General features: G+C 36.1%; 1 protein-coding gene across 1 annotated transcript; it reads right to left on the bottom strand.

The window, feature by feature from the left end:
• Window positions 1-467: 467 nt before the first annotated feature.
• Window positions 468-57,946, bottom strand: LOC137408385 (mediator of RNA polymerase II transcription subunit 14-like). Its single transcript, XM_068094897.1, has 32 exons — window positions 57,907-57,946; window positions 53,577-53,699; window positions 52,988-53,120; window positions 50,991-51,164; window positions 49,458-49,587; window positions 47,643-47,800; window positions 46,651-46,773; window positions 42,189-42,277; window positions 41,467-41,510; window positions 40,750-40,868; window positions 39,194-39,305; window positions 37,839-37,967; window positions 36,959-37,055; window positions 33,923-34,082; window positions 33,105-33,300; window positions 30,503-30,707; window positions 28,067-28,178; window positions 27,481-27,643; window positions 26,157-26,236; window positions 20,227-20,409; window positions 17,192-17,275; window positions 16,152-16,346; window positions 15,912-16,011; window positions 14,546-14,678; window positions 13,604-13,734; window positions 11,622-11,786; window positions 10,415-10,635; window positions 8,692-8,818; window positions 6,392-6,561; window positions 5,258-5,392; window positions 4,110-4,205; window positions 468-820 (listed from the first exon to the last, which is right to left on the bottom strand). Exons 2-32 carry the CDS (start codon window positions 53,687-53,689, stop codon window positions 659-661), a joined length of 4,239 nt encoding a protein of 1,412 aa, XP_067950998.1. The 5' UTR covers window positions 53,690-53,699; window positions 57,907-57,946; the 3' UTR covers window positions 468-658.
• Between the last annotated feature and the right edge of the window lie 3,002 nt (window positions 57,947-60,948).

The following is a 60,948-nucleotide window of genomic DNA, read 5'->3' as shown; positions in this document are numbered from 1 at the left end:
ATGAACTAACAGGAAAGAAAGATCTATGCGCATACATACGTGCGGCGCTGTTGATTGCAAAAGCAGTTTCCATGGCACAAAAATGGTGCATGGCACTGGTGTTTCGCTTCCAAACAGCGACACTATATCCCGCCAGAATGAGAGCTGTTTCCTTGATGGCATTGCAATGCCACACGACGGTGCGTCACTACACTATCACCGTACAGAAACTCAGACTATCATTCCAACAATCAGAGATTTTACTGTTCTTTAACTAACATCTGAGTATGAAACTAACTTCATAAAAACATCCTGTATAGCATCGGTGATTGCTTTCAGCATTAGCAGGAAAGAGGCATAACAGTGGTTGTTTGTAGAAATTTCTAGATCGTACAAAAAACATACACTCATATAATATTTCAGCAGAGAGAATATTGCCTTAGACAGGAAGAGTGGTTTCCACGGAGAAGCTTGTGCAAAGCTTTCACTATACTCCTCGCGCATAATCTTAAAAAGTAAGAATAAGAATACATTGCTGCAAAATTTGTTTTAATCATTTCCAAGACAAGACGATTATTTTAATGTGTAAACAGTTACGTTTATTTACAAAATTTATTTCTATACAACGACTGCATTTTGTATTGAAGCGCTAAAGTGTTCTGTACATGACAGTATGATGTCACGGATTCATTCTATTCATAATATCCTGGCAGCTTGCAAATATTGCAGTATGTTGCTGCAGCTGATAGTTTGCCTGCTGCAGCCTGGTGGATTGAACTATGTTAATAACAGCCTGAGTAATGGCGGAGTCTGGCCTGTTGCTTGATGCCTTTTCAGCCACCTACAAATAAATATAATATAATAAATAAATATCGGTTTCCTTCTTTTCACAGGTTCAGCTTATTTTCACACTCATCAACTCTTTTGCAATGAAATTCATCTTTTGACTTGAAAATAATTAAATATTTGGTAAAACCCAATATTTGACAATGGTGCATATACCATAAGTTGTCATAACTTTTGAACCACAAGGTATATGAAAAAGATTTTAATACCAAATTAATTAAAATAAACTTTTACATCAGCTAATGCCATGAATAAAAAGGCTACAAATGTGGTGCAGAATGAGTTTAAACACTTTTTGGTACCTCACGCACCGTGAGAATCTTCAGATTAGGACACGTTATCACTATTACTATAGCTTACGGCATTATTATTACTGTTAAACTTAGAATAATCATCGTCACTAATACTATCGCTAAACGGGTAATCAGCAAGTCAATTGATTTACAGTTTGTGAAACCTCCGCAGCTGTAATGGGTCTGACACAGCTGGTTATAAGGATGAGATAGCAATAAAAAATTGAGTTTTTGCGAAGCGAAACTGAGCTCATCGTGAATTCTAAACATGTTTTCTAAACATATTTTCTAAACACGTTTTCTATTGGCTCAATGCAGACTTACGATTGTTTCCTTCCACCTTCGTACAAACACGATGATAGACTAATTAATTACTCACTAATCAGAAATGCCTTGTTGTACCACGTTGCTCTAGGTGGTATACAAACGCTGCACTGAGCCACACTACGCAGCTCATGATATGCAATGAGTTAAGCTTACAAGATACATTAGTTAGATTTTACTCATATCAAAACAAAATCTACTGTCATTCGCTTAAAATTCTGAAGATAGGAACCCAAATTTCCTACTCCAATCACGTAACCTCAGCATGTAGAAAATCTGAGGGCATTCTTTCATTAGTATAAACAAAAATCTCTATTAACAATACCACTTTGTACCATGTACACTGTATTTGTATGCTTATTACAGCATGAAATGCGACTAAATATGGTGTAGACAACTCCCACTATATCTTTGACAGAATACAAAATGGAGAGTAGAGTCTTTTAAATCGCCCTTTAAATAACAGTTTAATGGAGAAATACTAATTATTTTAGTACACTAACTTAATACATTTTACTAATTATTTTAAAATTATCCATTTAATTTTATTTATTTAATCACTTTTTGTCAAGGCTTTCTCCTGAGACCGAAAACCATTTACACACCTACTGCCTGTAGTCCCTCATGTTCACCTAAAACTACTCTATGTGTAGTTGTCATCACTTGCTATCTATAAGTGAGTCTCTGCCCAATGAATCTGCTACACAAGACTTGCTTTTTTGCTAAAGCTAAGCAGGCCTGCGGCTAATTTCATCAAACTAAATATAATCACTATTAATAAATCTAACTTTGTCAGTGTGTCTGTCTGTTAGTCCGCGTAAATGTGACGCGTTTCAACATTTTTCAGTCAATCTACATGTAGATACATACATCTCAACGTTTGTCCTCAGTTTTTTGTTGGTCTCTTATTTCCCTGTCATCGATGTGTCCAGCTGCAGTGATTAAAATCTTGCAAGGAAAAATCTCCACCGTACTGGACTTGAACTCGTGACAAATTCAATTGCAAGTATGCAAACACGCGCACCCAGCCACAAGGCTAAGCCGTTCTGATCTGATTTAGCTTATCTACGATATCCTTATCATGATTGAAGCTAAATACGTATGTTTTAATATGAAATACTATCAATTTGTGCAATTGTTCTTCTTTTGAAATTTTTTTAAAAGCCATTATTCATTTTTCTTTAATTGTAATTTTCAATGGTGATGTTTCAATTTCAAATGTTCCGTCACTGTGCAACTAGCGCCACAATTTCAATATTCAATAGCCGGTTATTGCAAAGGGCATTCGCTAGAAATTGTAAAACTAAAAAATGCTCCCATGAACGTTTTTGAGTAGGAATTGCCTCAACATTCTCTCTCAGTTTGGTCAGACAAAGTACCCTCGTGCGCGTCACTGATGTATTTAATTTCGATACCTCATTTTTAGATTTGTGTCAGCATTGACTATCAAAGAGAACCAGTATAGTTGTATTCAAAATTTTGATGAATAGCTTCTGCGGCAACGGTAACCTTTTTATACACACACTTCTATGTACTCTTTGATATTATTAATTCAAAATATTAATTCAACATATTCGTAATTTATATTTTATATTTTGAATTCGTTTTAAAATGTATCAGTATCAATTCGCTTTTCATAGTTATCATTGTAACAAAACATACTTTATCTAGCCATTGCTAATTATTTCACATTTGAACACCTTTCAGTTGTTTTATTTTTTCTCCTAATTTATTTAAACTGCACAAAACACTTTTCTTATGATATGAAGCTTAGAAGTTATGATGGTAAATGCTGTATATGTTACATAAAAATAAATTTTCTGTAAAAAGGCTTTTTATTACCTGGGCAATGCTGCGAATTCATCTCGTGTTTAATCCAGACTTCATACGCGTATGGTCCATGCCTTCTGCCAGGTGGCCAAAATATTTTATTTAAAAACTTCATGTGGTTCGTGAGAACCAGTCTCTTAAACACTGATTTGATTAGAAACTCAAGATTTGCCTTCACATGCATTTAAGTACAAGTGCCCTTGATCAACGCATTTATGGTTGTTGTCATATTGTTAAGGTATTGTTGTCATGTTGTTAAGGTATTGTTGTCATGTTGTTAAGGTATTGTTGTCATGTTGTTAAGGTATTGTTGTCATGTTGTTAAGGTATTGTTGTCATGTTGTTAAGGTATTGTTGTCATGTTGTTAAGGTATTGTTGTCATGTTGTTAAGGTATTGTTGTCATGTTGTTAAGGTATTGTTGTCATGTTGTTAAGGTATTGTTGTCATGTTGTTAAGGTATTGTTGTCATGTTGTTAAGGTATTGTTGTCATGTTGTCAGGGTATTGTTGTCATGAAAGCGGTGTAGCAATTTACGTCGAAAATCTAAATGCGTACTGCAGGCTATCTGATTAAACATGAGAGAAATCTTGGGCAACACCAGACTTACCGCTAGGACATAATAAGTACTGACATGGGTATGTCAATTGAACACCAGAATTAAATTGAAAACAATCGAAAATTTCCACATGCTTTTATCTAGCAATGCATGACTAACAATAATAAGCAGGGTTTACACTGTCCCACATTATTGTCCTCAACTAGTGTGACCACTAACAACTCAACAACTGTTCAACTTTGGACAAATGGGGTTATACAAAAGCGTACAGAATCTTACCTCAAGCTGGTCGACAGCCATCTCATATACAAAAGGAACTGTGAACTGTGTGAAAGGTTCACCAGTGGTGTCGGCTGTATTTCTGGTAAACTTTAACTACAAGAGAGGACAACTTCTTAAACAGATAAAAACCACATTTAAAGCCAATGAAACTTAAACCTGCTAAAGTCTGTCATCTATCATTGCTTGGAGATTAAAACATATGTAATATGTAATGTAACGGTTAATCAATGCTTTACATTAAATAAAGTTTAGCTGAAGCGAAAATGTAAATAGCTTAATTCCATACATACTAAATAAAAGTGCGATAATAAAATAATTGTGCCAACCAGAGAGTAAAGAATGCTAGGAGAAAAAAGTGAACTGACGGATGAAGGGACAGACGGATGGACAAAGGCCAATAATAATATATGGTGTTTCAATGTTATACGCAGTTTCAGCGCAAAAGAGCGTATTATGGATAAAATAAAAATCATTTCCGAAACTACTAAAGATAACAGAAGCGCAGCAAGTTGAGAACAAGTTGATGTTTGACAATCACCATTTGTCGAACATTTTCCTAAAATGTGAAATATGGTTATTAAATGACTTTGCTAGTTGTCTCAATGATAACAAGATTAGTTTAAAATGTAAACCGATGCCAGGTTGAACTGCTAATTAAATATTTCTGTTTAAGATATATAACGAAAACATAACAACTTTTCTTGAGCCCAATAAAATATAGCGAACAGGCGACAAACATTGAACACTTTCTGAGTAAAGATAACCCCAGCTAACACAAGATGGAGCAATCGCCAGCAAGGTGTTCTTACCCCCAAGATGTAATGAAGCTAAAGATCCATGTAACACCAAACTATTATTCTCATAATTATGCATTCTGATTGGTCAAACCAGCCTCATCACTCGTCTTCACCAACTCCATGAAAATCTTGTACAACAAATTCATTTACTCATGTTCAGAACCTCTGAGAATTAGAACGAGAACAGACATTCTCATCTCTGATCTTCCCAAACATAAACTGCCATGTCAAAAAAAGTGCAGCAATGATGGTATGGATACGCATCACTATGTTTTATACGTCCGATCAAAAAATGACAGAACTGGAGAGCCAATCAAAAAAGTCAGCAAAGGACAGTAATCAACTCACGACATAAAATATCTTATCAGCTTGAACTATCATTGCTCCAACGCCTGTTTCCAGCTTGTCTAGTCTGCGTCTGTTTACATCATGAGGGATTGTGAGGCACCACTCTACATTCCAGCGACTAACTGGGTCAGGATACTACAAAAATTGTTCTGCATCATCCTTATGTAACAAAACGTCACCACTATAATATTTCCATAGTATCGCTACCCTTTCAATAAACTAGCTACCCAAGTAAAAAGTGAAGCAGGTGTCTATGACAGAACTGTTCGGATGAGTGGTGAAGCAAGCCCCTATGAAAAAGCTACCCAGGTGATCAGTGAAGCAAGTGTCTGTGATGAGCTATCTAGATGACAAGTGAAGCAAGTGTCCATGATAAAGCTACCTAAGTGACAAGTGAAGCAAGTGTCTATGATAGACACAGGCAGGTGTCTATGATAGACACAGACAGGTGTCTATAACAAAGCTGCTCAGGGGACTAGTGAAGCAAATGCCTATGATAAAGTTTCCCAAGGGACCAGTGAAGAAGATGGTCATGATAAAGCTAAACATGTGACCAGTGAAGCAAGTGTCTAGAAGAAAGCTAAAAAGGTGACCAGTAAAGCCAGTGTCTACAATGAAGCTATTCTAGGTGACCAGTGAAGCAAGTGCCCATGGTAATGCTACCCAAGTGACAAGTGAAAGAGGTGTCTATAAATTAACTACCTAGCTGACTCGTCAAGCAAATGCCTATAATAAAGCTACCCAGGTGACACATGAAGCAAGTGTCTATTATAAAGCTACGTGAGTGACTCGTCAAGCAAAAGTGTATAATAAAGCTACAGAGGTGACACGTTAAACAAGTGTCTATGATAAAACTACCCTGGTGATGAGCCAAGCAGGTGTCTATGACAAAGTTAGCTAGGTGACACACGAAGCACGTGTCTGTAACAAAGCCACCCAGGTGGTGAGTGAAAGAGTCTGATAATGTTGCTAAGTGATAATGTTGCTTATACGGTTGTAGACATAACTCAAGCCTAGATAATGAAAGAAGATAACAAAAGCAAGAAGGCTTTTTGGTTCCCTTTGGCTATCCAGGTAAAAACTCATCCTTCAAGTCAAGAAGTATGATAGAAATGAATGGCCATGTGCGCTCACGAATTGCTTGTTGATGATGCGAATAAAATCTTTGACAATCTTTGCGGGTGCTGATGTCATTCTACAGAATGAAAGAACATTGTTCTGCTTGAATGGCGGAGATACAACTCGGTGAGAGAAGAACTTTTCAAAAGTCAATGTCTCTTCCGTAGTCCAAATCACCACTTGTTCTGCAGAGAAGAAAGTAAGCATTCTCAATCGTTTAGAGCAGGTCATACAAATACATGTGAGTGCAACTTAGGTGAAATCAACACCATATGAGAGGCCACACAAAGACTGAACTAAAGTTCTTGGCAGAAACCTTTAGTTCAACCCGCCACAACTGTGCACGCAATTTATTGGCCAGTTTCAAAATTGGAAAATTCAGAACGGGCATCCAAATTTAAAAAGTTAACACTTACTAGTACAATCAAAAATAGCTTTAATATTATATAATAGCCATATACATGTTCAGTGTATATGACGTGAAACAAGCAAATAAAGATGTACGTGATGTCATCATATCTGTACAGATTGTTATTTCCAAACAATAAAAAATGAAACATTAGAATCTAGCCTTCATAATCATTCAAAAGCATAATTTTAGAGCGGTTTAGTTTACATATTTATAATCAGGACAAATTGAGGATTAATTTAATATATAAACTATGGCTATTGACTAAATTCACGATGAGTAACAATGTTGTAAATGATAATTTCCATTTTTCAACGAAGGGGTCCAGTTTGTTTCGCACATTAATGTACAGACATGATCTAAAAGTGCTTTCACAAGCTGCCTAAAGCCTGGTTCACACTATGTCGCCGTATCTCGGCGTTGATGCAACAATACTTCGTTGATTGTCGATGATGACAATGTTCACACTAGCACAAAGCCATCCGCGTTTGTATCGGGAAACAGTCATCGACATTACGTTCTCATATGTAACGTGGTCACTGGAGCGTCAGCGATGGGCGTGGCCTAATTAATAACAGACCATTGAGACGCGCGTAAACATTCGCGTTTCGGTTTAGTAGCAAAAGCTAGTACCACGCGCATCGAGTGATCGCTTTGTTGAAGATGGATAGAAAATTAAAACTAAGAAAAGTACTTGTCTTAGCATTGCTCAGACGAAGCAACTGACTTAGACAACAGCAGCAGCAGAGCTTTACACCTGAAAGAGGCATAATAGAAGATTGTGGGTGCGTCCAGCTTAGAAGAGAAGAAATCAAGAAGGACAATTTAACGCACTCTATTATACATTGCGCAATGAGAACTGTGAAATGTTTTTTTCGGTGAGTAAATATACATAGGCCTTACAAGAATATTTTCATAAATTTATCATAAACAAAACGAGTCAGTATAAAAATGTTGTCGTGTGTCTCTGGTCCCTGCTCAGACCTGCCAACCCAAGAGTGGGGCAATGCGTGAAATTTGGTTTGGGGGCAATTGATGTATCAATGATGGTGTATATAAAATTGTGGAAATTGGGGCAAAAATCTCACGCATTTCTCACGCTTTTTCATTTTTTCTTTGGGGTGATTGCGTGAGTCTCACGCCCAATGCGTGAGAGTTGGCAGGTATGTCCCTGCTAATCCAACGAGTGTAATATAGTCCTGCAGCAACGATCATAAACAGAAACCACGCTATTCGCGATCGCGAATTGTCTTCGCCGAAATGGTTCACATTACACGTGCTGTCGTCGATGCTCCCCGAACTATCGGGAAAGTTTGACAGCTGCAAACTTTCCCGACGTGTCCGCGATGCTTCGTCGATGCCATCAATTCACGGTTCACATAATCGACGATGAACGCCGAAAGGGAAACGCCGAGATACGGCGATATAGTGTGAACCGGCCTTAAATGATATATAGCCTAGTTATAGAAGGAATATTCAGGAGGAGACAAGTTTAATAATTCAAGTTAACACTCAATATCAAAATAAGGATTAATTTAACATATAATTTATGGCTATTGAAGAAATTCACAATGAGTAACAATGTTGTTAATGAGAATTTTAGTTTTCCAACATGTTGGTCCAATTTGATAAGATACACCACTGTAGATAAGATACTCCTGAGAATATGAGTAAAGAATTTTCTGGAATGTAAAGGTAGTATCTCTAAAGGAGTATTTCTTTTACATCACCCTATGCTACTTAGTCACAGATCAAATGCAAAAGCTGAAGGAAAGAAGTAACTCCCCGGCAATTACTCATTTAGACCGGCTCATTCAGGTGACACACAAATGGCAGCATAAATACTATTTGTGACAGCGTAGAACTCTAAGATGGCTCACAGGCTCAGCCCTTGTGTTACACTCACCCTGTTGTACAGGTGTGACAGAGAGCTGGAGAAATTGACAGGAAGTGTCCATCGATACTTTATACTGCAAGGAATCTGATGTCCAGCAGACGGTTCCAGGTTCCAACCCAGCCTGAACCATTGTTACCTGACAAAAGAAATGTAATTAACAGAGAGTTTGCAATTTCATTATAAAATTCAATTGGTTTTTTAAATTGTTTACCATTTTTTAATACTATACTTCAACATAGCCAATATTATAAATAAAAAAGCTATAGCAAAAGAATATAAACAAAATTATTCAAGAGCAATATTCATGTTGTCCAAATATCTATTTGTTGTATAGTAGCAAATTTATTCAGTCAAGTTCACCGTTTCAGTTAAAAGGAGTCCATTTTATGTAACCCACAGAAATTAATGGCATCTGGTTTAGTCAGCACCATTCTGGTTTAGTCAGCGATGTAGCACTGCTTCTCAATTTAATAGTAAACCTATATTATGTTCTATTTTAACCAGAATATGCAATCCCTTGAAGACAGAGTATGTCTGCTTATCTTACTGTAAGAAGAGGCTGCGTGTGTTTGAAAGATCATTGTTGTACAAACATTGGTTCTGCGATTTTGATTGGACATGTTGGAGTCCAGCAGCAAAGGAACCTCAACGACTGGAGACATACCCAGTTGCAGAGAGCGATTTAAGGTTGAATGTCATTCCGGTTACCACCAGTAGCTTTTGTTGGGAATCAAACCTCAACCTGTGGTTGGCAGGTCAGAAGTTCTAGACCTCTAGGCCACAGCTCTCTTATTGTAAGACTGCTTACAGTGCGTTACTCTACCATTTTAGAGGATAATGCTCAGGTTATTGTACAATGCTATGCTTAGAATCGTCTTGTCAATGATTATGGGGTATTTGATCTAATGACCTTGTGTTTTTAACGCAACATTGTTGTTATACCAGTCAGTTGATTCACAGGCTTCAAAAAATACAGATGATATCTGCTAGCGTTATATCACACATCCTTCACTTCTACTAAACTCTTAGGCATGACTCTGTGGGCCAATATCGATAGAAAGCTCATTCGACCGATGCAAAATCTCAAACAGGATTGGTGATTTTAGACAGGATCTATGATAGGGATCTCTTCTCAGACGAAGAGACGGAATGTTTCATGTTTACGTGTAAATATGATATCAAATAAGAATGTAAGATGATGTCCCCCGCTGCCCATAAGCTAGATATGATCAGTAATTTGTGACTAACTCAATGATATTTTCATCTATCCGTAAAGAAGAGGTAATTATTAGTAATTGTGACTGTAAGCTGAGTTTAACTGAAGTAACTCAAAAATCTTCGGCGCATAGAAAGTCATAGAAATCATCCTTAAACAGGAAATCAAAACTAATAAGTTCAAAGGTTAATCTAAATAAAGCTCATTCAAAATATGTTCTAACCAAACCATGCTAACATAAACTAGATAATAGTGACACTGTTATCACCAGACTACCAGGGTACTAACAATAAATTGTTTTGGATAGTTTTTATGGGTACCTTTGGGGGTTGCATAACAAAAAATTGAAAAAAAAATTGAAGTAGCGAATAAACAAAGGAAAGCGCCTGGTTACGGGGAGGTAAACCTGAGAAGCAAATGAACTTGAAGGTGTGAGACAATCACATACAGCCCTCGGCGTACTCACCCTTTCCTTGACAACTGACGTGAGACAATCACATACAGCCTTGTACTCACCCTTTCCTTCACATCTGACGTAAGTACTTTGAGCAAGTGTCTTTTGAGATGCGCTGCCCCTAAAAACCTCTCCAGAGGACAGCATACAGCTTTGAAAGGAATGTCACTTCCATCGGGTGGAATACTGGTGGGTGTCATGATTTTGGTAAGAGAGTTATGAGATAGTACTGTGGGGAGCGCGACATAACCCGACCTCAGGGGAGCTCGTTGACCCTGAGCCCCTGTTGGGAAAAGAAGACAAAAAATGGTCTAATGCAAAAACCAGATCATCATCAGCACCAACCCTATACCCAGGGCAATCATGGATATATTCATGCATGAAAATGGGGTGATGATGGCTTTAAACCTTGCGATAATGTCTTACCACAATACCTCAACAGAATGTTAATAAAAGAAATAAGCACAAGGGAGTATTCAGATTCCCGACACACTGTGATAAGCAAAAGAGTACACTTGTTCAAATTCTAACAGTGAACCCTCACGATCATAGGAGTATTATAACTTCTGCAATGAGTGGAATACCCTGGTATGTTAATAACTGCGCCAGTTAGGCCTTTTGCAGTGGGAATGACTGTACCTCTTCATGCATCACTAATAGTGGTGGCCTGAGATCCATATACTGCGGAAAACTATCTCTGTAGTATATATATTTGTAGACTATGGCAACCAAATGCTTGCTGATTAACAAGAGCATCGGCTAAATACTAAAAACGATTTTCATCGGATTCACTCCTAACTATAACTTTCACAGTTATGCAATGATATAGTTGTCAGTACTAGTAGTTATCAGTACTAGTAGTTGTCAGTACTTTCTATCTACCTTTACAATGTGGTAGTTAGAGTGTTAGTAGTTGTGAGTATGTATGCACTTTTATTAATTAAACACTGACTAGTAGCTACCCTTATACTGAACAGTAATTAAATTTACATTTTCCTACAGGTATTAGAATAAGTTGACTATGCTATAGTTAGCCTTCTCACCTGTCTGGATCGTGAGAATAATTAATAGAATATTTATTGTCTAATTGATAAGGTAAAAATCGGCAGGTAGAGGATAAGTCCAAATTTCTGCGCAAGCACTGAGATCATTTCTTATCGTGTATCCACCTTCAATCTTTACTATAAGTCCATAATCCGTCTATCTGTCCAAAGAACTTAAAGACGTGAGACAAGCGGAGAAACAGAGAAATACAGAAATGGGTCATACCTGCCATGGTGTCATGAGGTGACCTTGATATTGTAGCCTGGGAGAGATTACCGGCTCTAGGAGACAAAGTGTAGCTGCCCGAAACTGGCGCTGGTGAATTAAGCCAGCTACCTTTAGGTGATGGATTAGGAAATGTTTGTGACGAGTCCAAATTCTGAGATAAACCTGTTGAAAGAGGAAACCATTGAATGATCTTTCCAAAGCTTTGTATCTGCTTACTTTACTTATGCTGAATGTTTATTTTACTTCAATTCAAGGTTTCAAGATCTTTTATGATTTGTGGCCTCATTTTTTACAGGAAAGTTACAAGTTTTCAAATCATTTCAACTTACATGATATGAACAAACTGCATGCAACTACTACCAATTACTTTGAAAACATCATTGCCAGCTGCTCAAACAATCTTCCACCTAATATCCGTTCCCTTAGCAGATAAAGGTATTTTAAAACCTATTCGTTTATTTATTCGATTTTATATATTATACATGTATATATTAATTTATATACATCTTTTTCAAAGTTTGTGTGTATATGTGTCTGTCCTTCGGTATGTCCGGCTATAGCTATTAAAATCTTGGAATTGAAATTTACATTCTGCTGGACTTGAACTCACGAAGATTTCAACCACAGATATGCAATCAGATTCTCTAACCATGAGAGTAATTCATAGCTCTTACTATATAGTATATACTCCCCTTTTCTTGATTGCACACACTAAATGGCGTACTAATTGAAACTCTATGAGCTTTATTATGTAACTCTATTAAACTCGATACTTCTTCGTGTTTTCGTGAACTTCTATTTCTGGTTTTTAGAAAAGTTTAATTGCTAAAACGCGGTCAAGGCCTTTCACACGGACAATTGTATGATCGAGTAGGAATAGCCTCTACATTCCGCCTCCGTTCAGTCAGACAGAGACCGCCCGATATCTCATTCTTACACTTGTAACAGTATCGAGAGGTACCGGTATTGTCGCATTCAAAGTTTTAATGGATAGCTTCTGCTGAAACAGTAACCTTTTTTACACACACACGCGCACACACTTCTATGCACGAATTGTTATTATTAATTCAACATATTCGGGATATTTATTTTTTTTCTCAGTTCGTATTAATTGTATCATTACTGAACCATTTTATATTGTAATTGTAGCAAAACAGACTTAATTTAGCTATTACTTGCTAATTATTTCACAGTTGACCACTTTTATAGTTAATTTATTTTGTTTCTTATTTTATTTGACGTGCACAAACCACTTTTCTCATGATATGAAGTTTAAAAATTAGAATGGTAGCTGTTGTTATATATTAAATAAAATAAGTGTTCTGTGCAAAGACCTTTATTACCCAGGCATTGAACTAGTATACATACATGTAAATATTTCTCAAAGTTTTTCTGTGTATCTGTGTCTGTGTATGTCCAGCTATAGCTATTCTTGGAACTAAAATTTTGCATACCACTTGATTTGAACTCATGGAGATTACAACCACAAATTTTAAAACCACGCCCTATACCACTGAGCTATCCAAGGCGTATTGATTCAAGATGTTGTCGAGAAAAATATTTGTCTTAATGAAAAAATAATGAAAAGACTTCTTGTTTCAGGGGCATTGTAACGCGCGTACGCAATGCTCAAATAATACTTCATTTAGCGTGTGCATACACTAGACGGTATATGATACCGACTTGAATCAATACGCCTTGTATAGCTCAGTGGCAGAGTGCGTGGTTTAAAACTTGTGGCTGCAATCTCTGTGAGTTCAAATCAATCAGAATGTGAAATTTTAATTCAAAGAGTAACTATAGCTGAACATACAACAGACACAGATACACAAACTTTGAGAAATATATATATAAATTTGATGACTTCTTTGAAATAGAATGTTTTGAACATAAACTCAACTTTGGATAAATATTTTGATCAAAGCTAGCAAATTTCTATGCATATTATAAGCCAGGCTTGTAGAATGTAAAGTACAAACCATGTGGGTGGAAATGCAGACCAGGACTAGCTGCTAGGATGTTAGATGAGGGACTAGGACTGGGCATAGTGGCTGGAGAGCTCATTGGGAGGGCAGGGGAGGTCATTTGTATATCCAGAGGAGAGCCAAACCTAAAATATTATAGTTTTTATTGGCTAAACTACCTTAATTGCCAGCAAATTCAATATAAGTGAAAAGGCGGTGAAGTAGTATTAGCAGTAGTAACAGTAAGTAATAGTAGTAGTAATAGTAACAGTAATGATAATAGTAGTAATAGTAATTTTAGCAGTAGTAATAGTAGTAGTAATAGTAGTAGTAATAGTAACAGAAGTAGTGGTAGTAGTAGTAGTAATAGAAGTAGTGATAGTAGCAGTAGTAATAGTAGTAGTAATAGTAGTAGTAATAGTAACAGAAGTAGTGGTAGTAGTAGTAGTAATAGAAGTAGTGGTAGTAGAAGCTGTAGTAATAGTAGTAGTGTTTCAGTTGTGTAATGGTTTCGTTCCACACCTACAAAAGGAATGAAAAAACATGATTTGAAGATGTAGTTTTCTCCAACTTACACTGGCTAATATTTAAATAAAATTAGTTTATAAATAATATATAATTTTTATGCTTTGTTTTTAACTGCTACCAGATTTCCATTTCTACATATAAAGCAGCAATGTACATAAAATTTTTGAATGGCACTTGTAAGAAATTACTTTGTAACCTGAGACAAACTTTACTTAGTAAGTAAAAAAACTCTGAGGTAAAGGGAAGTCAACGGTAAGTCAAGGTTTGACTGTACCAAGTAAAAGAGACCATAAAAAGATGCTAAAAACTTCATCAAACTGCTAAAGTCCAAACTACATTTAGCTCAGAGGCCCAGCAAAGTGATGGATGTCAGCATTCGGTTTCTGACATATACAGACCACAATAATACGACATGACAATGGCACTAACCCTCCTAGTGGGTCGACTGCTGGTGAATTGGCACTAGGAAAGGTGGGCTTGGGAGATGGATCCTGCCTGTTAACAGTTGGTGGAGACGGCTTTGATGGGGCACTGAACAGAGCTTCCAAAGTGTCCATAGCAGCTGCAAAAGATTGACTGCCATTTGCGAATGACACGCTTGTGGGACACATAGCGAAAACAGACAAGATAATTACTATGTTTCCATACAGTTATTGTGTAGCGACACACCTTTATATGGCCCTGCAATGCCATCGTGGAAGCAGCTGTGTCATGCTTATTCCGCTGTGATTCAGTGTCGCGGTTTAGAAGTGAAACAGCCACTTGATGCGCCATCGTTGTGAGATAACGGCCTCAGCGATCAATGGTGTTAAACTTATGCATGCGCATAGGTCTTGCCTGACTTTGACATACGGCGTTACACACTTGTAGCTCTACTACAGCGCCCTATGAGAACATGAGCTGCTTGTCGGTCCAGCGTCGTGCTTTGGCACTGGTGCACCCAGGTGTCACTACACTATCACTGTATGGAAACTTAGCAATAGCTTTAGCCAACGAAGCAAAAATTAAAAAAAGTTGTTAAAAATTTCCATAAAAGTTGCATAAAAGTTTCCTAGCCATAGCAACATGCAACAGGTGTCAAGGGACAAAGTATATCAATTTAAAGAAACAAAAAATATTGCGGCATTTCTCTTTCAGTGTACGACTGAAACAAAGTTTATGGCTTTGATTAGAGAATTGCTCATGACAAGTTGTCTTCAGGAGCAAGATTATAGAAAATTTAGAAAGGAAACTAGCATTGAACTGTAGACGATCAGCTCACTACGACTACGTATTCCGAGATGGCTGAAGCTGAATGAACTAGCTACTCTCAGAGGCATGACCACGACAATGTCTACGGATTTTGTTAAAATTGCTACAGAGCATATAACATTATGATAATCTGGAATAATCCTTTCATTAAGACTATCTCAATAAATAAAACTTTGTCATTGTTTGTGTCTCTGAGTCTGCGCAAAATGTGTTTCCATTTTTTTGGCAGATGTCATCCAAACTTCATACGCATGTGCTCGGTGCTTTTCGTCAGGTCGGCAAAAATATTTTGTTTCAAACCTGCTTCTGGTTCCTAGAAACCACCAAATTGGTTCTTCGTCAACTCAATACAAAGAAATCATAAAAAACTGAAACTTCTGATAAATTTAATAATGTCAGTATGTTTTTATATTTCAACCATTTACTGCGACCCCTTTATTAATGTGGTTATTTCACAAGCCCAGATTCTGATCCACTAAGCAAAATGTTTAAAGCGGAAAATATTCCAAAATTACAGTTTAAGCCAGTATTCCTGATGACTGACCAGGCATATTAGAAGGGGTGGGTGGATGGTCCTCCTCTCTTATCGACTGACTCCTGGCGAACTCAGATTGCTCTGTTTCTTCATAATTTGCCAAAAAAGCCTGTGAACAACACAGTTGTGATACAAGTCAGATGACTAGTCTAGTATCCTTGAAAATGCTGAATTGAGTTGTTGGAAGACAAGCTAAGACAGCCTATTGGTGGATCTACGTGTTAACAACCAATCAGAAGCGAGAATTACCTTGAAGCCTTGCGCTGTAGTGTAGTGGCTGCTGCGATCCCGCTGGTAATCAAATGTACCATAAGCACCGTCCCGCACCAACACCCTTTCTCCATCGCATATGGTTATATCTATGAGGTACATCTGTCGGTAGCTGATCTTAATGAAAGTGGCAGACTGAGCGAGAACAGTGAAAGCTGAATGGGGAATAGATTTCTGCAAGTGTCAAGAAACAAACAATTAACAAATTAAATTTATTTAGGCTATATAAAACCTATATGTAATAAAATTAAAACAATATATAACATAACCGATAGCATATACATGTTTCCCTTATTACATCTATTCAGATACAATACAGATTCTAAAAGAATATTAACTACTAACTAGGTGCCAATACCATCTCTGATGTAGGTTACAACACCAACATTGATGTAGGAAACAACACCACCACTGATGTAGGAAACAACACCACCACTGATGTAGGAAACAACACCACCACTGATGTAGGAAACAACACCAACACATGAAGTTAATATGACCACCACTGATGTAGGTAACAACACCAACACTGATGTAGGTAACAACACCACCGCTGATGTAAGTAACAACACCAGCAATAATGTAGGTAACACCACAACCGCTGATGTAGCTAACAACACCACCACTGATTTTGGTAACAACACCACCCTGATGTAGGTAACACCACCACCACTGATGTAGGAAACAACATCAACACTGATGAAATTAATATGACCACCACTGATGAAGTTAATATGACCACCACTGATGTAGGTAACAACACCAACACTGATGTAGGTAACAACACCACCGCTGATGTAAGTAACAACACCAGCAGTAATGTAGGTAACAACACAACCGCTGATGTAGCTAACAACACCACCACTGATGTAGGTAACAACACCACCACTGATGTAGGTATCAACACCACCACTGATATAAGTAACAATATTACTACTTCAATACTACTATCAGTTTAATACTAGTGCCAGTTCAGTGCTAGTATACTCTGATGTTAACCACGGGATGTACATACTTACAGGTGAGGAATGATGTAGGCCAAATAAAACAAGGTCAGGTAACTTCTGTATAGCTGCTAATGGTCTCACTGTATCACATAACACCTGTCAGCAAATGTTGAAAAAGACATGCATGTTACAGAATGAAACACATGAAGGGTTGTAAAGCAAGATTTATCTTGGAATGAGCCATGCCATGAATGATATGTGAATATGAATATGATCTGATTTCTATTACGACACTCAACAATAAGATGTAAATAGCTTAAAATATTAATAAAAAGTCATTTTGATAGTAGTTCAACATCTCCACATTCTGAAAAATATCCCACACTAGGCGTGCACACTACACATAGTAGCACTGCTGATTAACTAAATGATAGACAAACGACAACCAACTATAACCTTTATAATAGGCAGTTTCATCAGTAATGACAGAGAACTGAGAGGAGAGTGCAGCACCTAAAGAATTTAGTAGCACCTGACCTCCTGCCCTGCACAGAATTAAAGCGCTTTGGTTAAAAAACTCTCAAGATAGCTTGCTAACAAAAAAGCATCCTGGAATTTTTAATCAAAAAAAATATCATGCCGAGGTTCACATGACCTATTGGCACAAAACCATTGATACAAAATATGATACAAAAATCTATGTTATGATGTTCTATAAATACGAAATGATTCTGTAAAAATTATAATCATACCTAAATGTTTACTATACAACAACAAAAGTTTTTATAATGGTGCTATACCAAAATCTTGCAATATAATGCAAATTTTCAGAAAGGTTAACATAGTTCCTGGGTCCAACAATGTCTAAACACGAAGGAAACTGCTTGACTTCTGCCTGTCCTAAACTAGGAGTTAGCCTCTTTAGGTCATTTTAACCAAAACCGGTTGCCATGACAACTACGCAGTCGATTAAGAGATGACATTTTAACATTCACCGAACACGTTCGCTATTTGGAAAGTGATTAGAAACATTAAATATTGATAAAGACCTCAGTCTATGTTCATAATAATAATATTGATAAATACCTCAGTCTACGGTCATAATAATAATATTGATAAAGACCTCAGTCTATGTTTGATAAAGACCTCACTCTATGTTCATAATAATGGTTACTGAAGTGTCAGTGAAGTCTCTGAAATCAGCTTCTCATCATTGTGTACCTGACTCACATAAGCTACAGCAATTCTGCTGTAATTATGAGCATCCAATCAGGAACTGAACATCGTGAGCGTGAACCAATCGTGAGCGAACACCCTATGAGTGTACCTCTAGGAGTAGCAAGAACCACTAAAGCTTTTGCATCATATTGTGTAAGAAAATCCATATAGCATAACGAGTCAAGCCGATGCGAGTTCTCAAATTTGAGAACTTAGATAACGAGTGTCCTATAGTTAACCAGAAAAATTTCTTTTTTTTTCTTTTATCGTAATCGAGAGAAAAGACAACATATGGGTGTATCTCTTTTATATACAGTTGTACAAACAAATGAGTAAATGCAAGCATGCCATGTCGTTAGAAATAAAAGTGTGTCGACCGCAGCAAGGAACTATCAAATCAAAAGGTGCGTGTAAATAAATGCGCGTAAATAGCTTATATGTAGATATAAAGGTACGTACATAACTTATATGTAAATATAAAAGTACATATATAGCCTATATGTAGATAAAAAAGTAAGTACATAGCCTATATATAGATATAAAGGTACATACCTAGCCTATATGTAGATATAAAGGTACGTTCATAGCCTATATACGAGGTCTGATCCACATGTTCCCGGAATGGAGTTGTATACACTTGCATATTCGCAAGATGGACAAATCCATTGCAGCGTTTGCTGGGAAACACCTCCGGAGTGATGTGACAGAATTTCAGGTTGCTATGACAACGTGTTCTCATGTGAACTGACGATATGTCAAGGTCTGTCAGATGCTTCCGTCGATTTTTTAACAAATTTATCGTCATGTCTAATCAATCGGAACAGCGTATTTGCATTAAATTTTGTGCGAAATTAGGGAGAACAAGTACTCAGACAGTTGATATGTTAACTATTGCTATTGGAGATGCTGCTCTAAAAAAAACACAAATTTTTGAGGGGTACAAACGTTTTTGTGAAGGTAGAGACAGCCCTGAAGATGACGCGAGGTCTGGCAGACCAGCGTCAGCAAGAACCTGCTTGTTGATCAACAGTGTGAGGTCACTAGTCATGGCAGATCGATGTTTAACCATTAGAGAGATATCTGGAGAGACTGGACTTGGTTTTGGAACTGTTCAAAAAGTTTTAACAGAGAGTTTAAACATGAGACAAGTCGCAGCAAACGTACCACGCTTGCTAACTGATGACCAAAAAGTTTAAGCTTCCTTAAAATCGTTGCAAGCGCGCATTGCAACGATTTTAAGGAAACTTTCAGGAATGATCAAAACTTTATTTCGAAGGTCATAATATAATATCCTTGTTTTCCCTAATTTCACACAAAATTTAATGCAAATATGCTGTTCGGGTTTATTAGACCCGACGATAAATTTTTGTTAAAAATCGACGGAACACATGAGAACGCGTTGTCATAGCAACCTGAAATTTTGTGACAACACTCCGGAGGTGTTTCCCAGCAAACGCTGCAATGGGTTTTTTCCATAGTGCAAATATGCAAGTGTATACAACTCCATTCAGGGAACTTTTGGATCAGATCTCGTATAGATAGAAAGGTACATATTTAGCCTATATATAGATATAAAGGTACATACATAGCCTATATGTAGATATAAAGGTACATACATAGCCTATATGTAGATATAAAGGTACATACATAGCCTATATGTAGATATACATGTACATACCTAGCCTATATGTAGGTATAAGGGTACATACATATCCTATATGTAGATATAAAGGCATGTACATATCATATATGTAGATATAAAGGTACATACGTAGCCTATATCTAGATATATAGCTCATACGTAGATACAAAAAGGTGCATACATAGCCTATTATAAAGGTACATACATATCCTATATGTAGATACATGTTATTTACATGTCAACCAACCTGCATAAACTGCGCCAGTGAAGTGCCTGGAGAGTTTATAAGTTCCTCAAGGAAGTGAGCGGTCAGAGTATGAGGATTCTGGGAAACTTTGTCAACAGTCGAGCAAACAGTGAAAGCGACTTCAAAAGGAGTTTCAATCCGGTCTCCATTGGGCTTTCTGTCTCCCTGCCAGCTCAAGCCAACCTGAAGAACAAGGATACATATTTACCACAACTGCAGAACACGAGAACAAAACATTCTGCAGTCAACAAAAATAATAAAAAACCTGACTATAAGAGCTGAATGAGAAGAAATGACTAGATGACTAAAGACAGTTTACACGCAAATACATACATGGAAGTACATATATGTAAATACAAACATGTAAGTACATACATGTAAATACATACATGTAAATACATACATGTATGTACATATATATGCAAATACAAACATGCAAACACCTTCATGTAAATACATACATACAAGTAAGTATATATATGTAAATATGTACATACATGCCAGTAATACACGTAAATACATACAAGTAAGTACATAAATGTAAATACATACATGTAAGTGCATACAAGTAAATACATACATGTAAGTACATATATGTAAATACAAACATGTAAGTACATACATGTAAATACATACATGTATGTACATATATGCAAATAGAAACATGCAAACACATACATGTAAATACATACATACAAGTGAGTACATACATGCAAATACATACATGTAAGTACATACATGTAAATACATACATGTAAGTACATACATGTAAATACATACATGTAAGTACATACATGTAAATACATACATGTAAATACATACAAATAAGTACATACATGTAAATAAATACAAGTACATACATGTAAATACATACAAGTAAGTACATACATGTAAATACATACATGTAAGTACATACATGTAAATACATACATGTAAGTACAGACAGGTAAATACATACAAGTAGGTACATATAAGTACATACATACATGTAAGTACATACATATCAATACATACAAGTGGAAATATGCAAATACATACATTTAAGTACATACACGTACAAGCAAACATCTTCAAACCTAGAACATCAATTGTACTGTGATTCAACTGGCATATCAGAATCTCTATAATCGTTATCGTTATGCTACAGCCAAAAATAGAGTTGCAGCCCTCTGAATATAATATGCATTTCTGATAATTAAACTACGTACAGTAGAAGCTCCCGAAAAGAGTCCGAATAAGAAATTTCCAAGCTACAAAACGTCTTTTCGAAAAACATTGCTCTGAATAACAAGATGCTTCTAAATACGAAAAGATGAAAATCAAAACTGGCCAATGCCAAACAAACATACAGTTTGTAGCTTTTCTCAATATTTAATTTTCATCTATAGGTACTTGTTCTACTTATTATGTCCTAGTCTAATTCTAACATGCCTTTATTACAGGTTTTAACTGTTATTTATAATTTGTACAAATATTATGACCGAGTTTTGTGGGAGCTGGGAATGGAATTAGAACATTTATTGGGTAAAATAAATTTCTATTTAAAAATTTTCTGCTTGTGAAATGGCTTTATACTAGGATAATATAGGAGGATAATAAACTAGGAATATATACTTTATATATTAAGAACGAATTAATTTCATAAGTGAGTGACTATAAACCTAGAGTGGCTTGATCATATTTCAGCATTACTCAATATAGCAGAAGTTTCATAATTGTCTGTCCACATAGCTACATAGGCTACGATACCTCTAGCAGATTTTAAGCACTTGTTTCAAATGACAGTTTATCTGTTTGACTATTTTGTGAGGGCTAATAAATAAGGATTCTTCATTTATAGAAAGAGTTTTATCATAAGCAGACGCCTAATATTTTTCCAAATGTTATTATAATACCTACTGATAATTCACAAAATTTTTCTTGAGAATGATGCGGTCATGTGATCCATTTTAGAGGCAGGCTCGGGGCCACTAGTGAGTATTGAGCGCACTGCACTATTTGCTGGCTAGACGACAGTAAGGTGCACTAGGCACTGCACTAGCACTAGTGCATGGCATAGTAATAATATAAAATGCACTAGGCACTGCACTAGCAGAAATTCTTGTGCATTAGGCACTGCACTAACACTAGTGCATGGCATAGTAATAATATAAAATGCACTAGGCACTGCACTAGCAGAAATTCTTGTGCACTAGGCACTGCACTAGCACTAGTGCATCGAAAAGCGAAGTCAAAAATGCACTAGGCACTGCAATAGCAAAAATTCTTGTGCACTAGACATTGCACTAGCACTAATGCAGTGTAAAATCATAAATGCACTAGGCACTTCACTATTAAACTTCACTAGGCACTAGACCAATGAGCTTTTTTGCTATAGCAGCTGCAAGAATTGCTTGCTAATCAACAGATATCTACTGCTATCCGCTGCAATAGTACAATTATAGCCGTGCAAAGGATGTCAGCCATGTATTTGTCAAATAAACTAGCCTCACCTAAAATTTCAAACAAACCATAGACCTACAATAATGCTCAATATTAAATAGTGCCGATGACAACAGATATCAAATAGTGCAATGTATTACAATTACAATAACTAAATATACTAAGCAAGCATGGAATGGAAGAATTCACTTCTTATTACATAAATGTACTATGTACAACAAGAAAATCTACCCTTGGATAAACCAGTATCATGTAAACAGTAAGTCATATTGATGGCAAAATTGATAAGCAATATTGTTCAGAGAAGATGTTTATTAGACCGAAGGAACATTAGCCTTTCAAAGTTGGCGTCAGTCAGTTTAGATCTAGTTTAGACTAGTGCATTCTATGTCGCACTAGGCACTGCACTTGCACTAGTGCATTTATGAAAAAGTTTCCAATCCGCACTAGGCATTGCACTAGAGCATTTTATGTTGCACTGTGCACTGCACTTGCACTAGTGCGTTTATGGGAATTTTCTAATCCGCACTAGGCACTGCACTAGTACATATCATGTCACACTAAGCACTGCACTTGCACTAGTGCACCCAGGGACTCATGTCAAATTTGCACTAGCATTGCACTAGACATTTCTATTTTTAGATTGCACTGCACTATGCACTGCACTAGTGCAGTTCACTAGTGCAGTGCAGTGCGCACTGCACTGCTAGTGGCCCCAAGTCTGTTTAGAGGTTTTCTAAAATGGCCAACCGAGACACATGCTCCAGAATTGAATAGAAATCAGTTAACAAATTTTTGTTAGCTGTTGGTTGCGTAAACCCGGTGAGATTTACAGGTGAATGTTTATGCAAAGAACGGTTTTAGCAAAAAATATATACAAATGGGCTTAACTGTATAGAGACGGCAGGACAAGTATTGATGGTGAAGAGAGACCAGGTAGACTTGTTGATGTGAGAAGCTCTAACATGAGTGAAGCAGGAAATGAGCTTTTTTAGTGTGAGAGAAGGGTAACACTGGAAGACGTTGCCAAGAAATTTGGTGTATCAGCTGGTACAGCACACACTTATTCATGACTTTCGGCTTACTCTAAAGTCAGCTGTTCCGGCAATACAAAAACAATAATAAACAATACTATAGCAATACTACTACAGTAATATCACTACAACAACATCAAGTAATTGTTTTTTTCCGAAAAGTATCCAGAAACGATCTTGCTAACCGTTTTCAAAAAGAGTTTAAATGGAAACTAGAAACTCCCCTATACACATTGATTCAGACTTTACATCATCACTTATATTCATATACTAAAATAGCCTCAAATGATTCAAACTGAGAGACAGGAAATAGATACAATTGCTACAACTTACTATAGGTACAACCAACTTACTTATAACCAACAACATGTCAACTGATGAAATTTTACAGAAACCAATACATGAATCCGACTTGAAATAAGCAAATAAAAGTGTATGTGATGTGATCATATCTGTACAGGTTGTTATCTTCAACCATAAAAAACATGAAATTCTCACAATTTAGCTTACCTAATCATCAAAAACCTAGTTTTACAGCTGTTTGATTTACATATTTAAAATGAGGACAAAATGAGGACTGATCTATAAAAATAAGCTAGGTGAATGCCTGGCGTTGCCCAAGTAATGAAAAAGTCAGCAAAGAAAATTTATTTTTATTTAACACATAACAACAGTCACTGTTCTAACTTTTAAAGTTCATATCATGAAAAAAGTGTTTTGTGCAATTAAAATGAATTAAGAGACAAGATAAAACAACTATAAAAATTTTAAAATGTAAATATGAAATAATTAGCAAGTAATGGCTAAAAAAGTCTGATTTGCTATGATTACAATGAAAAATTATTCGGTATATAATTATATGATTTTAATCCGTTTTAGTGTTGGCAGCGTAAAGTGAAAATGTTGTGCAGAGTGGTATAAAAATCCAGTGATTATCTAATGCAAACACCCCCTGTTAAAAATTGTCAAAATTTAACTTGGAAGAATTTAGCTTACTAAACACATACTAAAAGCTAAGTTTTAGTATGTGTTTTACTAGACTGACCTTCAACTTTGTCATCGGCTAAAATTTTATCATTTAAGTGGTTTCGGTTTCGTTTTTACTAAAACTAATAATGCTGAAGAAAGTGAGATGGAGAGAAAGCGAGCATCGTATCTCTTTCAAGAGGGATTTTGGCGAAAAGCATATCAGCATTTTCGTTATTCGTCGTAAACAGTACACCGACTGCCAAATTTTAATTTCGAGAGAAATTTTTGTCGATACATGACGGAGAAAAAATCGAAACAAATTCCGTCCTTGTATGGAGAGGATGGAAAAACATCGTGTTCCATATTGCAAGGCGAAAAAATCTTATAACAGGAGCATCGCAACCTTAGGGCACACTGTATTACCTAATAATTTAGCGTTTGCAATCGCAAAAAGGATATACAGTATATGGTAAGAGCAACTGGTGGGATAAGAACTGCTTAGCCGTGTGGCTACGCGCACTTGTTAGTAGACTTGTTAGTAGACTTGTTAGTAGACTTGTTAGTAGACTTGTTAGTAGACTTACGATTTGAATGTTGCGAGTTCAAATCCAGTACGAAGGTGATTTTTCATTGCTAAAACCTTATCACTATAACTGAGCAGACGACTACAGATGACAAACAATGAGATTTATATGAATTGAAATGTTTGTTGTTTGTCCAGTTAACAGCAATCGATTAAAATACAGACGCCTGCACACTTGCAGTTTTGTGTGCCATGAGAGGTAATGATTATATGCACAATTATTTTCAAGCATGACAAGGTGGCTACACGGTTTAGTAGCAGTGCGCTTGGCTTCACATCTGTGCATCCAACCGTATGGGTTTGATTCCTGCGAAGTGCAATCTTTTTTCTTAACATTCTTAGCGAGCTTCAGACAGACTCAACTCTAATTATAGTTAGGATTAAAATACATGTATTAGCTCAAGTTACTAGCTTAAGTTACTCAAATTCATTGGGTAAAGAAACTTAGCCGATGGCAACTACAATATCTGCCACTGCTTGTAAGGTATTTTAAGGTTGACTTGCAACAAAATTTACATTACAATTACTTGGTATCAAAAGGTTCACCCTGTCTTACTCTGCTGTGTTGTAAGTGCAAAATATGTGGAAATGTGATTACAAGCTCTTAAAAGCTCAAAAATGAACAGTTAATCGCAGCCACACGAAACCGCCGTAGTTTGGATTCTCTTTCCAAAACTACATTTTCATATAACACATTATTATGAGTAATAATGTGTTATATGAAAATTTTAGTTTTCCAACAAGGGGTAAAGTTTACTTCGCACACCACCGTAATAAAGCTTATGTCTATGGTTCATGTGATGCCCATGTAAATGTTGAGAAGCTGCCACAAAGAACCCTTCGAATAATTGCAAACAGTTATCCAAATTTTTAAGTTAACTTACTGAGTGTACCGTACATACCAGGTAGTTTTTCGAAGGACCATAGGCTAGTTGTAAGGACTTGAAAGCAAACTTGTACAGTTTCACATCCTGTTTGTGTTCTACAATATAAAACCTGCATAGACATAGCACATAGAGGTATCATATAGATATAACAAAGAGACACGACCTTATACATCAGTGCATATCTCTAGAAACACTGACTAGATACAAGCAGGACATGCAGGACATGCAGAACAAACTAGACAATCCTTTCATAATACTACACAGATAATCATATTTTTTAACTATTACAATGAACAAACAGATAAACTACTAAGATTCCTTTATGCTGAATGACTTTGGCTGGATTTATGCTATCAATTAATACACAGAAACGCTAGTGTTTGAAAAGTGAGCACACTGGTGACAATCTTCTTTTACTTATCTGAATTAAACACTGGCAGTTGGATACTACTAATGGTTTGATACTACTAACAGTTTAATACTACTAACAGTTTGATACTACTAACAGTTTGATACTACTATCAGTTTGATACTACTAACAGTTTGATACTACCAACAGTTTGATACTACTAACAGTTCAATACTGCTAACAGTTTGATACTACTAACAGTTCGGTACTACTAACAGTTCGATACTACTAACAGTTTGATACTACTAACAGTTCGGTACTGCTAACAGTTCGATACTACTAACAGTTCGATACTACTAACAGTTTGATACTACTAACAGTTCTGTACAACTAACACTTCGATACTACTAACAGTTCGATAGTGCTAACAGTTCAATACTACTAACAGTACGATACTACTAACAGTTCAATACTACTAACAGTACGATACTACTAAAAGTTCGATACTACTAATAGTTCGATACTACTAACAGTTACATGTAGGTACTACTAACAGTTAGTTACTAGTAACAGTTCGGTACTACTAAAAGTACAGTTGTACTATAAATGGGAGCAGCCGTGAACAGCAGGTTGCGGTTCAATTCCAGGAAAAGGTTGTGTAGGCTATAGGAATGGTGTTTAACCTTGAACTGCTCTAACAGCTCAGTACTACTATCAGCTCACTGTTGGTATCCTCTCATGCAAACCACATGGTTTGTATGTGATTTGCACGTATTTAACAGACACAAATGTGCTGAAATGATGTTACTAGTTTCATGGTTGCTTGTCCCTCTCGCGCTCAAATTGCAGCCTTATGTATCTCTATTCAGTGCCTTGAATGCCAACTATAGACATAAGCGCGATTGATGAAGATGATGTGCGGCATGGCTGTACTCGTAAAGGAACTGCTAACTTGTAAAAGAATCGATAACTTGTACAGGAGCTGCTAACCTGCAAAGGAGCGACTGTAGCTAGTGCAGAGATTGTACAGCTTGACCATGGCCTTCCAGTCTTTGATTATTTCATCCACCGTCCCGGATACATTTCTACCATTTTTCATGTCGTACGTTTGAATACACTGATAGCTACTCACACCTTCCTCAGATACAGGGTTCTAATAACACAAATACAACTGCTTGCTTTACTCTTGCGATCTACAATGCAGATGTACTCGAAAACTTTTGTGCTGTATTGTTTACAATTGTCAATGTTGTATTGAGGCGCATGAGGTAAGCACATGGTTTGAAGCGAATAAAAGCTTCTACTTCAGTTTACTCCCTCCTAAACAACACAACTAACAACTACTGAGTCAGCATAAAACTGAATACAAGACAACGAATCATCAGCTACATAAGAGAGTGGACTGATAAATCTACATTGACCTCAGACGAATATAAGAGTCAAGACGTCACCTGACTGATCAAATGAATAGTTAACTGTGTTTCCTTTCATGAATTTACGCTGTGATAAGCAAGTTATCTTCCAGTAATAAAACAAGTTCAAAAAGCAGACATCAATGAAGTGGTTGTACACATACCTTGGAGAAGATATACTCGAGCACCCAGTGCATGTGTTCCAGATTAACTCTGATGGTAACCTGCAGCAAAGTGGACAACAGCTCATCTGCCTCTCCATATAAAGTCGGCAGCCTAAAAGAGAAAGACAACATCCTGAAGCAACCCAAACTCAACAAGTCAAAACAACCTTTACTAAGACTTAAACACATACTCATGCACATGCACACACATGCACTCGCTCATCAGGTGTCTTTTATCTTAACAAAAACTCCTGACTACTAATATAATATACTAGAAATTCCCCTGTCATACAGCCCACAACCAAAGTGGCAATTCATAACAATTCAACAGATGAACCTGGGTCCATATTGTTGGCTGCACTGAATTTATTAACGGTGTCAGGTCAAGCTTGTTGGCACGTATGACATAGTTGTATTTGAGCATTGTATGTAATGAAATGTTTCTCATTACATCCAGTGCATACGAGCTGTGAAAAGTTGTTGTCAAGTCTGCCTAGAAAGTTGTTACGCAGTTCTTGAAAATCAGGACCATCTAAAGATTGAAAATGAGGAATCTGATGGAGGGGGCAGCATTGGGAGGAGCAATATTGTTTTGTGCAATATTTGGTGCAATATTTTCATGTTCGATGATGTCAATAAAATCATGATCATCATCTGGAAACAAAGGGGCTGTCAAGTCCATGTCTTTTACAGCGCCTACAACATCTACTAAAGAATTCCCTGAATCAGATGAGTTGTTGTTATTATTTTGAGTAGCGTCTAGTTGAACATTAGCATTTGATGTTGGCAGTTGTTGTGAGGACCTTCTATTTCTCCTCCTTCGTAATAATTGGGAGACACATGGACGTCCACTGCGACAACGTGGTGTTCTGGAAGGTTGTATGTCCATGGTAGTTGTCAAGATGTTTTGAAATGAAATTCAAAAGGTCAATTATGCAAAACAAAAGGTTGTAAAAAATCAGACCTAACTTACTACTATCCCAAACCTATGTTTTACAACAATAAAATATATATTAATTAAAGCTGTAGGCCTAACCTACTGTACTGTATGTAATTTAACTAACAACAGCAATAATGAAATATGTTTATTATATCTCTGAAATGCACTATTAGAAGTAAAATGGCAAGCTGCTGTGTAATATACAGTTTGAAAGTTGGTTGTGTTGAATGTAGAATGGTTTTGACATCTGTAACAGAAGCAAGCATTAGCATTCACACGTCTGGAAGTTTTCTGCAAACTGGAACAAAATAGAAAATGTTCTTGTCATAAAAGGGCATTGTAGTTCGGCCCTAGCTTGTACATAAGATGTAAATAAATTTGGCTAATGTTCTAGATAATTTAATGAAACCTTCGGTAATTACACAAAAAAACATAGGCTGATAACTGTGTACCCCACATTTATACCTGTAAATCGGTCTATGCCTCAAACGGTCTACGTTTATTACAGAAACCTTTGGCAATTGGACAATGCGATAGGCTGGTGAAATGTGCACGTTTTTCTCGTAAAATGCGCATGGCTTTATGGTTCTACTATCTGTCGCACAGCTTTATGGGCATTTTCTTGGCCGGTCTTAATTTTGATTAAAAAGGCTTGTCAAGTTTTAATAGCGATTTTATGCCAAATTAATTTTTCTATTTATGTATAGTCCGATCATATGGGTAAGTTTTAGGATATTGTTGACACTTTTCAAAGACTTGATAACATATTTAAATAGGTTTATATGTGTTTTGTATCATTATTATACTTAAACGACTCCACAGAAAAATGGTTAAATTTTTCGAATGGATTTCGGTACAAGGGTTTGGGTATGGCCGATGATGGATAATTTTCAGGAGTTGTGTGCACATATGCATTTATCATAAAGCTTCCAAACACTCGCTTCGCTCGTGTTTGGTCGTGGGACTAGATGAATGCCCGACATTGCACGGGTCATAAAATAATTACTGAATGAATTTGAGTAACTTACCTGGTAAGCTAGTCTAAATCTTTACTATAGTAATAGCCAAGAAGCCAGCTCGATGACACGCTTAACGATGTTATAAGCAACGTAAAGCTGACCAATAGCATTTCCGTAAGCAATGGATAAGTATGTGCCCTATCATTTTTTAGTATGGCAAGGACAGTGCAAGGCGTAGTGCAATAGATTAGCTCACAGGTCTGTAGACCTTTAGGTTCTGAGTTCAAAACTGGTGGGAAGTGAATTTTTTGTTCATAAAGCTTATCGGTTTAACTGGACAGACGAACAATGGCAGACAAAGACTGAGATTTATAGACCTTAGATATGTGTATGCATCTACATACACTCCAAATTCCACCAAATGCACAAAATCCCACCACCTTCTACATTTCAAATTGTATTGGAAACATATTTTTGCAATCAATTTTCAAGCCAGCAGTAAAAAGAAGTCTCTGCTAAAAATAATATCCTACTCACCCTAGTAGTGTGAGGCGGCAAGGTATCGCCCCCTCCTCATCCTGCAGTCCTTGGTGGGCAATTCCCTCTTTAGTCAAATGTTCAGCGAGGGAGACAAACTCGGCTCGCAACTCGCACTGGCTCACAACGCTCACAAGCTCACTGACAAAATAGCACGACTCCTCAGATCTAGAGGATTCCATTTCTTCGGCTGTATTGTTGACCTCTGAAAATATGATGAGGCAAGCATTGTTCATTCCTTCTTTCATAAGCTCATAGAAAAGGAATTATTCAGTTAGCTTGCTAGTAAACAGGAAACATAAATTAGCAATTTGTCGCCATGTTGAAGGCTAAAATCAAGAGAAGGCAACATGCATATTGAAGGCAAGCCAAAATTTAGGACTAGAAAATCGTATATCGGAGTGGACATACCAGCGCTGACATTATTTCACATTTTAGAGTTGTCCGTCCAAATTTTTGTTAGCGGCGTTAACAAAGGATATGTTTTCTTTAGCAAAACCTTGTATGATAATTGATGCTACCAAACAATATAAAATCTGCATGATGGTTGTCAAAGGAGCCTCATTTCTGAAACAAAATGAATGACAGAAGAGTGGAGGAAAAACTAAGTTTTATGCGACTTCAATTGTATTTCCTTAATCAAACTTTAACTTATGCTCCACTCCACATCCAACGTCCTGTGGATTAAATAATAAAATGCAAAATAATAATACATAAATTATGTAAATCTAAACTATATATGGTGTAAGTTAAAATAATTTGCAATAGATGTTTCGATCAATCACTCCATCATTGAACCTACTGATCGCTCGGTGATCACTCTGTTCCTCCGTCCCTAAAGTACAGGATCCATAAAATCCTACTTTTACTGGTTATTACTTTATTAATTTATGCAGTTATACTTGAAGTTTTTATATTAAGTTTTGTATATAACATACACAATATATTCTATATATATTTCTCAAAGTCCGTCCGTCTGTCATTCCGGCTATAGCCATTATTAGAACAGCTGAGCTGGACAATGATGACGGAACGTCATGGAGTACCATCATTAGAAGCCTAGCCTTATTAACTAGCTTAGTGGAATTTTCCATTGGCAATATGCCAAGCTAATAGCTTGAAAGGTAAAGTTGTTTGACAAAGTTTTAAAACCTTTACAGTTGTTTTTATTTTTCTCTTAATTCATTTCAGCTACACAAAACACTTTTCTCATGATATGTAGTAGGAAAGTTAGAATGGGAAATGTTGTTATATATTAAATACAAATCAATTTTCTGTCCAAAGACTTTTTTATTACTCGCGCAACGCCGGGTGGTACAGCTAGTATAAGTATATGATATAAGTAAACAACATATATAATATATAAGCTTTATATAATGCCTTTATTTTAAAGTTATTTGTAATTACTTGTTTTGCTGGGTTGTTAATGAGTGAAACAAAATTCAATGCATGCTAACAAAAATATTTGCTAACACTCCAACACAAAATGGTTTCAACATAAGAAAGAGATATCGGAATAGACCAACTTCGTATGTCCAGGTTTCAATTTGGGTGTACTTATATATAGCAACTTGAATCACTTAGATAAATCTGAAATAGCATATTGAGTGAGCAGATCTTACACGAAGCTGGTTCCAAAACTGAAGACTGTGTCATGTGGGTGAAAAGCAAATCGAACGTGACATCAGACCTGACACGGCTAGTAGAGACAACGTAGTACTTAAGCATAACTGGGTAGGCAAGGAGAATGTTGACCTACAACTCTGTTAAACACTTTCTTAAGTGTACAGAGTTTGTACTACTAACAACTGACTAGTGTACAGAGCTTGTACTCCTAACTACTGACTAGTATACAGAACTTGTACTCCTAACTACTGACTAGTATACAGAGCTTGTACTCCTAACTACTGACTAGTGTACAGAGTTTGTACTACTAACTACTGACTAGTATACAGAGCTTGTACTCCTAACTACTGACTAGTGTACAGAGCTTGTACTCCTAACTACTGACTAATGTACAGAGTTTGTACTACTAACTACTGATTAGTATACAGAGTTTGTACTCCTAACTACTGACTAGTGTACAGAGCTTGTACTCCTAATTACTGACTAGTGTACAGAGCTTGTACTCCTAATTACTGACTAGTATACAGAACTTGTACTCCTAACTACTGACTAGTATACAGAGCTTGTACTCCTAACTACTGACTAGTGTACAGAGTTTGTACTACTAACTACTGACTAGTATACAGAGCTTGTACTCCTAACTACTGACTAGTGTACAGAGCTTGTACTCCTAACTACTGACTAATGTACAGAGTTTGTACTACTAACTACTGATTAGTATACAGAGTTTGTACTCCTAACTACTGACTAGTGTACAGAGCTTGTACTCCTAATTACTGACTAGTGTACAGAGCTTGTACTCCTAACTACTGACTAGTGTACAGAGCTTGTACTCCTAACTACTGACTAGTGTACAGAGCTTGTACTCCTAGCTACTGACTAGTGTACAGAGTTTGTACTCCGACCTACTGATAAGCTATAGATGACGGCTTGCGCAGTCAGACAATGAGTAACAGTACAGAGATTAAAGACTCACCCATGAGTGTCTGAATGCTGTGCGCATGAACAAGGGATTTGTTATCTAGCCTAGTCAGAGGTCCAGGTTTCATGTAAAGCCTTGGTATATCAGGGGCACTATTGTCATCCGTGTAAGTGCAAGGGGACACAGGCAATAGGTAGAACCTGTGCTGCAGTGACAGGGGGTTGCTGTCAGTAACATCCACGACAACCACCTGCAAGAAATGACTACTGACGCTAGACACTACAAATCAACGCTGACATACCACAAATAGAGATATTCATAGCGATTGCTACGAAAGGGGTAATACCTTCTTACTAGTGCTCTCAATACCCTGCATGCTGCTACAATCTAATTTAATATAATGAATAACAATGTAAAATAATAAAATGTAACCTAATACGACAGCAAAACATATTCTATGGATGCATAATATAAATAACACAAGATATGAGCACATCTCAATTTTTTACTATAATAAGAAGTCTCTGTCTGTCGCTTGAAAGTTACAAAAAAATTGCATTTATTGTGATTTGAACATACAACTTTTGGCTTGGTAGACCGCCACTATCACCTATGTCAATCGGATACCCTAACCACATCATGGTACAATAGTGCAGTTAGTTACCAGGCACTAGTTAAAATAATTTGATGAACTTTTATAGAAGTTATAAGAATGCTATGATGCTGCAATATAAATTTAGGAATGAATTTATCTGATATCCAATTCAATCAAACACTCCTTCGTTAGGTCTGTCAGAAACACAAGATGTTATTATATGCAAATGCTATAAACAGGCACACAGGAATGTATTATATACAGTAAATACACAGACCACATAAAGTGATTCCTGCAGCGGCACTTTGACGTAGAGGACGCTGGAGCCGAGTTGGCTGACTGGGTGCTGATCAGCCTGCACAAAAGGCAACTTGTCCTGACAGAGTGTCCGTATGTACTGAATAGATGACCGGCATCTCTCCATTCCAATCCACAACCTATCAGGTGAATCACATGGTATACAATAGCAGCATGCCGACCACCTTAAAAATTGACTGTTTGTGGTTTTATAGTCTTTATTATTTACCGTGTTTTAAAAGTAGACTGTTCCTACTAAAAATCTACTTAATACCATTTACTGTACTCTACGAATGGAGAGCTCATAAACAGCGATGCTCTCTTATATATACTCTGCATACCCTAGGACACTTTTATTTTGCTAGTATTTAGTTTCGTGAGTAGCACACAGAGTAAAATTTCGCTGCAACTTAATTTCGCGGCTCTGATGAGTGCGAAAATATAGTGATGTGAAAATAAATGCAGTGGAAAAAACAGATTATATTCCTCAGGTCCAGTTTGCTAATAAGAAAAAAAATTCAATTTGGGACTAGTTCGTATTTGTAAACCGCAGGTTGAAATGTGTGGGTGAGATCGATAATTCAATTTGATCACTTGCTGCCATTTGTTTCTTGGACTATCAGTGACGTCTAGGTCCCTCCCGCCGTGACTTTCACAATCGAATCCCAAGAAGAAGAAAATAGATAGGTAACAACCAACTTCACAACCAAAACTGTATAACCCTTTCGCTGCCATAAACACATTTATGCGTTTTCTAAGGGCCACTGCCATAAACGCATTTTCGGAATTTCTCAGCAATTGCGTGGTAACCTGATTTTATTATTCGTTGACCACATAACCCACGGTCTTTAAGAGTTTTATGAAATTGACTGTGTTGTCCGAAGATTTCTCTATAAAATCAGCCTAAAATAACGAAACAATTTCAAACTTTAGTTTGAGAATTTCTAATCTAAAAACGAACATTTTTGTGTGAGTTCATTAACTACCCGTGCGAGTCATAAAACAGGTAATTAGCTGTTGATGACATTATAGCTAATCAATATTTAGATTTTCGTGATTATACAGATAATTAAAGTAGCAGCACTGTCTTTAATGTGTCTGTTCACAACCAAAACTTTATAATGTGGTTGGACCTGTTGAGGGTTGATATTTTTTTTGGTTGGCAATAAAATTCATCATTACAATAATTATTCTTCAATTTTATGACTTCACCTACCAGACTTTCATCCTCATCAGTTACAAATTCCGTGACTAAGCTGATATCATCTTAATTTGCTTTGCCATGCTGCTCAGTCGGTGTATTAGCTATAATGAGTTTACTAGAAATTTCCCATTGAGCCCAACCACAGACGAAAATTGCCTGCATTTCTAATATGACGATTTTATTGTGGATATCAATAAACAAAGCTATTTAATTTCACGTTTTCGCTCGTTCGTTATGATAGTTTAGTTTCGCTCATAAAATTTTCGCGAGAGGATGACTCCGCGAAAATGCGAAAGTTAGATGACGCGAATACCTAAGTGTCCTAGGGTAATGAACCTGGCTTATATTGGCTTGGAAATGTTAAACATTAGGAAAATGAGCAACTCTTCCCTGAATGTTTGATGCAAAGGATGTCTAGAGCATTGGCTGAAATCATTGTTACATTCATTGGAGGAGTAGATTTATCACATGAACATTATATACAAAGCATTATCTACTTTTTCCGGTGTTGGTGAAATGAAAGGGAAGACAACTCCCAATGAAATATTCTACAGTAAACTAATGGCACTTTTTTGAAATGTTTTACATTTTGTTAACTGAACTGTCATTTTATATTTGCCAAGTGCAGGTAGCAAAACTTCTTACTGTTAGCATTACCTGCACAAATAAAAAGAAATAAAAAAGTATTATGGAGTAGATTTTGGTCATGGAATTGGGGTCATAGGGTTGAGGTCATAGGGTTGAGGTCATAGGGTTGAGGTCATAGGGTTGAGGTCATGGGGTTGGGGTCATGGGGTTGGGGTCATGTCGGGATAATGCTAAATAGCGTCAAGTAGTGTCCTGACATTGCATATTACCAGTATACGTTGTAGAAATAATTTTGGCAGTATGAATGCTATCTTAAAGCACACGAGTAATAGATAAAAGACTTGAATGATTCATGTTGAGTTAGTGTCATTCAGAAATGCTTTGTCATCTACCAAAAGTGCTTCCTATTTAAAGGCATAATGTGAACAGTGAACTATAAATACCGTAAGTCCTCATGCTCAAGCCGCGTGGCTTGTGCTCACAAACAGACGACTCACGAAGGAAAAAATAATCCTCCAACAAGCCGTCTATGGTATCTAGCCGCCCTTACCAACAAACCGCATATGCCCACAGACCGCGGCTAACGACTGAAGTTTTGTCATCCTTGACCCCTTCGGGAGCAAGAGTGTTGAGACAGGTTTCGCTATACCCCCGTCCTCTTGAATAAGAAAAACTGTTTTGCACTCAGTTTGGTCCATAATTTTTGCTTCGATGTCAGCAAGTATTAACACGCTCCCAACCACTTGTCTCTCACTCGTGTGTCGCGAATTCATCTCGACTTAGAGCGATAAATTCTTCTCTAGTCTAAAGTATTCCATAAACATGACCTTGAAAATAAACGAGTAGGTCGCCAAAACCCCCGTACATAAAAGTGTATCACGAATGCGATTCTATGGTTATAGCGCGGGAGCCGAGCAGAAACTGCCTTTATCGAGAAGCCGCTCTGAGCCCCAAGTAAGTTTTAAAAGAATGGCTTTAAGCCGCGGTCTATGACCTTGAACCAGAAGCCGCACCCAACGACAAGCGGCATGGCTTGAGCATGAGGACTTACGGTATATAAAATCTAGCCTATGATCCAATTGAATTATACAAACAAGTCTGTTACTGAGCTATGAATGAAAAAGGAATAAGGGATAAAACACAAAGAAAGAGTAATGTGCATATAAATCAATCATGAGTCCAGAGTGAAGAGAATGAGGGAGGAGACATGAGGAAAAGACATACTTAAGGGAGTGTAGAAAACCCTTCAATACTTCAGGCTTCTGCTGCTTGTTTGGAAGGTTGAGGTGTTGCTGAATCTCAGAAACAACCTTGCTGCAATCTGCAACAAACATGCACCAATATACACAGTCGCTGTGGTTTACTTAATGATGTTTATGAAATCAACAAATTGCACAATTAAATCCCATCATAACGTTACTATAACGCACCACAAAACTACCATAAATCTACCATAAAGCTACCATAATGCATTGGAAAAGATTGCTTCATGATTTACTGACCTTTCATATCACAAATTATTTATTCCATGACTAATAATAATAACAACAACAACCACCACCACATAAACCTATGAAAAGGTGCTAATCTCTAAGCATATCACGTAGGAAAAAAGTGTTCTAGCTTGTTCTTGTCGCTAGAGTGGCTCATTCATGGGAGAAAGAATAGAACTGTTGGAGTTTGCACGGTACATTACAAAATGGTTTTCCAACACAAAATGTTGATTTTCATTCAGAAATACATTTGGAAGCAGGAAATTCTGGCTATCAAAAAAAATAGTGACACCTTTTACATGGATACAAAGTAAGACAGACTATGGGCCAACAACGCCGAGTGTTTACGATAAGAATAGTTACAAGCTCATTTCAACCTTCAAGAACTGTCTTTGAAACATTTGTTTATTTATTATTTATTTATTATTTATGCAAAGCAGAACAAATTTCCAAAGTTGAAATGGATATCTTGAAAAATCTGCTTTAGGACTAAAATTCAATGTCTGAAGCAATCCACTTTGTGGAACAACCCAAAAAATGGTCATACACTTGGGTGTCTAGCAAAAAAGATTAAATCTAAAAATTTGAAAATCCAAACAGATGAAACAAACCTCCGAGCTGAGCCATAGAGACAAGGAAGGAACCCTGTTGACAGTCGACAGCGATTCGCACACATTCTGTCTCCATGCAGGGTTTGATAATCTTAAAGGTCAGTGTCGGTGGAAGGTCTGATATAACAACTGAAAAATAACCACTCATTTGCTGAGAGAAATTTAAAAAAACTTTTAGGCCATATTCTGGCGGAACCATGTCATCGGCTGAATTTAAGGTTATGTTGAGCCATGTGCATATGAAATAATCTATTACCACCATTTTGCTGAGTAGAGAGCATTTTATGTAGAATCACCAAATTTTAGGAGACACTGAACCCCACCAGTCTCATATGCGCTTTCACCGAATCCAATTTAATTGAAAAATAAAATGATTTTTTTTCACAAGACAGGTATATGTTTTACTGGTACACAAAACGAACTGTACTGTAACAGCAACGTGTTGAAAGACCAAAATTGAAAAATCAATACAACGTATGAACTAGCAACAAGTTACATATATTTTTATAAAGACATGACCTTGCAAATCAGCGTGATTTTGTTGTCGCCTTTGAGAAACCTCCACCGAACCCCTGCGACTGACTCACTAAACCGCTAGGGTTTGATCGAAGCCAGGTTAAGAACCATTGCACTACTGCTTGACAAGTTTGAGATCTTCTGAAAATGTTACCAATTATGCTATTTGATGCAATTGTGGAACCTGCTAAATTGACCTATCCCTACTCAATGAAAGTTTAAAAGCTGTTATCATGAACATTTAACTTGAATAACATCTAAGATAGACAACTCTCGCACTTTGCAACAGATTTGAAATTATAGCCAGCTCTCACTTGATTGAGAAGCTTTTCAAAACATTGCCGTGCTCGGTTTAGAGAAGCACATTTTGACACCCTGCTCTTACCTAATATGGCTACCACTATCAGTTCCACACATAAAGAAGCTACACGAATCTTATCCAAAGACATTTGGACAAATTTGTGACACAATTATTGATTTTTGATTGAATCAACAGTTATATCCACAAGCAGCAGTCAGATCTAAGTAGTAATTGTTAAAACCTAAGAGTTGTCCCCCTTTTGAGAAAAGTGACAACTCCCATCTTTTCAACATTTATCATGGAAAAGGTTTAGATGGTTCACGGAAAAAATTAAAACTTTAAAATTCAAAACATAAATCTTACAAAAAAGTTAGCTTATTACGACAAAAGCTTTTGCTCCACCATAATTTTTTTTTCTTGTGATAAATGCATAGGCAACGGATAATATTGAATTTGCTATTCCTACAACATTATCTGCGTGTGTACAAAGTTGTATAAATATATACTCTGTATCAGATAAACTAAAGGAGAAACTTACAGTCTGTGGCGATATGAAGATCCCTGAGGATGTGCTCAAGCTCATTGAGCCTAACATGGCTCCAGGCGTGTACCGTCTCCAACAGAATCTTCTCTATTGACAACTGGTTGCTCTACAAAAGCAACGAGTTGTTTGACAGGGTAACTTCTTTTCATTCCTATGTCTATATGGAGCCTTTCTTGCACAATAATCCATATCCAGCTCCGCAACTGCCCTTTTATAGCTCTGACCTGTTCAACTCGTGTAACAACAAACTTCCAGAAGGTTCTGACAAGAACCAAGTTTAATGTTTGGTTACATGGTTTTCTTGTCAAGTTGTTAACTGATTGATATTCATAAATCAGGTCAGAGTTCAGTAGTACTGAGCTAGTTGTTGAATACAAGTGATAAATCAGCTTACCAAATCATTCTGAAACCAATTCAAGGATGAAAACAGTGAGATTCAAAACCAGTGCTGAGACTGGTTCTGGACCAACCCAAGCAGAGACAGTTTCAACTCAGTTGTGAAAGCTCATAGAATTTGGAATTTGATAATAAATCTGCATAAAAACTTTTATACTGCTCAACTTTGGAGTTTTGTACACCAAGATTTTATAATAATGGATCATTTTATAAATGGTTTTGATAAAACTTAAGAGTTTTGAGAAAGGCAACAACTCCCATCTTTCCAACATTCGACTTGGAAAAGGTGTTGACACTTCACAGAAAACAAAACTTTTAAAATTTGAAATATTAGTCTTACAAAAAACAAGTTAGCTTGTTACGACAAAAGCTTTGCGCCGCCATCATTTTTTTGTCTTATGATAAATGTATAGGCTCAGATAGTATTGAATTTGCTCTATTAAAGTAACAGATGCAATCATTACCGATGGAGAGTAGAGATGTTAGATGACAACCTTTGATGTTGAACTTTTACAGAAGATGAACCCTTTAAAATCAAAAATATTGAATCAATTCTAATATAAAGCAAATGTGAGGTTGTCACAACGTTGTCATAATTTTTGTAGTCTGGTGATAAATGTAAGGCAAAGGGTAGAATTAAATTTAAATAAAAATAACAGATGCAATTGTTACAAACATAGAATAGAAATGTGAGATAACAGGTTTACAATACAAAAAACATGTGGTGAATGTGTACACCTAATAATATGACAGAGGCCTTGAGGCACAACTACGCATTGACTCCCCCTCCCCCCTTACTTTTAATTACTGCATAACAACTACAAAAAGACAATTATGACAAGTTCACGCATCATCAGCGTCTCCAATAATAAAATTGCAACTATGTTCACTTGCTCCCTTTAGTCCTGTGCCAGCCTATGGCTCTAGGTTATATGCTATCACCTAGTGCTGCACGATATCTTTAAGCCGATATTTCGATAAAATATCGGCTTCGATATTCATATCGACTTGAAAACTGACCAAATATAAAATCATCCACTGAAATATATCGTCACATCGAATTATATCGTTTTATCGTGCAGCACTATTATCACTTAAATTGATAGAGTCAGGGTCAAGACAATTTAATGTTGGACTAGACTGCAATACCAGACCTTCAGGGCATATGGCAGCTGACAGGAAACGTGTCGACTGGCGGATGGAGTGTGGTCGATGGAGAGGGGCTTGTAGACATCAGACTCATTCACGTGTATGTCTATCTTATACACTGCTGCTACAACACAATCACCTCAAATATCTGAGACGAAGAGCGCTTGAACCAATGGTGTTCAAGAGAGTTATCAATATTTATATTCCTCTGGTGTACAATAAACTATGTCAATAATGTACTATTTTATTTATCAATATAAATAATAAAACTTAATCAATAATAAAATATGTATATTTTTTATGTTTTATGATTAAAATAAAGGAAAAAATAAAAATTTTAAACGTGATACTCAAATATTTTCGTAAACCATGTATATTGCCATGTATTACCATAATTAGGTGAGTATAGCATGAAAAATTGTGTACTGATTTTCAATCAAACTTGAGGGCATGTCTTATAGATATGTAAATAAATACAGGCAGTCAGATAGTGCACTGTTGCTTCATTAATCCTTATCATGGCCATAGTGTGCAATGCAATAATTATCAAAACAAAAAAGTTTTCATAACAACTTTACACAAGATTGTTATGCACTCGTTTTTGTGAGTTCCTTTGCCCATCTGGCCAAGTTTTGGCATTTTTGCCAACTCGCTGATAGACTATAAACAATGCTTTACCGATGAACCAGATAAAGAGAAACTCAATATCGAGGCAGACTTACAGTTGCTCTGCTGGTGCTGTGAGGGCATGGTAGAACCACGAGGTCTACAAGGAATAATAAGATCATTTATTACAACAATATGGATAACAACGATAGAGAGACAAAGAGTATACTTGTTTGTATATACAGATGGCAACAAGTAATGTGTAGAAATATAACAGACAGCGTTATAGCGAGCCTTTTACCGTAACTGAAAGCTAGATGAGCTTTTACTGTTTACTCAACTAGTTCAAGCAATGCTGTTGCAAGTCTTTAAAAACTGTACCAGACTTGGTTTGAATAACGCTGCGTATATGACACTATACATCCTCTACGGTATATTTCTACTGCACTGAATCTACTGCATGTTGTTTCAACTGGAGTGAATCTACTGTATGTTGCTTCTACTGTACTGAATCTACTGCATGTTGTTTCTACTGCACTGAATCTACTGCATGTTATTGCTACTGTACTGAATCTACTGTGCGTTATTTCTACTGAACTGATCCTACTGCATATCGTTTCTACTGCACTGAATCGACTGCATGTTATATTTATTACACCAAATCTATGATATGTTCCTGCTGCGCTGAGTCTAAGGTATATTGTTTCCTCTGCACTGAGTTTACGATATGGATCTATTGTGAATGTATCTATGGTATGTTTCTACTGCATGTTGGCATGCATGCCATCCTATATGATAAAGAATGATCTTTATGTATGTCATTTTAATAGTCACTCACCTCCAATAAGAAATGATCAACCTCTTGCAAGGAATGTATTTCTCTATACATATTGAGCTATTCAACTGTTCATGTATAAGCTTCTGTGCCTACAATGATATGCATAGTCATCTAAAAGAGTCAGTCTATTTTTAGACATCTACAAATGTAGAAGTCTGTGAGACTTGAAAATTTCTCAAGGGAAGTTGTCTGCACAACCTGCTAGTATATGATTGCTATAACATTGCAGGTCATAAATGAAGGGTGTGTGCATGTCACATAATGATTCCATTAAAGAATAGAGAAAGCATAATATTTTTATGCTTTATTATTTATCTTGAGGTGTTGACTGATGTTCTAAAAAAAGAATCAAGGAGATTGACCAACCAGAAACTGAGATATAGCCAGCCAAACACAGGTCTACCAAAAAACGTAAGTGTTATGGTAATCATCAATATATGACGTATGAAATCGACTTGTGTGCCATTGGTCAATTAAGCCAACTAATGCGCTCTCCTATAACAATCACGGCGTTTTAATTAGTTTAATCCCTGGAAGTATAGAACAATCAAATTGGGCCTAACAATCATTGCTCTGAGAATTCCGAGCCAGTCCCTTTGACGTGTAGATTAGTTTTAGAATAAAATAATTACACGCATCTATTATTTCGCAACATTCTGCTATCACTTTCTACAAATTATATTAGTTACATCATTTATTCTATCCGCAGTTATATTATTATTTTGTATAATATGCATTATGATTATTATATTAATCATAAAAAATAATCATAGATAAGATAATAGATCAAATCAAAAGTTATCGTTTTCTTTTCTTACAGCAAGAGCAGCACGGTCAAGTTATTCTTTTTAAGATTATGGCTGTAGTGAACTTACAGTCTGTTAATAGTGGCGATAATCATGAAAATCAACTAAATACTGCAGTAAATACACAATAGAAAAATGATGAATGAACAAAAATTCACATTCTCATTTCTTATTCTAAACGAACTGCAATCGCGGATGTCGCATATAGACTATACACGCGCCGTTCGTTGAACAGAGGATCTTCGGAGCATATCCGTGGAGATCGAGTTAAAATTTGAAGGACAATAGTCAAAATCTGCTCTTCTGTTTTGAAAAATCACGGCGAGGGGTTGTGGGCAAATGCCTTTACCACACAATGTTTGCTTGATTTTCCTGAGAAACCAGAGCTAGTCTTTAAATTATTTACTATCGCGAGAAGCGTTTCACACCTCGTAGCCAAAACAATCATTATACGTAACGGCGGTAAGGGTGCACAACTCCGGCACATGAACATTAAGTCGATTTTATACGTCACAGTTTTCGGGATTTTCTAAGGGTTTTCCTCTGATTCTTTATTAGGTAGACCTGTGTTTGGCTGGCTATATCTCAGCTTCTAGTGGGTCAATCTCCTTGATTCTTTTTTTAGAGCATAAGTCAACACCTCAAGATAACTAATAAAGCATAATAATATTATGCTTTCTCTATTCTTTAAATGATACTGTATATTCAGAATTACCTAAAGTCTGTGAGCTAACAATATATGGACATCATTATTCGCAATTAAATTCTTATAACCCGAAATCTTTCAAATAAAATTGATTCAATACAGAATGACCTCCAAATCACGCATCATTATCAATAAACATTCAAGAATCAAAATTTGATTCCATACACTTGGATGTTAAAGTAAATCAGAAGTTTCTGTGAGTTCTCTTTTAAGATTCAAAGAAAACCGTTTTGGAAAAAGTGATCTAATGAAACAATGAAAATAATGCTAATGCTATTCTTTCTGTCAGAACTGTTCACCACGACTATCCTATAATATAATAAAACAAGTATACATATATGATTCTTAGCTGTATTCAATGAAAGATGCAACTATGCAGGTCATCCCCACTGCCAGGATTCGTATCCTCATCTATACAAGTAAATTACATCTACATGAATAAAAGTCTTAGCACAGAAATTAATTTTTATTTAACATATAACAACAGTTACTTACCATTCTAGCTTTCAAACTTAATACAGACGGTTCCCAACCTACGAACGAGTTACGTTCCGAACGATTGTTCGTAAGGTGAATTTGTTCGTAAGTTGCTTCAGTGCTATATTTTGTATTATAATTTAAGTTTAAGGCCTATATAACTATATTGAAGGTTTATATAAGTATGTTTAAGGCTTGCATAAGTAACATGTATTGGTTTGTACTGAAATTTTTTTAAATAAAATGGAGACAATACTTTGGTGGACGCCGAGCCATGACACTGCATTTCTTATTTATTGCATGTCTTGTCCTTTTTATTATATTGTCGTTTTAATCGTTATGCTATAACTAATCGTTGTTGTCTTATTTTTTGTATGTGTTGTCCTTTTATTATATCGTTGTTTCACTTGTTATGCTATTGTTATATCTGATATCCCGTTATAACACTATCACTTGTCGTCACTTATATTGTTGTCATACCAACGCGCTAGTGGTCCTATTTATTCACCTTGCTAGCTGGTATTCTGACCGGCTAACAAGGTGAATAAATAGCCGGAACGGTTGATATTATTGTATATAAAGGAGCGCGCTCACTTAGTTGAGCAGAGCAGATAGCCGTACGCTTCTCGGCTAGAGAAATTTCCTTCGCTAATGAAAAGCTGAATGAAACTACACGCACTCTCTTCTCTTTATTTATTAGTCTAGATCGTGCCAAATAAAGGCCGGCAAATTCCTTTACAATACGTACAGTAAAAATAAAAAAGTTCTTTGCGCACTGGAGATACGTTCACGCACTTATGCACTGCAACAAACTGGGCAGAGAAAGGTGGATGCTGGGTGGTGCTTCTGAGTAGTGTCTATTTCCGCCGCTAATACGTCGGTAATACCGTCGGTATTAGCGGCGGACATACGTGCAGACCTGTTTGTATGTACCGGTTGTTCGCAACTCGAATGTTCGTAAGTATGGAACCGTCTGTATCATGAGAAAAGTGTTTTGCGCAGTTTAAATAAATTGAGACCAAAATAAAACAACTGTAAAGGTTTTAAACTTCGTCAAACAACTGCAAGTTTTGAACTTCATATCATGAGGAAAATGTTTTGTGCAGGTCAAATAAATTAAGAAACAACATAAAACAGCCATAAAAGTGTTTAATAATGTGAAATAATCAGCAGGTTATAGCTAAATTAAGTCTGTTTTGCTACGATTACAATAAAATGATATGGCAATGATACAATTAATATGAATTGAGAAGACAAAATAAAAGTCCTGAATATGTTGAATTAATAATAACAAACCATGCATAGAAGTGTGTGTATAAAAAGGTTACTATTCCAGTAGAAGCTATCCATCAAAACTTTGAATATGACGATACTGGTGCCTCTCGATATTGGTACAAATGTAAAAATGAGATATCGGATATCAGATATCTTTGTCTGGTACTTTGTCTGACCAAATGGAGAGAGAAAATGTAGAGGCTATTCCTACTCAAAATAATACAGTTGTCCGTGCGAAAAGTATTAGCCTTTACCAATTTAGCAATCAAACCTTACGAAATATTGGAAATAGAAGCGTAACGGCACATTTGAAATTGAAACAGCACATTTAAAAATTACATATTAAAAAAATAAGAAATGGTAGCAAAAATTTAGCTTTTACCCAATTTCAAAAATCAATGAAACGCAAAAGGTAATATTTGTTAATAATCCAAAGTGCACATTTAGCGTGTGCATACGGCATATATGGTGTGTGATAAGATTGATAGAATCGTAAAAACAGCGTAGCTTGGTGCCTAAATGCACAGTTTGAAACTTTGGTTGCAATATTCGTGAGTTTAAATCCAACAGAATACGAGCTTTTAATTCCAAAACGTTAATATTAGCTATAGCCTGATATACCGAAGGACTTACAGACCAACCTTGAGATATATAGATTGTTAGAACTCGGTATATTGGTGATAAATATATCGGAGATACCAAGTAAAATAGTCTTGAAGGTGAACTTACACCGTTAAAGTGACGCAAAAGAAAATAATATAAAGCTAAGACATAAAGCCTCGAGTTGATGTATTTTTGTCCTGGTAGACCTATGCAGTCTAGGGATATAACAGCTTGAAAGAGATACTTTCTTGAGACGCTCAGATTTAAGTGGAAAATGCGATTATGATGTCTAAAGATGAACTTCGGCAAAGAAACCGTCAAAATAGAAATGTGTAATGCTACAACTTGAAGGCATCAATAAAAAACGAGACAGGCAGCCCTGCAACTAGTGACGTCATTGTGTATGTATTTTTCCCCAAGTTTCAACCGTGATCAAGTTTGTAGATTTTAATTTTGAAACATCTTGGCAGTCAGATTACCTCAAACATCAAAAACAATCGCAAATAATAAAAACGCACTAATATTTTCTGATGAAATCTACTAAAATTTTCTCGTTAAAAGACCCTCATTAACACCTGGTATAACACGTACTTACCTGAGAATAAAGAACTTCTAACTGTAGACTCTGACAGAAACTATGTAGAACAGTGTAGAGCTCATGAAGGGGCGTTTCAGTATCGACCAGTCTAGACTGGACAAGGGTGTGTAGGTAATCAATCTAAACAGAACATATTCAGCTTGACATGGCAGACAAGCAAAAGTAGATTATAATATAAAATAATGCGTGGTGTGTGACCAACGAGGCAAGGTATTTGTGTTTCTACCATGAATTCTGTAAACCTGAGCTGACATACATGTATGATCATGCAACATCGTGATGATGTTGCTTCAAGTTCGTAACCATCATCATGTTAATATTGCACCAGAAGGATTTTCTCATATTCTCTAGGCATAAGATGAACATATGGAAAGAGTAACCCCAATGTCAATTTTCTATTGATCATTGAAAATTGCTCTTAAACGGTATAACTCATTTGCCTAAAGGATTGGTTAGTACAAACTCATTTCATAATAACTTTTTACCTTTGCACCCATCTGAGGTGAAACAAGGGCATCCAAAACGAAAATCACCACCAATCGCAAGCAAATGATGTTACACCAACAAATTTACCAAAATATGATATTACTAAGCTTAACTTGTGAGCTGTATATTATCAGCTAATGAGAACACCACCAACATGACTATTTGCAGGGGCGTGTATGGGAGGGATCAGTGGGAGATGTGCATGTTTTTGGAGCAAACATTTTGAATAATTATGACAATTAAAAAATAACTCTAATAGCATCATTAGATTTCCTTCAGAAATGAGATATTAAGAAATCTTGTATTGGCTTTAAACTGATGCAGTGAACAAGGTGAAACTTGGTGAATCAAAAATCTAAAAATAAAAAAAGTAGTTTGATATCTGTTTAAATGTTTCTTGGGTCTCAACGTTACTCGAGTTGAGCCCAAACTGAAAGGAAGTCGTCGAACATGTCTGACAGTTAAAAACTTAACAAAAATTAGCACCGAGACATATGACCAACCTGAAGGTCATGAACAAGAGGTTTCCCATCTCTCGAATCTAAGTCCTCGACTAGTATCTCGATGCCAAGGAGGCGCCATGGCAGCGTCAGATAGTCTCCCATAACAGTCAAAGTTGCTGAGAATTCCTTATCAACTAGTAACTTCACTCGGCCATTGTCTAGTGAATAGCAAAAACAAAAGGTCTTGGAATGACATCTTTATAGATATTTTCATGTGTTTAGGCTGTGGTAACCAAACAAGTGTGTTTGGCGTGTGCAATATATGTTTATTGGATCCCTTTGCAATCACTGATAGATAAGTTATTGAATCAGTGACTGTTAAAAGCAAAGTCGACAAGACAACTCCAAGTTTTTAGATATGTTTAAGACTAAACAATTACCTATCACATCTCCTCTGGGATACACAGAGGGAATCTAAAAGCACCTCTAAAAGTCAAAAGGTTAAAAAACCATGAATTTCTGAGACTTTTCATGTATTCACTGATTTAGTATAACAACAATTGCTAGGATTCTTCTACAAACATGGTCACGCCGAAAGAAATAAATTAATAACAAAAATTGGAGACTCTTCTGCAAACAGACTGAAACTAGGTCACAGACAAATTAGTTTTATTATGAAGAGTGTGAAGGGTAGAAGTTTTAAGGCATTGTTCGGACATACAATTACATCATCCAGGGAGTTATCACCCCTTTTCTTCTGTAAACCATCTAAATGTTGAGATCGATGGATGTGCAGGCAGACTATAAGCTTATGTGGCAAGCTAAAAAAGACTTAATTTGATAGAAACCAGGTTTTACAGCCTTAGAGACCAAACATCTAATCAAATATGCTGCAGCATCAGCTGACCCAGCATTAACCCACAAGAAATGAAAGCTTTAAAGGTTTACTTGCAACCAAATTCACATTACAGCTATTTGGTATCATAAGATCCACCATGTCTTACTTTGTTGTATTGTAGGTGCAAAATATATGGGAATGTGATTACAAGCTCTTAAAAGCAAAAAAACGAAAATTTAATCGCAGCCACATGAGACCGCCGTAGTTTGGATTCGCTTTCCAAAACGGCTCGAATGGGACGTAGTTGTTACAGGATGGTTTCTGTTTACACTTTCATTCAACCTCATTCGTCGAAATATTTTCACATATATACTTCACGCATTCAATAAAACTAAGTCTATTGCTTTTACGCGTCTGTTTTATCATCATTGTAATGCTGTCACTTTTAGCACTGATATCTTATAACTTACCGTAAAAAATCGTTAAACTTTTTAACCTTAGCTCGAAGGAGTACATATCATTGTCTGATAATCATGACGAGCCTGTTGGTCACCTGTGATAATCGCAAAATGCTGCAAAAATTATTTGCGAAGTATTGGGTCACATGATCAGATTACGACTTGACGATTGAATAATGCCGAAACAAAACTGTAAAGTAGCGAGCATCTATATTTGATACGGGGTCTTCGGTAAAACCCGAAGTGTTTGTCATAAACTAGTGCTACGATAAGTTTATATTGAGCTTTTTATTGGCCTTTCAATTCACGTGAGAACATCACGTGACAAGACGATAACTAAACTTTAATGAATACGTCAGAAAAATAAAGAGATTCCAATCTACTGCGGCTTTTCGTTTTTGAGCTTTTAAGAGCTTGTAATCACCTTTCCACATATTTGGCACCTACAACACAACAGAGTAAGACATGGTGGATCTTCTGATACCAAATAACTGTAATGTGAATTTTGTTGCAAGTCAACCTTTAAGAACCCAGCTAATCACAAGGCAAATGATGCAATGTGTCCCACTATAAACTCACAGGCTGTTAGTTGTTTGAAGGCACGAGGAATATCACTGGTTACGAGCCGGTACTCAATAATCTGAGTCAGTCTCTTTAAGGTAGATGTCTCTTCCTCTGTGGTTATGGGATCTGGAGGAATTATCTTATCCTGCCAAAAGGCCAAACAAATACACTACTTCACATAGTAACCTAAAAATCATATTCTAGCAACTAACGACTTCAATTTAAATTGTGAAGATATTGTCTTCTGTCATATTGGCAAATAAAATAACCCAAATAAAAATCCAAATGTCTCTTTTTAATGCAATACGACCAAATTTAATATTTGCCTCAAAAACATTAAATAGAAACCTCTATAATCAGTCCATGTTTCTGACCAGTTCAGCCAAATGGTAAAAATAAATGGAAGATAAACTGAGTATATATGTACTGAGTAAATATAACTAAGAAGTGAAGATAATTGAAACCAACGCATGACAATATTCAAACTAAAAGTGAATAGTTTGCTTCCAAAATTGTGAATCTTTTATATCACCTTATGATCTGAAATAAATATTTGAACTGCTAAAGGCTAATCTAACATTACGGTGTAATACATTTAAAACAATGTATAAAATAGAATTTTATATATCAGTGTTTAATAAAGCTAATATTTATTGACTGCATTTCTGTCAAATCTCTGCATGTGACTAATTAAAAGGTTAAAGTTTAGCCAGTTAAAGCTTGACTTTTCTAGCATATGATGTGAAATTGAGCAAATATTGGGCAATATTTTCTACTGCTTCTCAAAGCATGAGAGTATTGTAAGGGTGAAGAAATTGAAAACGAAAGTCAAAAATAAAATACATCAAAATATAAAAATAAAATACATCAAAATATAAAAATAAATCTGGTTTTAATCCCTAACATAAGTTATGTTTAGTTATGCTGCTAACTCTATCACAACATTTTCTGATCTTATGTGTCACCAAAAATTTATTGGAGCGTCTATAAGATAAAAGTTGCTTTTTTGTTAGTACATGATTTACCTCTTTTTAAATTTCTCTAAATTTAAATTTCAATTTCCTGAAATTGTTTTATTACAATGTGTAATTATTTGACAAACTCTCATAGACTGCGAGACAAAACAAGTAAAAAACTTTGTTTACTTATAGGAATGTTTGGTTGAACATAAGAAGGGTTTCTCCCAGAGCAGCAGATGTTGGTCGAACATAAGAAGGGTTTCTCCCAGAGCAGCAGATGTCAGAAAAGTTTAATTTTGTATGCAACAGTATGACTGTAGTTATAGCAGTTGGGATAAAACAAACTATTACATTGTGATACGGGATGGAGTTGGCCATGATGAACTTTATGAGAAGCTAAAAATATTAGAATTATCAGCCTACTTATAGAGACTTGATGAAGACAGTTTATAATCAAAGACAACTCCAAACAGAAAGGGTAACAGTTATTAGGTATAACTACTAGAACAGAGCAAGTTTAACTAGTGAAGCAAAAGAATAGTGTGAAGCCCTCTGATGAATATCAAATATTGAATATAAGTACACTTACCCGAATACATGAGGGAAGACGAGGATACGTGCCCGACGTTAGCACATCCACCGCAACAGGTATAGAGAAAGAAGGAAGTCTAGCCTGAACAAGAGTTCCTCTGGCTAGCTTGGAAAGTCTATCAGCAGTGTCTATGTAGAGCATAGCCTGCTGATCCAGGTAGTTGGAGATTGCCTAAAAGGAGACAACGCAACCCGACTGTGTGACTTGAACGAGATCTCAAGCTAAACACTTCAGAGTCTATTTGCATAATTCTTCATGAAGGTGTTGGATTTTCAGGGGGCTAGATGGTAAGACATCAGGTGCATCCGTTGACGCATCTTTTCAGTCTTGCAGTTGTCAACACAGAATGCACTACTATCAGAATATAAGCTTGCAGTGTAGCACCTCTTCTAACTGAATATAAAAATGAAATACTTCTCTGTAATTTGAAATCACATGTGTTAGTGTAGCTGATCGGCCATTTCCTAGCTGTATAACTTTTATTATGATGAGAAACGTGACCATTCGCGATTAGCCAGTGTGGTTAGAATAAAATATTTGCATCATGTGGGATTCAAACTCATGACATTCAGTTTGTTAAACCGATGCTTTAGCACTTGCACCACTCCACTGACTTCCAGCATTTTGGAATAATTGTACACATACCTATTACACCTATTGCACCTAGACTGCATGGACACTAGTACATAAAATAATTCATTGTCTCGATTTCTGCATTCAAATCAATTTCTAGCATACCCGTGAATGTAATGGTAATAAAAATAATATTAAAATAATATTAATATATAATAATAATATTAATAAATAAAATTAATAAAAATTTAATAAAGATAGACACAGCATGCAAAATAGATATTGTAACAGTGATTATATGCGGATACATAAAGATAAAATGTCACAAATAGGCTCGTGGCTTGGCATCCGCTACAACAGACATCTGCTTTACGATGGCATCACGGCAAGCAAAGAAAAGCGTGGAAACCTTCTGACAAACTTAAAGTACTCGAGGAAATCGAAGCAGGACAAAAGCTATCAGCATTATCAAAAAGAGAAAATCTTCTAAAAAGTACAGTGTCAACATGGATTAAACAAAAAAAAAGAATAAGATCATTATGTGACCAAAATTCATCAAGGCTAAGAGATCGTTCAACGTCGCATGATGATTTGGATGGTGTATTATTGACTTGGTTTAGACAAGTGCGTAGTGAAGGCGTACCTATCGATGGGCCAATTTTGTTAGAAAAGGCTAACAAGTTTTTAAGGATTATAATAACTGTTTAAAATCTATTTCTACAATAAGTCACATTGTTGATCTTTGTCAAAAAAATACCTTGTCACAGACTACACTCGATAAGTTTTTTAAATGAAACAACTGATCAGATGTAAAGCATGCTTTTTTGCATTGGTCATAAATGTTTACTTATGTCCAGTTTTAAAAATTATCAAAAAGAATAGATATTTTTCTATTGGGCTGAGATTTGTTTGCAGTTTTAGGTGATGTGACTGACGAGACGTTTTAAGATTAAAATTGGCAAAATTGATCTCGAGTAAAACACTCAGAAGAAAAAATGTCTTCTGAGCGTTTTAACCGCGATTAGGTTTTGCCAATTTTAATCTGAAAAAGTTCTGGCAGTCACATCACCTAAAACAACACACAAATCTCAAGTGTATAAAAATATCTATACTTTCTGATAAATATTTTAAAACTCTACATCAGATGCCCTTTAACTTACAACAAACAACCTATACTTTAGTTTTATATATACATGTAGTTTGTATATGTATCTACTGATAAATACATTCACTTGTGACTGTGCTCTGATAACTTGAACGCTATGAACACTTTCGCTCGGTCCCGTGAAGTTTGAGTTATCCATGTTTCCCTGTATATAATAATACATTATTATAATATATATTCTTATATATTATCTTTATTCTATTTTAATCATAAAAATTTTTTTCCTTATTTTTCTATGTAACCTTCTAAAGCTCACCATGCACTGGTCTATCTTACAACCATTCTTGGCCCACTTCACTAGCGCAAGTACACGAATGAAGAGCTGCCGAGTGCGATATGCATACTGTACTATCTCCATCTTCCGCTCCATGTCAGTCTTTCGCGGCAACCTAAATCACAGGTGGTGAGTAAGGAACAACCAATCATCTCTAACAAATGGCATTAGTCTAAAGCAAGGCATAAACTATGAAGCCGTTTATAAATGTCAGGATTATTCAGTTTATTGATTAGTTCCTGAGAAAGAACTTGTTGATCATTGTCAACATAACGAGGGAGATGCTTAGTGTTTATACAAAAATGAAACCACACACCTCTCTACTTACCTTTACTATAACAACAAAATTTTACGCTCTTTTGAAATTATAAAAGGGCACTAACTATCTGTATATGCGCATGGGATCTGATGAAATGATCCAAATTTTTAGAACAAATCACTCTAATAGTAAAATAAAATTAACGTTAAGACACGATATTTTATTGTATATATTTTATTGTATATGCTTATCAAACGTGAAATAGTAGAATGCCAGACAACTAAAGCGATAAGCTCAAAATTGGGAACTTACAGCTCTGAGAGTACCATAAGTTCATGGTAGGCCTTCTGAAGGCTGAAGTCAATAACTGTAGACAGAGCAATGTTTCCTTGCTGAGCGCCATTTGGCACCATCTGGCCATCCATTATGGTACAGCTGGAATATAAAACTGCAAAGTCAAATGTACAAAACAGCCCACGACTAAATAAAATAGTTTTATACTTGAAGGGTTACTAGTGAGCAAGAAAATGTATATGTTCCTATATCGAACATGTGAAATAGCAACATTAAAGAAATATTAAGGTTTATTGTAGCCAAGATTTGTGTGATATTCATAGTAGTTGAATTGGAGATGGTGGTCAAAAAAACTTTAGAATGATGAATGCTGCTAAATTCTTGAGGTTTATTCTTGAGTGGTACGTATTGGGCTTACAGAATTTTTAACTTTGGTATCAGATAACAATGTCGAAGCGTAGAGCCTTGTGTGAGGTAGTGGAACATTCTTAGAGAGCTGACAGCTTATGTAAGATCATATAATGGGGTTATGCTTAGATGATAACAGTTCGTGAACGTCAAACTACACTCAATCAGAGCTATTATAACATGTTTCTTAAAATGTTTTGATATAATTAATACTCTCAGGCTAAAACCATTAATATCATTTCATAATGCAAACAGAAGTGCGATAGTCTGGCCTCAGACTAGAACCTATCAGTCTGGCCTCACACTGATAGGTTCAAAGCAAAACCTTGTGTAAACAAAACTTTCATTCTAGACCTTGAGCAAGATATTATATTTCAGTAATGTACACCGTGTATAATGTGTGTACACTGTGTAATAACTACAAAATGCTTTTTTTTTATAAAAAAAAACTATGATAACATGATTGATGTCAAAACAAAAACTTTGCCAAACCCAACTTAGTCTATGTGTTGCACAAGCTGAGCCAAAATATACATTTTATGTTTTATACATTGAGGAAATGACCAGAGTTTACAGAAAAACGTAGTATTATTACGATGGGTGGAATGTATCAAGAATAAACCCCGAAGGCAGACACAGGATTAGATTGTTCCCTTTTGACATTGTTCACAGCAATGAATGTCAGCAATGGCTGTCAGTATAAGTAAAACAGTAAACATTCAATGACTTAAACCAATGAGGGACTTCCTGGAAATGTTACAGTTAAGTTATTATAATGAAACGAGGTTGTTAAATAAATGTCTCGCTGGCAACAATCGCTTAGGCTGACATACTCAGGCCAACACTAATGTAACATTCTGAATAAATCGCCGTTTCTCTTTGAGATATTTTGATATTTTGCAAAAGTATGCTACTGACTAGTTCGATATGCGGGCTGTAAGGGATGACTGGCTCACTAAATCTGTTAAGACCAAAACGCTATATGTCTCACTGACCTACAGTAGTTTAGGTTAAAAAAATAAAGCCTTAGGCAGTTCTATGTTTAACTCAATTTGCTGTTTGAGTCAATTGGTTTAATAATTGGTTCAATGCGAACATAAAGTTGACCTCAAGCACCTTTATAGGCCACCACAAATGATGCTGATCAGTTTTTTAACGAAATATCGTCACAGAAAGGATTATAAAATCTGACAGTACTGTGAGAAAAATAGTAAAATAGAAAAGTAGCATCTAAAATACGTAAACGAAAAAGAGTAGCATAGAATGACAAAAATGTCCCTCAAAATGGTCAAATTACCTTTTAATTAGCAAACCGAATATCCAACTATATTTTAATGACAACTAGTCAAAAACTAATTAAATAGCACTAGATTCTAATGAGAATGAGCTCAATTTTATATTTTCAATGTAGATGAAGTGTCAGACTGCGCTAAAGCTAAATAGAATAAAATCAAATAATTAGTTAAAACAGTTAGAGAAAGAGAGCCTGATAGCAAACCATCTTTAGAAGCTGAGTTGTTGTTTTACACACTTTTGGTGGGTTATACAAATTTTAAAACATTTGGATCGTGAAATAATCCACTGAGCAGGAGCTTATTGACTTTTATATAGCAGAAGACTATGCAGGTCCAAATATCTTAGTCATCTAGCCAAATCCCTGCAGTTAAAACAGCTTGGTAGAAAAGCTATCGATAACCAGAAAGAATAGCCACCACACATTTTCAATTTGTAGTGTATCCTACTAATACAGATCTTTCACTCAGAGTCTAAGTCAAGCCTAGAACGCTTCAAACAAAATTTAAAGCACATAAACTATATATTTTTTTATTATATAGTTCAATACATCAATCTTGGCTTTCGAATGAGCCTATATTCAATACACCAAGAATAATAGAACTATAAAAAACAGGGTGTCAAAAGTATGTCCTACAATAAAAAAACACTTGGTTGCCGTTCCCGCAATGTGATGCCATAATTATTATTTAGCCTTAGGTAGTCGATCCCTTTCGCTGCCATTGAGGCTGCGCTTTTCTGTGACAATCGGTCCTGTTAAACCCTGATTAACCACTGATTCCTTTGTCATCTTCATCGGTTCTCTGGAATTGTCCTACCTTTGCCTGCCACTAGCGTCATTATCGTAGTTGATAAATACATGCGGTAAGCGATAAAATAAGCGGTAAGAGCACACAGCACCGAATATGAAAATGGTGACATCACAATTTTCGAGCCTATACCATTGAACATTTCTGCGGTAGAACTCTGGGGGAAATCCTATAAACACCAACCAATGTGTGTCTCACCATGTCAAACAATTGCTCATTCAAAAGCCAAGACTTTGATGTATTGAAACACATGATAAAAAATTATGCAATTTGTGCTTTAAGTCATTAGACAATAAAATCTAAAATCCACTTTAAACATTTGGCAAGAAAATCTATTTTCACCTATCATTGGTATAAATATACTACGATTTATGAATCTTTCCTTGCAAAGTACTGAACAATTATATCTACACTTCATACATCCGAGTCTAATAAAAATATGAACTACAATACATTGTGCAGCTCTATCAAGCCACCTTCTAGGCTATAAGCCAAAAAACGCTCTATTAGGTAACTGACAAATTTTGTCGTATACAGCGGAAATTAAATAACTATTAAGACTTTTATTGTCCGTGGTCTGGAATTCATTTCTCAATGTGCTAATTGATAACCTTCGTTAATTGTTGAAAACAGCCATATAGGAACTGATTGTCACAGAAAACATGCTATTTAACTTTGAAAATGTAAAAAACTGACAGAAACTGATAGGTTATTCTAAGGTAAATGTGCTTCTACCTATATAAAACTTAATGTGATTAACTTGAAGTAGATGCAGATAAATTAATGATTATTAATAGATACTAGAACTTATGAAAAATATAATCAATAGCGCATGCTGTTTTACAGGCTTTTGTCAAAATCAGCACTTAATTATAGCTGTTATAACCTAACATTGTTTTAGCTTTCCGTACATATCTAATTTAGCTACGGAAAATACTCTCAATATAGAGATTCTAAGACACTTGACAGGTGGACTAGGTACGTTCTACATAGACCTAAAATAATAATAATATACACTAATAATAACAACTATTTTTGTTGAGCCTTTTTGAGCTATTTGAGTTCATGACATTTCTAAACTTGCAATGGCAACTGTATTTTGTGGCTTATTTATTGTAGCACCTATTAGTTACAAAATTCAGACTTGAAATACTAGAAAGTCTTTCTATAAACTAAGATTAGTACTTAGCTTTTTGGCAACAAAGCCCTATGAAATTGTCACGACTATTGTGAAAAACAAAACCCAATAATGATAACGTGACAAGTTCTTAAAAAATTAAGAATATCTAAGGTTAATCAGCATATTATCCCAATCATTTTTGCACCAGAACTATGCTTAGCAAATAAGATCCTGTCAAATAATTAGTTCATGCAAACTGAAGAAAGTCAAATCAAATAACGCAATGATAGAATATCATTGTAGCAGCTCAAATAGGCCAACTCACAAACTAAAAAAAACGTTACGGTAGTACACATTGCATTTTTATTAATTCAATCATACAAGCCAAGATCTAAGTGATAAGGTTCGTATTGACTAATTGATATAAAAAACGAGCTATCTAAATCACGTCTTACTTTTTTAAACAGTTACTATTTACGCAACAAAAACATGTTTTATTCGATATTGTAGTCCTTATAGATTAATCGTTCGCTCATCTAACTACGCAATAAATAATAAGCAAATTTAAAACAAACGCTTTAATGTCGGTCGATGCGGCAAGCAAGGCACTACGCACGAGCCAAATAGTAAAATTTAACACCAACTATGGCAAGTGACAAAACTTTCAACAAAGGTGTAACATTTGTAGATTAACTATTTATTTTGCTTTGGGACTTACGAAAAATAGCTCAGTGGTCGCCGTTAGAAAGTAAGAAAACGGCATAAATGGTGAAGGCAAATTTATTTCATAGCACACGTTTGTATTCATACACGCAGAGCAATCATAGAGTTTTTCATTTATTTATACCTTCATGCGATCAGTTTTTTTTATAGATGGCAGTTCTATGACGGCCGACAGTTTGCTGTGGTGATGAGAATGAGAGAGCAACTCACAAATAATGAACTTAATGGTCTCGCCTTGATAATATCGCCAATATTATGAGATTGATAGCCTCACTTAAGCACCTTTGCAGCTTGGTATTTTAATACCCAATGATATATAAGATTGTCAAAGATTTAGAAGATTTTATCTAGTAATCCGAATTCACACACAACATCAGTGTTGAATTTGCTTTGTCATTTCATTCTATCAATGATATACAGCCCCCTAACTGGGGGCTGTATATCATTGATTCTATTTTGACTATGATCAGTTGTGTACTTTTGCTTTGTCATGAGGGAACTAACTTGATTATAACTGGTTTAGGTACAAGTGAAGGTGTTAAGCTATTGTAAGCAATACTGATATTTACCAGTAAAATATACTTCTCTATTCTATAAGTCCAACAAGTAAAATACACAACTGACAAAATTCTAAACAATAATATTAATGACAAAAAGCTAAAATTGCTAATAAAGATTACACATCTACTCGAACGGTTGTCCATGTTTGCTTGCTCAGTTTATACAGCTGCGAGTTTCTATAGTCAGATGACAGTAAGATGGCAGACCTTATATGTAGAGGCTCGGTAGTTGTGATTGGGAAGTAGAAGAGAATCAGCTAATAACGAAGAAAAAAGCTCTATAGATAGGGAAAAGATAGAGGCTCCAAAAGCAGAGGAAAGAGAAAGGTTGGCTCTAGAGGCAGAGAAAACATGGAGATTCCAGAGACAGAGGAAAGAGAGAGGGAGGCTCCAGAGGCAAAAAAACGCACCTCTGCAAGCAGAGAAAGCCTCAGCAGGTCTTTGAGAAGGCGAGAAAGGTAGAGCTGAGTCACTGGAGCTGTTTTTTCATAGATTTTTCTGTTAGCCTGTGAGAAAGTGTTTAGGCGCTCAGGTTCTGTTTTTTTTATGTTCCAAAGGGTTAGCAATTGAGTGACCCTGTCTTAAGTACGTCATAAGAGTACGTCTTGTCTTGGTCCTGTTTGGTGCGGGTCTGATATCTTTTAATGGTTTTCTGAGATGTCGATTGATGTCCTATTTTCATTGGTTACTTTTACAAGAGGTTTCGAAGCTGCTTGTAGATAAGTATATGATGACTGTCTTTATCGCTGGTCTTCTAATGTATTAGTTGTCCTGTTCATTGTAATATTGCATATGTTTCCAATATTTAGTCATTTCTCCATGACGCTATCCGCTTTTGCTAATACTTCTATACAGCAACACTAAGATTGCTTTAGAGAATGATGGTTAGTTTTATTTATTCGATTCATTGCATAAACGTAATCAGCTATGATTAGTCTTTTCTCTTTTTATGACTTTTGCAGATCTGCTAAAAATGTGTGGCAACAAACTTTTACTGAGGCATAAACGCTCTGCCTTTGACATTGTTGTATGGAGATACATGTATTAACACAAACAGATACCAGTAAGGTGCATTGTCTAAACTACAGGAGATATACAGCAATACTGCAATAAACAATAATGGCACATTAATACATCAACATGGTTTATTAAAGGATCATCAGGAGAAAGAATAGTTATAGAAGCATCATCAAAATGCCTGCCAAAACCAGCTCAAAGAAATTTGAGGTGATGTCACGCAAACAGCTTTGCAAACCTCTACCAGATATGATGTCAAAAAATGGAGCTAGTCATTATTTCTAACCAGTACATTTTAATGACCTACTCAAGACAAGTCTACTCAAATACCATCCCCTCCAACATAAAGTCTCAAAACAAATTCACTTAACTACTATCCCTTATGCAACATAAAAACAAAACGTGAGTACCAAAACACCTTCTCAAAGATTAACAAAACCATCTATAATAGAAAACAGCTCCAATGACTCATCCTCTTTTTTCCGTTTTCTGCTGAGCTTCTTTCTATTTCAACCGTTGCGCCTCTTTAGTCGAGAAGTCGGCGTTTGCTACTTGTTCTAGCCTTAGGGTGTGAAAGGTCTTGCTTTTTGGTCTTACCTCAGTGCTAGCCATCTTCCAGAGATGAATATACCACATACTCCACGACTTGCATTAGAAAACCGTGCTGTTCTACTTGGTTGACATGGCTGTCATTTCCCCTGAATTTGACACTCATCGGCAGCAGTTGTAAGAAGGGTTCTGAAAGGAGTCACGTTGAAGCTGAAGCTCTTCAAATGTGAGCAGCTCCAGTTCAGTTGTGTTACCTAGTCTATGTGGTTAGCGCGGAGGGTGTATCTACTGATCTAGAGAAGATGCAGGCAGTCCAAGGATGGTTGACTCTCAAAAAACTCAAAAAGTTGCAAGGCTTTCTGGATACAGCAGGTTATTATTGGCAGTATATACCTAGCTTTGCTACCACAGCATTACCTTTGCCTCAACTAACTGGCAATGGCAAGAAGTGGACTTGATGCATAAAAGATCAGACAGCCTTTGAGGAGCTGAAGCAGTATCTGTTCTTGACCCCTGTACAAAGCTACCCTGATTCGAGTCGGTTGTCTATTCTGAATATCAATGCCAGTGACTGTGGAGTGGGCACTGTGCTTTCACAAGTACAGGAATGACTGCAAAGGGGATTGCCTTCATCAGTAAGACTCTGGCGTCTGCCGAGAGAAATTAATTTGTAATCTGGAGAGAGCTACTTGCCGTGGTAAAAGCTGTAAAGCATTTCCAGCCCTACCTGTGCGGTCGCTTGTTCCTTTTGCGTACAGATCGCGCTTCTTTTCAATGGCTATGCTGGTCAAAGGAGCCCTCAAACCAAGTGATTTAAGATCCTATCCGAGTTTCAGTACACTACGGAACATTGAGTCACATTCCGCCACGAGAACACTGATGGGCTTAGGCATCAGACCTGTGAGGACTGC

The sequence above is a fragment of the Watersipora subatra genome, chromosome 11, assembly GCF_963576615.1.
Source record: "Watersipora subatra chromosome 11, tzWatSuba1.1, whole genome shotgun sequence".
Classification (NCBI taxonomy): Eukaryota; Metazoa; Bryozoa; class Gymnolaemata; order Cheilostomatida; family Watersiporidae; genus Watersipora; species Watersipora subatra.
Note: the sequence above shows the minus strand (reverse complement) of the source record. Positions and strands in the feature narration are given on the sequence as shown.

What these genes read in the sequence shown, in the direction of transcription:
- LOC137408385 (XM_068094897.1), bottom strand. Translation starts at nt 53,689, where the DNA reads ATGGATGGCCAGATGGTGCCAAATGGCGCTCAGCAAGGAAACATTGCT. An exon ending in GTCTTCCCTCATGTATTCGG is followed by an intron (nt 49,588 to 50,990) that starts GTAAGTGTACTT and finishes GCCTTTTGGCAG; the next exon opens with GATAAGATAATTCCTCCAGA. An exon ending in TGTCACACCTGTACAACAGG is followed by an intron (nt 6,562 to 8,691) that starts GTGAGTGTAACA and finishes TCTTCTCTGCAG; the next exon opens with AACAAGTGGTGATTTGGACT.